This window comes from Pristiophorus japonicus, chromosome 15 (assembly GCF_044704955.1).
Source record: "Pristiophorus japonicus isolate sPriJap1 chromosome 15, sPriJap1.hap1, whole genome shotgun sequence".
NCBI classification, from domain to species: Eukaryota; Metazoa; Chordata; class Chondrichthyes; family Pristiophoridae; genus Pristiophorus; species Pristiophorus japonicus.
In genome coordinates this window covers 159364095-159436183 of record NC_091991.1, presented here as the reverse complement: position 1 = coordinate 159436183, position 72089 = coordinate 159364095, and positions in this window count along the sequence as shown.

The following is a 72089-nucleotide window of genomic DNA, read 5'->3' as shown; positions in this document are numbered from 1 at the left end:
AATCAAAAGCAGCTTACCGGTTACCTGCATTTAATGCACAGAGAAATTTCCAGCTGTTGGCATATGTTTGCTTGCCTGGGCTGCAACCCGACACTTAGTTCTGCAGTTCTGCAGTTAGTTTAAAACAGAGTGCGATGCAGCTCACTGATTGGCTCAGTTGATAAAGGCAATGTGTAAGTGAGCCATGGAAACCCGAGGATGGCCAGGTTTAAATTAGCCGCGCCGAATTAGTTGTCCTCAGATGATGTGAGAGTAGGGAAAAGATAGTGCAGCATTCCCTGCACTATCCCCTGGGAGGATAAACGCACCAACATCAGTGTTCTCGATCAGGTCAATATACCCAGCATCGAAACACTGGCCACACTCGACCAGCTCCGCTGGACAGGCCAAATTGTCCACATGCCCGACACGAGACTCCCAAAGCAAGCGCTCTACTCGGAAGTCCTTCACGGCAAGCGAGCCCCAGGTGGACAGAGGAAACGTTTCAAGGACACCCTCAAAGCCTCCTTGATAAAGTGCAACATCCCCACCGACACCTGGGAGTTCCTGGCCAAAGACCACCCTAAGTGGAGGAAGAGCTTCCGGAAGGGCACTAAGCACCTTGAGTCACATCACCGAGAGCATGCAGAAAACAAGCACAGGCAGCGGAAGGAGCGTGCGGCAAACCAGACTCCCCACCCACCCTTTCCTTCAACCACTGTCTGTCCCACCTGCGACAGGGACTGCAATTCCCGCATTGGACTGCACAGTCACCGGAAAGTCTTCCTCGATTTCGAGGGACTGCCTATGATGATGACTAGAGTGGGAAAAATCAGCCTGAGTTCCAACTTGTGATCACAGTGACCCCCTCCTGAAAAGTGCTGACATAATCCCCATAACATTTCTGAGTCGCCCAATGTAGCAGCAGAGTGGGATTTATTCCTGCTGAAATTGGAGGAAGCTGACCCCATCAGAAATCAAAGGATCAGCTCATTTAAATATTGCTGTTGGCCTTTGACCTTTTCACTCATAGAAGCAACACTCAATGTCCCAGAAGCAAAGTCACTTGGCGGCACTCAAGTCAAGAGTCTCACGTCCTGTAATTCCCGCTGGCACATTGAAGTCTCCCGTCCGAGGCACTCACTCCCTTACACCTACCGTTGCTGCCACCCTCACCGATTGAGGCAACTAAATATTAACACAATGCCTCCCTCCTGCAGGAGAACACAGCACACAGTGCCAGGAAATGCCAGGGTTACTGGTGGAGGCCATATCAACATTAGACAGCACTTGAAAATGAAGCAATGGCAATATTTGGCTTCAATTCTGGCCTGACAGTTGGAGATGGAGATGTGGGAATCTTTGTGAGAATGTATACCTTTTCTTAACATAACATAAGAAACAAGAGCAGGGGTCGGCCATACAGCCCCTCGAGCCTGCTCCACCTTTTAACATGATCATGGCTGATCTGATCATGGAATCAGGTCCACTTCCCTGCCCCCTCCCCACAACCCCTTATTCCCTTTAAGGTTTCTCTGTACTCTTACATAGACATAGAAACATAGAAAATAGGTGCAGGAGCAGGCCATTCAGCCCTTCTAGCCTGCACCGCCATTCAATGAGTTCATGGCTGAACATGAAACTTCAGTACCCCCTTCCTGCTTTCTCGCCATAACCCTTGATTCCCCCGAGTAGTAAGGACTTCATCTAACTCCCTTTTGAATATATTTAGTGAATATATTTAGTGAATTGGCCTCAACTACTTTCTGTGGTAGAGAATTCCACAGGTTCACCACTCTTCAGAAGCGATCCACAAAGTAGCTGATTAAGATACGATGTTGCTCAAGCCCAGAAAAGTTTAATGGCACTGAGAATGACGTGAGTAGCACGTGTAGCGAGTTGGTCGTACCGCAGGGAAAGGGTCCACAGCCAGATAGGGAATGGAAGACCAACAGGAAGAGCAGTGCAAGGAAGGTAGTGCAGGAGTCCCCTGTGGTCATCCCCCTGCAAAACAGATACACTGCTTTGGGTACTGTTGAGGGGGATGACTCATCAGGGTAGGGCAGCAGCAGCCAAGTTCATGGCACCATGGCTGGCTCTGTTGCATAAGAGAGCAGGAAAAAGAGTGGGAGAGCGATAGTGATAGGGGATTCAATTGTAAGGGGAATAGATAGGCGTTTCTGCAGCCGCAACCGAGACTCCAGGATGGTATGTTGCCTCCCTGGGGTCAAGGATGTCTCGGAGCGGGTGCAGGACATTCTAAAAAGGGAGGGAGATCAGCCAGTTGTCGTGGTGCACATTGGTACCAACGACATAGGTAAAAAAAGGGATGAGGTCCTACGAAACGAATTTAAGGAGCTAGGAGCTAAATTAAAAAGTAGGACATCAAAAGTAGTAATCTCAGGATTGCTACCAGTGCCACGTGCTAGTCAGAGTAGGAATCGCAGGATAGCACAGATGAATACGTGGCTTGAGCAGTGGTGCAACAGGGAGGGATTCAAATTCCTGGGGCATTGGAACCGGTTCTGGGGGAGGTGGGACCAGTACAAACCGGACGGTCTGCACCTGGGCAGGACCGGAACCAATGTCCTAGGAGGAGTGTTTGCTAGTGCTGTTGGGGAGGAGTTAAACTAATATGGCAGGGGGATGGGAACCAATGCAGGGAGACAGAGGGAAACAAAAAGGAGGCAAAAGCAAAAGACAGAAAGGAAATGAGGAAAAGTGGAGGGCAGAGAAACCCAAGGCAAAGAACAAAAAGGGCCACTGTACAGCAAAATTCTAAAAGGACAAAGGGTGTTAAAAAAACAAGCCTGAAGGCTTTGTGTCTTAATGCAAGGAGTATCCGCAATAAGGTGGATGAATTAACTGTGCAAATGGATGTTAACAAATATGATGTGATTGGGATTACGGAGACGTGGCTCCAGGATGATCAGGGCTGGGAACTCAACATCCATGGGTATTCAACATTCAGGAAGGATAGAATAAAAGGAAAAGGAGGTGGGGTAGCATTGCTGGTTAAGGAGGAGATTAATGCAATAGTTAGGAAGGACATTAGCTTGGATGATGTGGAATCTATATGGGTAGAGCTGCAGAACACCAAAGGGCAAAAAACGTTAGTGGGAGTTGTGTACAGACCTCCAAACAGTAGTAGTGATGTTGGGGAGGGCATCAAACAGGAAATTAGGGGTGCATGCAATAAAGGTGCAGCAGTTATAATGGGTGTCTTTAATATGCACATAGATTGGGCTAACTAAACTGGAAGCAATACGGTGGAGGAGGATTTCCTGGAGTGCATAAGGGATGGTTTTTTAGACCAATATGTCGAGGAACCAACTAGGGGGGAGGCCATCTTAGACTGGGTGTTGTGTAATGAGAGAGGATTAATTAGCAATCTCATTGTGCGAGGCCCCTTGGGGAAGAGTGACCATAATATGGTGGAATTCTGCATTAGGATGGAGAATGAAACAGTTAATTCAGAGACCATGGTCCAGAACTTAAAGAAGGCTAAATTTGAAGGTATGAGGTGTGAATTGGCTAGGATAGATTGGCGAATGATACTTAAGGGGTTGACTGTGGATGGGCAATGGCAGACATTTAGAGACCGCATGGATGAACTACAACAATTGTACATTCCTGTCTGGCGTAAAAATAAAAAAGGGAAGGTGGCTCAACCGTGGCTATCAAGGGAAATCAGGGATAGTATTAAAGCCAAGGAAGTGGCATACAAATTGGCCAGAAATAGCAGCGAACCCAGAGACTGGGAGAAATTTAGAACTCAGCAGAGGAGGACAAAGGGTTTGATTAGGGCAGGGAAAATGGAGTACGAGAAGAAGCTTGCAGGGAACATTAAGACGGATTGCAAAAGTTTCTATAGATATGTAAAGAGAAAAAGGTTAGTAAAGACAAACGTAGGTCCCCTGCAGTCAGAATCAGGGGAAGTCATAACGGGGAACAAAGAAATGTCGGACCAATTGAACAAGTACTTTGGTTCGGTATTCACTAAGGAGGATACAAACAACCTTCCGGATATAAAAGGGGTCGGAGGGTCCAGTAAGGAGGAGGAACTGAGGGAAATCCTTATTAGTCGGGAAATTGTGTTGGGAAATTGATGCGATTGAAGGCCGATAAATCCCCAGGGCCTGATGGACTGCATCCCAGAGTACTTAAGGAGGTGGCCTTGGAAATAGTGGATGCATTGACAGTCATTTTCCAACATTCCATTAACTCTGGATCAGTTCCTATGGAGTGGAGGGTAGCCAATGTAACCCCACTTTTTAAAAAAGGAGGGAGAGAGATAACAGGGAATTATAGACCGGTCAGCCTGACATCGGTAGTGGGTAAAATGATGGAATCAATTATTAAGGATGTCATAGCAGTGCATTTGGAAAGAGGTGACATGATAGGTCCAAGTCAGCATGGATTTGTGAAAGGGAAATCATGCTTGACAAATCTTCTGGAATTTTTTGAGAATGTTTCCAGTAGAGTGGACAAGGGAGAACCAGTTGATGTGGTATATTTGGACTTTCAGAAGGCTTTCGACAAGGTCCCACACAAGAGATTAATGTGCAAAGTTAAAGCACATGGGATTGGGGATAGTGTGCTGACATGGATTGAGAACTGGTTGTCAGACAGGAAGCAAAGAGTAGGAGTAAATGGGGACTTTTCAGAATGGCAGGCAGTGACTAGTGGGGTACCGCAAGGTTCTGTGCTGGTGCCCCAGTTGTTTACACTGTACATTAATGATTTAGACGAGGGGATTAAATGTAGTATCTCCAAATTTGCGGATGACACTAAGTTGGATGGCAGTGTGAGCTGCGAGGAGGATGCTATGAGGCTGCAGAGCGACTTGGATAGGTTAGGTGAGTGGGCCAATGCATGGCAGATGAAATAAAATGTGGATAAATGTGAGGTTATCCACTTTGGTGGGAAAAACAGAGAGACAGACTATTATCTGAATGGTGACAAATTAGGAAAAGGGGAGGTGCAAAGAGACCTGGGTATCATGGTACATCAGTCATTGAAGGTTGGCATGCAGGTGCAGCAGGCAGTTAAGAAAGCAAATGGCATGTTGGCCTTCATAGCGAGAGGATTTGAGTACAGGGGCAGGGAGGTGTTGCTACAGTTGTACAGGGCCTTGGTGAGGCCACACCTGGAGTATTGTGTACAGTTTTGGTCTCCTATCCTGAGGAAGGACATTCTTGCTATTGAGGGAGTGCAGCGAAGGTTCACCAGACTGATTCCCGGGATGGCGGGACTGACCTATCAAGAAAGACTGGATCAACTGGGCTTGTATTCACTGGAGTTCAGAAGAATGAGAGGGGACCTCATAGAAACGTTTAAAATTCTGACGGGGTTAGACAGGTTAGATGCAGGAAGAATGTTCCCAATGTTGGGGAAGTCCAGAACCAGGGGACACAGTCTAAGGATAAGGGGTAAGCCATTTAGGACCGAGATGAAGAGGAACTTCTTCACCCAGAGAGTGGTGAACCTGTGGAATTCTCTACCACAGAAAGTTGTTGAGGCCAATTCACTAAATATATTCAAAAAGGAGTGAGATGTAGTCCTTACTACTCGGGGGATCAAGGGGTATGGCGAGAAAGCAGGAATGGGGTACTGAAGTTTCATGTTCAGCCATGAACTCATTGAATGGCGGTGCAGGCTCGAAGGGCCGAATGGCCTACTCCTGCATCTATTTTCTATGTTTCTATGTTTCTATGTTTCGATGTTTTTTTCCCCACAGAGACGGCAAGCCAGGTGACAGCAGAGAAGATTGTTGAAGGGTAAGTCGCTGCAATCCTCTCTACCATTAGCAGCACTGGCGATCACTCACCCACCCTGTCATTCGTCCATTTCCTCGCACTCAGCAGTCCAGAGACACCCAGCCAAGGGAGGGGGGGGGAACAGTACAGATGAGGAAGTGACATGTGATGAGACACAGAGCAGCAGGAAGCCAGTGGGTACAGATGTGGAAGTGGAGCTTGACGTAGCTGGGCAGAGGCTTAAGGCGCATCAGCTCTGGCACAGGGCAAATGAATGATAATCGCACTTGCTGCTGAACTCCAGGATATAGTCAATGTATTCACTGAGGCATATGAAAGCATGGCCTTACGCTTAACATCCGTACGACAAAGGTCCTCCACCAGCCTGTCACCGCCGCACAGCACTGCCGTCCAGTCATCAAGATCCATGGCACGGCCCTGGACAACGTGGATCATTTCCCACATCTCGGGAGCCTCTTATCAACAAAGGCAGACATTGATGCGGAGGTTCAACACCATCTCCAATGCACCAGCGCAGCCTTTGGCTGTCTGAGGAAAAGAGTGTTTGAAGACCAGGTCCTCAAATCTACCGCCAAACTCATGGTCTACAGGGATGTAGTAATACCCGCCCTCCTGTATGGATCTGAGGCATGGACGATGTAAAGAAGGCACTTCAAGTCACTGGAGATATATCACCAACGATGTCTCCGCAAGATCCTGCAAATCCCCTGGGAGAACAGGCGCACCAACATCAGCGTCCTCGACCAGGCTAACATCCCCAGTATTGAAGCACTGACCACACTCGATCAGCTTCGCTGGGCAGGCCACATAGTGCGCATGCCAGATATGAGACTCCCTAAGCAAATGCTTTATGTGGAGCTCCATCATGGTAAACGAGCCAAAGGAGGACAGCGGAAACGTTATAGGGACACCCTCAAAGCCTCCCTGGTAAAGTGCGACATCACCACTGACACCTGGGAGACCCTGGCCGCAGACCGCCCGAGGTGGAGAAAGTCCATCCGGGAGGGTGTTGAGCTCTTCGAGTATCAACGCAAAGAGCATGAAGAGGCCAGGCGCAGGCAGCAGAAGGAGCGCGCGGCAAACCAGCCCCACCAACCCCTTCCCTCGACGAATGTCTGTCCCACCTGTAACAGGGTCTGTGGCTCTCGTATTGGACTGTTCAGCCATCAAAGAATTCACTTTGGGAGTGGAAGCAAGTCCTCCTCGATTCCGAGGGACTGCCTATGATGACTGTTGGAGGTGCCGTCCTTTCGATGAGACGTTAAACTGCCCTTTCAGGTGGATGTAAAAGATCCCATGGCACTATTTCAAAGACGAGCAGAGGAGTTATCCCCGGTGTACTGACCAATAGTTATCCCTCGATCAATATAACAAAAAAACAGGTTATCTGGTCATTAGCACATTGCTGCTTGTGGGACCTTGCTGTGTACAAATTGGCTGCTGCATTTCCTACATTACAACAATGTCTATACTTCAAAATGTACACCATTGGCTGTAAAACACTTTGGCATGTCCAGTGGTTATGAAGTGGTCTTGGACAACGTGGACCATTTTCCATACCTCAGGAGCCTATCAGCAAGGGCAGACATCAATTACAAGGTCCAACACCACCTCCAGTGTGCCAGCGCAGTCTTCGGTCGCCTGGGGAAGAGAGTGTTTGAAGACCAGGACCTCAAATCTGGCACCAAGCTTATGGTCTACAGGGCAGTAGTGATACCTGCCCTCCTGTATGGCTCAGAGACGTGGACATAATACAGTAGACACCTCAAAGTGCTGGAGAAGTACCACCAATGCTGCCTCCGCAAGATCCTACAAATCCACTGGGAGGATAGATGCACCAACATCAGTGTTCTCGATCAGGCCAACATCCCACTGACCACACTCGACCAGCTCCATTGGGCGGGCCACATCGTCCGTGTGCCCGACATGAGACTCCCAAAGCAAGCGCTCTACTCGGAACTACTACACGTGGGCAGAGGGAACATTTCAAGAACATCCTCAAAGCCTCCTTGATAAAGTGCAACATCCCCACTGGCACCTGGGAATCCCTGGCCCATGACCACTCTAAGTGGAGGAAGAACATTCAGGAGGGCGCTGAGCACCTCGAGTCTCGTAGCCGAGAGCATGCAGAAACCAAGCGCAGACAGCGGAAGTAGCGTGCGGCAAACCAGACTCCCCACCCACCCTTTCCTTCAACGACTGTCTGTCCTACCTGTGGATGATAACCATTAGAGGGTGTCGTTGGCCATTGCAGCAGAGGTAGACAAGGTCGCCTAGCAGCCAGTACTTCGATCTTACCCTTCCTCAAACAAAGGGAGACTACTGGAGTGGCATGCAATGAAGGCATTGTACAAGCAGCCAGAAAAACCTGGCACTGATCGACGTTATCTGGTGTCAGTACAATAATTAATGAATACACTTTATTATTCATGTAAAGGGCACTGCTATCTGCTGGTGCTTGCAAGCCCACGTAAGGCCCATCAATCACATCCTGCATCCTGGAAAACTAGCCAGAAACCAGGAAGACTTGCTTGCTGCTCCCTGGCATCCACGGGGAACATGATAGTCCTGAATTTCTGTGGGACTGCCACCGATTTTGTGTTGTAACTCTGCCGAGAGACCATTGAAAACCCCAGAGGAACGGCGTTAACAACCGTTTAAGCTGTTTCCTTGGTAGTTCCACCAAACTCCTGCCAGAGTGATTACCTGTGGAATGTAATCATTTGCCCTGGAAAACAATGCTTGGTGATTTTAACTGACACGGACAGAGGATCAGAACCATAAGTTCAGATTGTAATACAGTTCCCCCTAGTGGACTACGGCTCCACCTAGTGGACTACTGTGGTAATGCAACTACTGATGTAAATAATAAAAGGATCATTTGGCAAAGTCACATGATGATAGGTTTTCTGTATTGGAGCCATCTTGTGTAGTGTGTTTCTTAGTGATGTCATAAGAATATATCACACAGATCTTCTTGCAGCAGATAATACAGGTCTCAAATGATCTCCCTGCAAAAACAGAGCCTCCAGAAGTAGTTCTCCTCCTCAAGGTCCAGGAATGTCCATCTGGGTCTATAAACTCACTCAGCTGGGTACTTCCAAGTTGGTGCCCTCCTCCTGTGATGCCCTGGCTTCCTGCTCATCCTTCTTCTCCACCAGGTAGCACATGTAAGGATTCCAAAAGGCGCCCCCCCCCCATCCCCCACGCCCCCACCACCCCCAAAGCTTCTACTGATCTGCTCGAGCTGCCAAAGCCAGCAGGACAGACAATCACTAGAATGAGTCTATTCCCCAGAGGCATTGCTTCACCTCGAATTTTGTGTTTGCCAGTGTGAGCGGGGAGTGGGTGTCGCTGTAGCAGTGGATCGAGCCCCAGGTGACCAGGATGGAGGCTGCAAATCCCTCCATGGCCTCGCCCCTCCCTATCTCTGTAACCTCCTTCAGCCCCACAACCCCCCCCGAAATGTCTGCGCTCCTCTAATTCTGGCCTCTTGAGCATCCCTGATTATAATCGCTCAACCATTGGTGGCCATGCCTTCTGTTGCATAGGCCCCAAGCTCTGGAATTCCCTGCCTAAACCCCTCCACCTCTCTACCTATCTTTCCTCCTTCAAAGCGCTCCTTAAAACATACCTCTCTGGTCACCTGCACTAATTTCTACTTATGCGGCTCGGTGTCAAATTTTAACTCATAATACTCATGTGAAGTACCTTGGGATGTTTCACTACGTTAAAGGTGCTATATAAATACAAGTTGTTATAGTTGTTGCTGCCTCACTTATGGAGGTCAGATTCTAAAGGAAAGGCTGTCAGGTGGAGTTGCGTTCCCTGTCATGGCCGAATAATCCCTCAGATTGCTGTGTTAATAACTAGTTGCTTTTTAAATTTCCATACCCGTTAGAATAATCCCGTCAAGGAAAAACAAAAGCAACACAAGAGAAGTGTAATTGCTACAACCTGCTTACTCCTATCAGGGGCCATCTAGTGTACAGTTGGGTATGTGCAAGCACTCTGCCTGTCATTCCACATCGTCGGGGTGGGAGCCAACACAAAGGGCTGTCAGGTGAGTGGTGGGCTCGTTTGGAGCCAGACCTGGGCGGCAGTGGGAGAGGGGGGAGAGAGGCCACGACTGTGAGATTAGAGGGAGGGGCGGAAGTTAACCATGTGGATATTGGGAAGAATGAGTAAAAGAGTAGGAGCTGGTTTTGAAAAAATGATTATGGGCTTCCTCTCCCATCTATTTATTGATTTCCCTCTTAATTTTTTCTTTGACCTTACCCTCTTCTTATAAGGAAAGAGAGCCATGGACAAGAAACTAAGACGCATTGCACATTCGTGAAGGACCCATTGCCATGGTAACATGCTTTGCTTGGTTGGGCATGTATAGCTGTGTTTTATCTGTCAAAAGGTCACCAGCCGCCACTGCTATTCCCAACAAGGCGTATCTCAATTGTATAGTTGCTCTAAGTTGCAACATTTCTGATGACTCAGGCCTCACATAGCACAAACAGCTTTTTATAGGCACAGCTTGACCGCAACCCGTGACCAGCACTGGTCCAGCAAATTGGGTTTCAGATTGTGATGCTGTCGAGAATAATAAATTTGCATGGCAATCTTACCCTCGAGTTCAGCAGTGGTCTCCAGAGATCAGGTTGTGAACTTTGAGGGCAGCACTATTGGAACGCTATTGGAACAGTGTTACAGGTCTCTGCTCAGATCCAGATCACTGTGGCTCTGCGGCAGGTAGTCTCAGTGCTAGGGGCCGCGAACATTGGCTCTAATTGGCTGTCACTGTCAGAAGAGGAACGGAGAGATGTAGTGTATTCATCCTAACACCAGAGGAGCTCCTTCTGGAGTCACAGTGCGGATTTCGTCCACTACGGGGCACAATGGACATGATTTTTACAGCGCAAATACTGCAGGAAAAATGCAGGGAGCAGCGCCAGCCCTTATACATACCTTGTTCGAACTTACAAAGACCTTTGACACTGTCAACTGCGAGGGTCTATGGAGCATCCTCCTCCGTTTCGGATGCCTCCAAAAGTTCATCAACATCATCCGCCTGCTCCACAACGACATGCAGGCCATGGTCCTTACCAACGGATCCATTACAGACCCAATCCACATCCGGACCGGGGTCAAACAGGGCTGCATCATCGCCCCAACCCTCTTCTCAATCTTCCTCGCTGCCATGCTCCACCTTACAGTCAACAAGCTCCCCGCTGGAGTGGAACTAAACTACAGAACCAGTGGGAACCTGTGCAACCTGCGCCGTCTCCAGGTCAGGTCCAAGACCACCCCAACCTCTGTCGTCGAGCTACAGTACGCGGACGACGCCTGCATCTGCGCACATACAGAGGCTGAACTCCAAGTCACAGTCGACATATTTACTGAGGCGTACGAAAGCATGGGCCTTACGCTAAACATCCGTAAGACAAAGATCCTCCAACAGCCTGTCCACACCGCTCAGCACTGACCCCCAGTCATCAAGATCCACGGCGCAGCCCTGGACAACGTGAACCATTTCCCATACCTCAAGAGCCTCTTATCAACAAGAGCAGACATTGACGACGAGATTCAACACCGCCTCCAGTGCACCAGTGCAGCCTTCGGCCGCCTGAGGAAAGGAGTGTTTGAAGATCAGGCCCTCAAATCTGCCACCAAGCTCATGGTCTACAGGGCAGTAATACCTGCCCTCCTGTATGGCTCAGAGACATGGACCATGTACAGTAGACACTTCAAGTCGCTGGAGAAATACCACCAACGATGTCTCTGCAAGATCCTACAAATCCCCTGGGAGGACAGACACACCAACGTTAGCGTCCTCGACCAGGCCAACATCCCCAGCATTGAAGCACTGACCACACTCGACCAGCTCAGCTGTGCAGGCCACACTGTTCGTATGCCAGACACGAGATTCCCAAAGCAAGTGCTCTACTCGGAACTCCTTCACGACAAACGAGCCAAAGATGGGCCGACAACACGTTACAAGGACACCCTCAAAGCCTCCCTGATAAAGTGCAATATCCCCACTGACACCTGGGAGTCCCGAGCCAAAGACCGCCCTAAGTGGAGGAAGTGCAACCGGGAGGGCGCTGAGCACCTCGAGTCTCATCGCCGAGAGCATGCAGAAACAAGCGCAGGCAGCGGAAAGAGTGTGCGGCAAACCAGTCCCACCCACCCTTTCCCTCAACGCCTAACTGTCCCACCTGTGACAGAGACTGTGGTTCTTTTATTGGACTGTTCAGTCACCTAAGGACTCATTTTTAAAGTGGAAGCAAAGGAGTGGGGGGTTGGGGGTAGAGGTCAGGGTGGGGGTGGGGGTAGGGGTGAAGGTGGGGGTTGGGGTGGGGGGCTGGGTGGAGGTGGGGATCGGAGTGGTGTGAGGTGGGGGTCGGGGTTCAGGTGGTGAAGGGATGGAGGGGTGGGGTGGGGCTTGGTGGTTGGGGCAGAGGTTGGGGTGGGGTGAGGTAGGGATGGGGGTTGATGGTGCATGTCGACTGCACCATGTCCGGATGAGACAGGCTTGATAGACTAGTTAATCTTTTTCTGTCCTTTCTGGTATGTTTATGTGTTCATATCTTTTCCCCTCCTCTCCTGATAATTCTGGGGCATGGCCCCGGGGCACTATGATACAGTTTTAGCCAAGTACCCATGTGTAAGCCCAGATAGTGAGAATCGGTATTGTGCCTGAACATGGTGATCATCTCAACCAGGCCCCATCCTATCCTCACCTAACGTCCCATTATGTATATTGTCTAACTGAAGTTACTTCTCTTGAGCCCAGGACACTGAGGTCAGCCTCTCTGACCCCACCCTAACCTTCAACATTACCCCATGGCTGAGGTCAGCTAATCAGCAAAGACCAGGATTGAACTTGGGACCTTCATTATTCGTACAGCCTTCATTATTCGTGCTGTACAAATAAATCTCGTGTATTTGCTCATTGAAACATTGCAGAACCTACAAATGGGCTCTAACTCACCTAATATTTCAGTTCTGATGAAGGGTCATCAACCTGAAACGTTAACTCTGTTTCTCTCCACAGATGCTGCCTGACCTGCTGAGTATTTCCAGCATTTTCTGTTTTTATTTCAGATTCCAGCATCCACAGTATTTTGCTTTTGTCTAACTCATCTAGATGTCATGAATATTTTAAATTGATAGTACCCCCACACTGAGAAAAAGCATTAAGAGAAAAACATAAGCCTTGAAATGACAGCATCTGATATAATTGTCTCAAATTCCTCCCCACTGTCTCAGTGGGATTGTTTGAATATCCCATGGTTTAGTGGAAGGTCTTAGAGAGAAACCCCCTGAAGATCATTTCTGCAATCATACCACAGAAGGAATGATGTGCAATATTACTTTGAAAGCCAATGAGATTTTTCAGCACACAAAGCTTTAAATGCTCATCAAAACAGAAATAATTGACATAAATTATCCAAAATTCCATATTTATATCCTCATTACATGGCAGTTTTCATAAATATATAGCAGACGTGATTATGTGCTATAATATTTATATTACAGGAAATGGTATTTGTTAAGGTTTCTTGCCGACATGATTGGGAGGTCATGCGCTTGAAGATTTGTTGAGAATCAGTCTTGTACATTCTGCGAGTTACTGCCAGGTTGCTTTGACTTAATGTGGAAAGTGTAAGAGTATCCCAGTAGCATAGAAATATTGCTTCATTAGCGGGGCTGCCTTTACACAGCGGAGCTTGGGTATTTCAGCTGGCTCTTGTTTAACATTTGAGGATTGTGGCAGTGTGTGTGCACAAGAATGAAGCAAGCGGTCGGGTGTTATGCTCCTCCTGTACCATGTGGGAACTCAGGGACACTTCCGGTGTCCCTGACGACTATGTGTGCGGGAAGTGTGTCCACCTCAAGCTCCTGACTGTCCGCGTTGCGGAGTTGGAGCTGAGGGTGGATTCGCTCTGGAGCATCCACGATGCTGAGAATGACGTGAGTATCACGTGTAGTGAGTTGGTCTTACCGCAGGGAAAGGGTCCACAGCCAGCTAGGGAATGGAAGACCAGCAGGAAGAGTAGTGCAAGGAAGGTAGTGCAGGGGTCCCCTGTGGTCATCCCCCTGCAAAACAGATACACTGTTTTGAGTACTGTTGAGGGGGATGACTCATCAGGGGAGGGCAGCAGCAGCCACGTTCATGGCACCGTGGCTGGCTCTGCTGCACAGGAGGGCAAGAAAAAGAGTGGGACAGCAATAGTGATAGGGGATTCAATGGTGAGGGGAATAGATAGGCGTTTCTGCGGCCGCGACCGAGACTCCAGGATGGTATGTTGCCTCCCTGGTGCAAGGGTCAAGGATGTCTCGGAGCGGCTGCAGGACATTCTGAAATGGGAGGGAGAACAGCCAGTTGTCGTGGTGCACATTGGTACCAACGACATAGGTAAAAAAAGGGATGAGGTCCTACGAAACGAATTTAAGGAGCTAGGAGCTAAATTAAAAAGTAGGACCTCAAAAGTAGTAATCTCGGGATTGCTACCAGTGCCACGTGATAGTCAGAGTAGGAATCGCAGGATAGCGCAGATGAATACGTGGCTTGAGCAGTGGTGCAGCAGGGAGGGATTCAAATTCCTGGGGCATTGGGACCGGTTCTGGGGGAGGTGGGACCAGTACAAACCGAACGGTCTGCACCTGGGCAGGACCGGAACCAATGTCCTAGGGGGAGTGTTTGCTAGTGCTGTTGGGGAGGATTTAAACTAATATGGCAGGGGGATGGGAACCAATGCAGGGAGACAGAGGGAAACAAAAAGGAGGCAAAAGCAAAAGACAGAAAGAAGATGAGGAAAAGTGGAGGGCGGAGAAACCCAAAGGCAAAGAACAAAAAGGGCCACTGTACAGCAAAATTCTAAAAGGACAAAGGGTGTTAAAAAAACAAGCCTGAAGGCTTTGTGTCTTAATGCAAGGAGTATCCGCAATAATGTGGATGAATTAATTGTGCAAATAGATGTTAATAAATATGATGTGATTGGGATTACGGAGACGTGGCTCCAGGATGATCAGGGCTGGGAACTCAACATTCAGGGGTATTCAACATTCAGGAAGGATAGAATAAAAGGAAAAGGAGGTGGGGTAGCATTGTTGGTTAAAGAGGAGATTAATGCAATAGTTAGGAAAGACATTAGCTTGGATGATGTGGAATCTATATGGGTAGAGCTGCAGAACACCAAAGGGCAAAAAACGTTAGTAGGAGTTGTGTACAGACCTCCAAACAGTAATAGGGATGTTGGGGAGGGCATCAAACAGGAAATTAGGGGTACAATAAAGGTGTAGCAGTTATAATGGGTGACTTTAATATGCACATAGATTGGGCTAGCCAAACTGGAAGCAATACGGTGGAGGAGGATTTCCTGGAGTGCATAAGGGATGGTTTTCTAGACCAATATGTTGAGGAACCAACTAGGGGGGAGGCCATCTTAGACTGGGTGTTGTGTAATGAGAGAGGATTAATTAGCAATCTCATTGTGCGAGGCCCCTTGGGGAAGAGTGACCATAATATGGTGGATTTCTGCATTAGGATGAAGAATGAAACAGTAAATTCAGAGACCATGGTCCAGAACTTAAAGAAGGGTAACTTTGAAGGTATGAGGCGTGAATTGGCTAGGATAGATTGGCGAATGATACTTAGGGGGTTGACTGTGGATGGGCAATGGCAGACATTTAGAGACCGCATGGATGAATTACAACAATTGTACATTTCTGTCTGGCGTAAAAATAAAAAAGGGAAGCTGGCTCAACCGTGGCTATCAAGGGAAATCAGGGATAGTATTAAAGCCAAGGAAGTGGCATACAAATTGCCCAGAAATAGCAGCGAACCTGGGGACTGGGAGAAATTTAGAACTCAGCAGAGGAGGACAAAAGGTTTGATTAGGGCAGGGAAAATGGAGTACGAGAAGAAGTTTGCAGGGAACATTAAGGTGGATTGCAAAAGTTTCTATAGGTATGTAAAGAGAAAAAGGTTAGTAAAGACAAACGTAGGTCCCCTGCAGTCAGAATCAGGGGAAGTCATAACGGGGAACAAAGAAATGGCAGACCAATTGAACAAGTACTTTGGTTCGGTATTCACTAAGGAGGATACAAACAACCTTCCGGATATAAAAGGGGTCAGAGGGTCTAGTAAGGAGGGGGAACTGAGGGAAATCTTTATTAGTCGGGAAATTGTGTTGGGGAAATTGATGGGATTGAAGGCCGATAAATCCCCAGGCCTGATGGACTGCATCCCAGAGTACTTAAGGAGGTGGCCTTGGAAATAGCGGATGCATTGACAGTCATTTTCCAACATTCCATTGACTCTGGATCAGTTCCTATGGAGTGGAGGGTAGCCAATGTACCCCCACTTTTTAAAAAAGGAGGGAGAGAGAAAACAGGGAATTATAGACCGGTCAGTCTGACCTCAGTAGTGGGTAAAATGATGGAATCAATTATTAAGGATGTCATAGCAGTGCATCTGGAAAATGGTGACATGATAGGTCCAAGTCAGCATGAATTTGTGAAAGGGAAATCATGCTTGACAAATCTTCTGGAATTTTTTGAGGATGTTTCCAGTAAAGTGGAAGAAGGAGAACCAGTTGATGTGGTATATTTGGACTTTCAGAAGGCTTTCGACAAGGTCCCACACAAGAGATTAATGTGCAAAGTTAAAGTACATGGGATTGGGGGTAGTGTGCTGACGTGGATTGAGAACTGGTTGTCAGACAGGAAGCAAAGAGTAGGAGTAAACGGGTACTTTTCAGAATGGCAGGCAGTGACTAGTGGGGTGCCGCAAGGATCTGTGCTGGGGCCCCAGCTGTTTACATTGTACATTAATGATTTAGACGAGGGGATTAAATGCAGTATCTCCAAATTTGCGGATGACACTAAGTTGGGTGGCAGTGTGAGCTGCGAGGAGGATGCTATTAGGCTGCAGAGTGACTTGGATAGGTTAGGTGAGTGGGCAAATGCATGGCAGATGAAGTATAATGTGGATAAATGTGAGGTTATCCACTTTGGTGGTAAAAACTGAGAGACAGACTATTATCTGAATGGTGACAGATTAGGAAAAGGGAAGGTGCAACGAGACCTGGTGTCGTGGTACATCAGTCATTGAAGGTTAGCATACAGGTACAGCAGGCGGTTAAGAAAGCAAATGGCATGTTGGCCTTCATAGCGAGGGGATTTGAATACAGGGGCAGGGAGGTGTTGCTACAGTTGTACAGGGCCTTGGTGAGGCCACACCTGGAGTATTGTGTACAGTTTTGGTCTCCTAACTTGAGGAAGGACATTCTTGCTATTGAGGGAGTGCAGCGAAGATTCACCAGACTGATTCCCGGGATGGCGGGACTGACCTATCAAGAAAGACTGGATCAACTGGGCTTGTATTCACTGGAGTTCAGAAGAATGAGAGGGGACCTCATAGAAACGTTTAAAATTCTGATGGGTTTAGACAGGTTAGATGCAGGAAGAATGTTCCCAATGTTGGGGAAGTCCAGAACCAGGGGTCACAGTCTGAGGATAAGGGGTAAGCCATTTAGGACCGAGATGAGGAGAAACTTCTTCACCCAGAGAGTGGTGAACCTGTGGAATTCTCTACCACAGAAAGTAGTTGAGGCCAATTCACTAAATATATTCAAAAGGGAGTTAGATGAAGTCCTTACTACTCGGGGGATCAAGGGTTATGGCGAGAAAGCAGGAAGGGGGTACTGAAGTTTCATGTTCAGCCATGAACTCATTGAATGGCGGTGCAGGCTAGAAGGGCTGAATGGCCTTCTCCTGCACCTATTTTCTATGTTTCTATGTCTATGTTGTGTGGCTGTGTAACGTTCTCTGAGAATCAGGAAAAGCCTTCCCGAAATGGTTTGTTTTCCTGAAATTCAAATGACTGAAGTCCGAAGCATAATCATTGCTAAGGTTATTTCTTGCTGCATTTCATCATTGCATCTGATTCCTCCGAGTACAATGTGGAGCTTATACCACACGCGTCCATTATTTTTCTTACTTTTTTCCTTATGCCTCTGTGAAGCAATTTGAGGCATTTTTTTTTTACATTAAAAGCACTATATCAATGCATGTTGCTGTTCTTAATATAAATTATATCACAATTATATCGACACTAAGGGTTGGATTTTCCGGCAACTTTGCACTCCGGGTTTCGCCATGGAGCGGCGTGAAAGGCGGCGTTCAGGTCTCCTGCGCTCCTTCGCGATTCTCCGGTCTGTTTTTGCGGTAACGCTCAGCAGCACCGCTGGAAAGAGCTGCGCCCGGGTGTGCAACGCCTCTGCCTGCGACACCGGCAGGAGTTTGGCCACTTGTACGATTCGTCCGTCCGGATGTGCACCCGCAATGACCGACTGGGAAATCAGAGCGATCCAGCATAGCCGAGGAAGGTAAAGTACTCCGAAGGTCAGTGCGAGTGTTTGTTATTTTAATGTTTTCAGCGATTTGTGTTGTGGTGGCGTGAGCAATGTTTTGGGAATGTTTTTGTGGGTTTTTTTTAAGCTTCACTCCCCCACAACCCCCGGCCTTTCTCGGAGCGCACACGGCCCCCAGCTCTTTACATCCCGAGTTCCCCATTTTTGCACCTGACGGTGAAAATCCTTTACCAAAGCGCAGATTATTCCCGGCCGCTAACGTTCCCGCCCCGCCTCCGTTTTCGCCCCGAAAACAGAAAAGCCTAAAATCCAGCCCTCAGACTTATTTCACAGACACATCGAGAGTGCCGACACCCGTGAACTTCACTTGCCGGTCAACTTTAACGCCACGATCTCCTGCGTCCCGGAGAGCATGACATCATCCGGTGCGCAGCGCCCCGTTACCGTCCCGGATCCTAAGTTCGCTTCAGTCCCCTGCAGCATCGCCGGGCGTCAACAACGGCAGATGCAGGAGGCATTGTGAGGTCAGCAGGCCGCTTGGGGAGCGGTAGTTAAAGGGATTGGTGAGTCAGGTAGGCCAAAAAAAATGCTTCACCTCGCTCTGCTCGTTTTCAAATGTTTCTACCACCACGATTGATAAGCCCTGCACTCTGTTAGAGTGCTTGGGGCTGATCGTCGCGGATCGCGGCTGCACGGGACACTCTGCTATTGCCACTATCACCCCTCTCGCCTCGTTTACCGCTCCAAGGGAAGTGGTAGTGCTTGATTTAGCGCTCCACTTCCCTCCTAGAGCGCTTTTACGTCTGCTGGAGTTGGAAAGCGCCCGTCGATACTGTTACGCTCCCGCAAACGTTATCACCCCAAATCGGGCGCTGCGCGATCTCTAGCCCATTACCTCATCTCTGTTTGCTTTTCTAGTTGATATGTAGTCATGACCCTTAAAGTGTTGATGAATGAAATAGAAACATAGGGATGAATCTTAACTCCCAAAAACAGATGGGTTGGGGTTGTGTCAGAGGTTAAAATTTTAAAAATCGGAAACAGGAATCGAACCCGTTCCCTTTCGGTTTTAACAGAGGCAGGATGAGCAGCTAGCACCCAATCCTCTCATGGGAGGTGGGTTGCTCATTCAAATATTATAACAGGGCTGCTTGTATTCATTTTAAGTCACTCTATATTTAATTCATGTCGATCGTGTTTCCCAGGCCTCGCGAATCCCGGCAGGTGAAAGGAGGCAAGAAGGGCTGAATCCAAGAGGTAAATGCCTTTACAGCACTGCTTGTGGGCCAGGAGGAGCAGGAGTGCTTCTTCCAGGCCCAACAAATGATCCAGTAAACCCTTCCCCGCGATCTGTCTGCTCCCCCCACCACCCAGCGGATCCCCCTCAACCACCATCGGACCCCCTCCAGCGCCTCCCTCCCACAATCGGACCCATGACCATCATCGTACCCGCCCCCGACCACCTTCTGCTCCCTCCAACCACCATCAGACCCTCCCCCCTGACAATCGGGATTTCCCTACAATCGGAACCACCTCCCCCCATGATCACTAACAACAAACACCGCACCCCCCCCACACCCCACCTGCTCTCCTCGGCTCCGGCCTTATGCTGCAGGCTTCCCGCCCAACAGGCCTCTAGCCTGTCAATCAGGCTGCCTGTGGGTGGAAAATCACCAGAAAATAATTCTGTACGACGTTCAGGAAACCTGTTTTTCCAGATTTCCTGACCTCAAAACAGCAACCTCACCCACCCCCCCACTCCCGCTCGGACCGTGCCTTCTGGCTAAAACCCATAGGAACAGGAGTAGGCCATTCAGCCCCTGAGCCTGTTTCTTCGTTCAATTAGATCATGGCTGATCTGTAGCCCAGCTCCACTTACCGATCTTTGTTCCCTTGATACGCTTACCTGACAAACATTTTACAATCTCAGTGTTGAAAATTTCAATTGACCACAGCCTTTTGAGGGAAGCGAGTTCCAAATTTCCATTGGCAATTTCTTCTTATATCAAATCTAATAGGGTCCTCCCCATGACTTATTGTTCGGTTCCCTTGTACCACGGGTGTCTTCTCCTTTTACTGTGAAATCTGACTACAAGAAAAAAAAGGCTGCATATATGATTCCAAACTTATTTCTGTAAAGATTATCTGTATCAAACTCCCAATAAACGCATTCAACATTCATAGAGTAAACTCTTTTAGTGTGATAGCACTGGGAGACTTGGGTGAAATTCCCCAGCGCCCCGTTTGGGGGCGGGAACCGACACGCAGCGAGACTTCCTGCGCCTGGCATGGAAGTTCCGCCGCGGCCGCCAAATTGCGGTTACCGCCCCTCACAGGAAGTGGAGTGCCGTGTCGCGCGCGCCACTTCCTGTTGGGGTGGGTCCGGGGGCACTACTCAGGTGGGTCCATGTAGCGCTGACGGGTTTCAACGCCCCGCCCCTTCCGTTAAAGGGGCGGGGCCGCTGCGCACGTGGCCGGGCCTCTGATGACCTCTGCCGGGCCACCAGGGTGGCGCGGTGACCGGGCCGCAGCCCCGGTACCCAAACAGAGTGCTGGGCTGCACAATGGCAGCCTGGACCACGGCAAAGAAGCACAGGAGTGTCCGCCCGGTGAGTCAGCCGTACAATAAAATGGCAGCACGCACACTCCCGACCTCCCTTTTAACTTCCGCCCCGTGAGCAGACGTCGGCCTGGTTTGCGACCTGCGAGGCTGGCATGAAAACCTCATGCTGCGGCGCTGCGGGGCGCAAGGCCAATTTCCGCTGCATGGCGCTAAGGTGTCGCCTCACACGGGAATAACATCATTGCCAATTGCGCGGCGGCCTGAGACAAAAACAGTTTCGCGGCCCATTAGCCCCCGCCCCGCCCCCCTCCGGAGGCACTAATGGGAAGCACAAAACAGTGCAAATTCGTCCCCTTAGAGCCCAATTTTCAAAACATTTATGACTCAGTATGACTATTTCCCACAAGTAGCCTTATGGCATTATTGTGGTTGTGTAACATTTTCAGTACAACTGGCTGCAAGACATGGAATTCTCTCGGTACTTGTAACCCCACAACACCCACCCATCCTTTAGCCCGCCGACAATTTCCTTTGGACTATGTCTTGCTGTTATAATAAATACCACAGGCCTTACTAAAATGTAATTTTAACTGGTGTATTAACTTATGCTGAGTTGATTTTCAAAACTGAAATGAGCTCGACCAGCTAATTGCCAAGAGTCCAGCATTTCGAAGAGGATTTCAAGTATCAAACCTGAATTAATATGCAATACAGGTTCGTAGACTGCGCTTAGGTTACGCACTTCCTGAAAATCAGAGCCTTAAAGGAAAAAAATGAAGTACTTTCAAGATAAAATGCTCCCATTCTAAGTATATATTTTAAAAATGATACGAGTTATTTTAAGTTAAGTTTAAGATAATTTATCCCCTTTCTTGGAGATCTGCCATTTCGGGTCTGTAGACATGTCAGGAAGCTATTCGGCTACAAGCCCTGTTCGTGAAGAGATCCATAGCAAGCAGCACTGATCGGTCTGCTCCAAGATCCTGACTGGAAGACACTGAGCCAGGAAACTTCAGCAGTAGCCAAGTACACAGCAGCACATTCATTTCCCTGCAGTAGTGATGAACTCATTGAGAACTATGGTAACCTCCATTAAAGGTTAACACAACCCTTGTAATCCATGCGGAATTATATTAGATTTTGCTGTGCAGGACGGGTAAGTCACTGACTTCAAAATGTTCTTTCGTAATTCTGATGGCAAATCTGTTATAATGTAAAGTAAAAGTATAGCACCAATATTAATTATCTTGAGGGCGAAATTCAGTAGTGTCCTGTTTGGGGCTGTAACTTTTCACTTTTAGAAAATTTAGCGCCTGGCGAGATGCCTTGCCAAATTGTGTGAAATTCGGCGGTTTTGCCCCAGGACTGAAGGGGTGGGGGGCGGTAAATGAGGCCCTAATGGCCTCAGCTGAGTGCTGCAGGGACACTTACAGTTACCTTGTAAATGTTGGTGTTTCCCCCAGATCGGGGGGCACGGTTTAATGTTTTTTGTTTGCTCCTAAAAAGAGTTTCACAGACAGTTACCCAATTTCAGCTGAGTTCCATTCAGCAATCAGCCTTCAATCCTTGACTCCAGCTCCATCTGGTTCTTAAAGAGGAGGTCATTTGAACCTTGTGCTGCTCATTTTCAGCACTGCTCAACTTCATTCTGTGGACCTGAGGAACATTCTGAAATGGCTGCTTCTAATTTCCCTTCAAGGGAGAGGGCCACACGATTTAATAATGCGGCTCTAGAGACAATGTTGGGGTCACTGGAGACAAGGAGGGAGTCACTGATCCCTCTATCGGGAAGGAGGCCATCTCCGCAGGTTTTCCGGGCCATGTGGCAAGAGGTGGCCCAGGAGGTGTCGGCCAGCACAGTGATGCAGAGAAGCCTCACCCAGTGCAGGAAAAAATTCAACGACCTCTGTCGGGTGGTGAAGGTGAGTACCAGCTTCCTCACCTCCTCCATACCAGCCTCTTAACATCTGTCTGGGCACATTGTGCAAACCACCACCTCCACACCATTCAACCACCAAGCATCTGCAGATACTCACACTCACATCCTCATCTCACTCCTTGCTTACATTCACAGCTATTCAACCACGGCAGGCAGATCTTCCACATACATAGCTGGACTCATACTCACACAAGTTCTTTTCTTTTGCAGGCCAAGATCGCAAATAATCAAAGGGAGCAGCAAAGGACTGAAGGAGGGGAACCTGAACTGCGGCCGCTGTCTGACCTTGAGGAGCAGGTGCTGGGGCTCATTGGCCCTAATGTGGTGGGCGCCGTGGCTGGTGGAGACGTCGACTCCGCTGGGGGCAACGACGGTATCTTTATCCCCTCTCCTTTTCTCATTCCACTTCCTCCCCACACCAGAAGGCGTTTATCACTTTCCAATCCTCTCATACCAACCCGCCTCCCCCACACCAGAAGGCTTTATCACTTTCCAGCTCCTGATCCTGCCTACATTCCTTGCTCCATTCCTGACCCACTGCCCTCACCTTAATGTGAGTCTTGTGCCATTTATGTTTTCCGGTAACCAGGCAGCAGCTGTGGAACCTGCATCTGAGCTCCCCCCAAGAGATCCTGGAGGAAGAGGATGAAGAGCAGGAGAGGAAAAGCCGAGCGCTGCATCATTGCTTCTCTCACCCGCAAGCACTAGCTCAGATACTGGCACTATGCGTCCATTAGAGATTGGGTTAGTAGAGGGATCTGCACTGGGTGATGCACCGGGGCCTAGAGGGCTGCAGCAAGGCAAAGGGGAAAGGGAACCTCGGGAGCCATCTCCCCGGAGGTCGAGTTCGCACGCGAGTTCTGCTCCACAAGACTCCGATGAGGAACTTGATGGGGAGGCATTCACACAAAGGGTGATGGCCATGCACTCTGACATCATAGGTACAATGGCAAGGGCGTCCGAGAGCCTCTCGGCAGTGGTAATCGTGAAGGAGTCCGCCTCCAGCATTGCACAGAGCTCTGCACACACCATGGAGCCCATCATTGCCAGTCTGCAGACGATGGTGGACTCCCAGAGAGACCTCATTACGCGTGTCATGGGAGATGTGACTGCTTCCGTTGCAGCACAGGCGGAAGCAACTCAACGCCTTAGTGCTGTAATGCAGACAATGGTTGGTCTCTCATTTCAGTTTTGGGGCTTTGGTCTGGAAGGAAAAATTAATGTGGTGATGCGGACGTCCAGAGGAACCGGGAAATGGGATGGAATTCACTGGAACTGAATTCTAATGAAACAGTCATAGACTGCCCTTGCAGAAGCGCAATTGTTTGCCTGCCTCCTCCATTGCTGGTGTGGTTGTTCCTGTTCCTAGTCCTCCTCCTCCTCGTCCTCCTCCTCCTCGTCCTCCTCCTCCTCGTCCTCCTCCTCTTCATCCTCCTCCTCCTCATCTTCCTCCTCGTCCTCCTCCTCGTCTTCCTCCTCCTCCTCGTCCTCCTCCTCCTTGTCCTCCTCCTCTTCATCCTCCTCCTCATCATCTTCCTCCTCGTCCTCCTGCTCCTCTTCCTCCTCATCTTCCTCCGTCTTCCTCCTCCTCGTCTTCCTCCTCCTCGTCTTCCTCCTCCTTGTCCTCCTCCTCCTCATCTTCCTCCTCCTGCTCCTCCTCCTCATCCTCCTCCTCCTCGTCTTCCTCCTCCTCGTCTTCCTCCTCCTGCTCCTCCTCCTCATCCTCCTCCTTGTCTTCCTCCTCGTCCTCCTCCTCCTTGTCTTCCTCCTCGTCCTCCTCCTCCTTGTCTTCCTCCTCTTCCTCCTCTTCCTCCTCATCTTCCTCCTCCTCATCCTCCTCTTACTCCTCCTCATCCTCCTCATGCTCCTCCTCCTCTTCACCTTCCTTTTCATCCTCCTCCTCGTCCTTCTCCGCCTCCTCCGCCTCGTCCTCCTCATCCTCCTCTTCCTCCTCATCCTCCTGCTCCTCCTCCGGTGGTGCAGCTTTGCCGTGAGCTTGATGTGGTGGCTGGAACAGAGCTGGCACTGGCTGTGTCCTCATGGTGGTGAGATTACGCAGCATGTAGCAGACAGCGACTAATTGTGACACCCACTCAGGCGAATACTGGAGGACTCCTCCCGAGCGGTCAGGGCAGTGGAACCATTGCTTGAGCACTCCGATGGTCTGCTCAATAATGTTCCTGATGGCAGCATGGCCCTCATTTTATGAGTGCTGGGCAGGAGTGTTGGGGTTGCAGAGGGGAGTCATGAGCCAGGTGGAGAGCGGATAGCCCTTGTCTCCGAGAAGCCAGTCGCGAACTTGATGTAGTGGCTGGAACAGAGCTGGCACAGCGGTCTGGCGCAGGATGAAGGCATCGTGGCTGCTGCCAGGATAGCGGGCATTCATGGTGAGGATTCTGCATGTGTGGTCGCACGCCAGCTGCACATTCAGTGAGTGGAAGCCTTTGCGGTAACAGAAGATCTCAGGATTACGATGCAGTACCCGCAATGCGACGTGGGTGCAGTCAATGGGACCCTGCACCGTGGGGAAGCCTGCTATCCTGGCAAAGCCACATACACACTCATGCTGCTTCTCTTTGGTCATGAGGAAGGAAATGCAGTCCCTCCTCCTTCTGTAACCCACACCAGCAATGGAGGAGGCAGGCAAACAATCGCACTTCTGCAAGGGCAGTCTGTGACTGTCTCATCAGAATTCAGTTCCAGTGAATTCCATCCCACTTCCCAGTTCCTGTGACCTCGCGGATGGAGCAATGGATGGCAAACTGGGAGATATTGCAGGTGTCTTAAGGATCCATTGGTGTAGAAATTGAGCGCGATGGTGACCTCCTGGTTGTGCTAACGGCAGGCGCACAAGAGGTCAATTTCGGCCCCCCTAAGTTTTGAATTATGCGTGTGTTTTTGCTTGATATCTCTGATGTACAATAACTGTTGTCTGAAAAAGCTTGGAATCCATTTAGCAATTGTTTAGGAGTGATGAGACACGATTTGGAATTAGCGACAGATAAGAAGGAAATAAAAGCAACAGAAATGACAGTCATGGACAGATGAACATTTGGGTGTTACCTTTCCTCAGAACCGAATGGTAAATGACCTTTTCTCTTCACAGATGCTGACTGACCTGCTGTGTGTTTCCAGAATTTCTTCTTTCTGCTTTCAGATCTACAGCATTGGCAGATTTTCTTTTTCTTTAACAGATTAAAATGTTTGATCAGTTCTGATAGCAGTGCAGGTAGTACAAAGTGTACACTCTTAACTCACAGAGATGATTGGAATAGATCCATTTAGCATTGCTGCTTTTTCCACTGGCTCAGAAGTCCAGCTTTTTCCTCAAAATAAACGACATACTCTTTTTGCATTCCATACATCTTTGATTAATAACCACACACTATTTCTACAGTGGTTTCTATACACTATCATGTATGGTATTATTCACAGACATTCAGGTTTTTTCAGGCTTAGCTACAGAGACTCAAAAATCCAAAATACAGCACAATCATCACTACACCACCAAAGCGCACAAATATTTATCCTCCCCCCCCCCCCACTCCCCCCTTGCCTGCACTATATGGAATCAAACATGCATCTCCTACCTAGACCGAGGAGGACATGGGCATATATCCAAGTCAGGACTGCCAGATATTGAAACCTATCCATTACACATTCAGGGATTCAACATATTCCCCTAAACCACCAGAGAATATGGCACATACCCACCATGATACCACCAGTCTGGATCAGTTCAACTCCAAAAACACTGTGGCACTTGTCCCAGCTAACTGCTCATTATTGCTAATTACCTAGAATCTACATAACGGAAACAGACCATTCAGCCCAAGGGGTCTATGCTTGTGTCAGCTGTGGCTCAGTGGGTAGCACACTCGCCTCTGAGTCAGAAGATTGTGGGCACATAAATCTAGGTTGACACTCCAGTGCAGTACTGAGGGAGTGCTGCATAGTAGGAGGTGCTGTCTTTTGGATGAAACGTTAAACCAAGGATTGTCTGCCCTCTCTGGTGAACGTAAAAGATCCCATGGCACTATTTTGAAGAAGAGCAGGGGAAACCCTGTAACCCGACAATATTTATCCCTCAATCAACATAACAAAAAACAGAATATCTGGTCATTATCACTTTGCGGTTTTGGGAGCTTGCTGGGCACAAATTGGCTGCCACGTTTCCCACATTACAACAGTGACTACACTCCAAAAGAACTTCATTGTCTGTAAAGTGCTTTGAGATGTCCGGTGGTAGTGAAAGATGCTATATAAATGCACGTCTTTCTTTCTTTCCAATAGTAATTACTTCGTCCCACCCTGCCCGATATCCCTCTATTTCCTTCACCCTTATGTAAGCATCCCAGGTGTCAGTGGGCATGTTACACTTTATCAGGGAGGCTTTGAGGGTGTTCTTGTAACGTTTCCTCTGCCCACCTTTGGCTCGTTTGCCGTGAAGGAGTTCCGAGTAGAGCTCTTGCTTTGGGAGTCTCGCGCCTGGCGTGTGAACAATGTGGCCTGCCCAGTGGAGCTGATCACGTGTGGTCAGTGCTTCAATGCTGGGGATGTTGGCCTGGTCGAGAATATTAACGTTGGTGCGTCTGTCCTCCCAGGGGATTTGCAGGATCTTGCGGAGACATCGTTGGTGGTATTTCTCCAGCGACTTGAGGTGTCTACTGTACATAGTCCATGACTCTAAGCCATACATGAGGGCAGGTATTACTACAGCCCTGAAGACCATGAGCTTGGTGGCAGATTTGAGCGCCTGGTCTTCGAACACTCTTTTCCTCAGGTGGCCGAAGGCTGCACTGGCGCACTGGAGGCAGTGTTGAATCTCGTCGTCAATGTCTGCTCTTGTTGATAAGACACCTGGGAGTCCCTGGCCTAAGACTGCCCTAAGTGGAGGAAGTGCATCCGGGAGGGCGCTGAGCACCTCGAGTCTCATCGCCGAGAGCATACAGAAACCAAGCGCCGGCAGTGGAAAGAGCGTGCGGCAAACCAGTCCCTCCCCTCACTTCCCTCAATGACCAACTGTCCCACCTGTGACACGGACTGTGGTTCCCGTATTGGACTGTACAGTCACCTAAGGACTCATTTCTAGAGTGGGACTGCCTATTATAATGTAAGCATCAAGCCTTCCCTTAAATGTGTCAATGCTATCTGCTACATCCATTCCGTGTAGTAAGAAAGGAACGTCTTCTAAAAGGAAAAGGGGTAGATTCCTGTTTTTTATTTTGTTGGACTTTTTATTTAACAAGTACAATTTTATTTCTGAAATCTGTTCGTAAATACACATTCTGGAATTTTAAAATGGCTAACTTTCTTTTTGCAAAAGCGTAACATTAGCTGTTATAAGAACGGGCTGGAGTCCAAATGCTTTTATGTTCAGAAACAAAAGGCCTATAATGAGTCATGTTTTTTTAATTTTCCAGGACATGCAGTTTGCTGGTGGTTTGACCATCCCACGGTGAGAATTATTTCTGTGTCAAAGTCTAACAATTACGTACACAATTACTGGCAATAATTGCAATGTACTGGGACTCTGTGTGTGGGAGAGGGATTTATGTGAATATTTTAATGTTTCATTTTTGTGCCTGTTTATAGTACAAATAATAACAAATATGCCCCAGGGCAGCTGCACACAACAATACTGCTTTTAATTATGGCTAGAAACAATGGGAAACTATGTATTGTATATGATCAGGGAAGGTCCAGCAGCACTTTTCACCAAGTTACAGCAGGTTCAAGTAATTCCGAATCGTGCAAATCCTAACCTTCCTGTTTACAAGCAGCAAGTCAAGATCCTTCACCAGTGATGTAGTCATCTCTCCGTAAATTGCATGAGGGAAATTTAAATGCCAGCCAAGGGAAATAAGCTATAGTCGAGTTTGGCAAAGGATACAGAAGGTTAACCAGGTAATGCACAAGGCATGGTCCTGAAGCAACGAAGTATAGGTCATAATAAAGACAGAAAATGCTGGAAATACTCAGCAGGTCAGGCAGCATCTGTGGAGAGAGAAACAGTTAATGTTTCAAGTCGATGATCCTTCGTCAGAACTGGAAAAAGTTGGAGATGTCACAGGTTTTTAAGCAAGTGTAGAGGCAGGGAAAGCGGGGAGGGGAGGAACGATCAAAAGGGAAGGTCTGTGATAGGGTGGAAGGCAGAAGAGAATAAGGGGCCGAAATTCACCGTCCCTGAAGGCCGATCGGAAAAAATCGAAGTGCCGCTGCGGTCGGGCGTTTTTCCCTCCCCGAGCCATATTCAGCTTGGGGAGGGGATTTGAGCGGTGCGCACTTCCGCCGGAATTGGCGGGGTGAAGCCACGCTAAAGGAGTTAGTGGCGCGGTGAGGTCATCAGCGGGCGGGTCACTGGAAAACGGCCACGCCCGCAATATTCAGCAACAAAAACCGAGGACTTCTTCAGGCGGTGCCACCGCGAGGTTTTCCAGTCAGTGCACGAACAAGACACCGCTGGAGTTTTGCCGCGATCGGTGCCGTTTGGTAGGTAAATAGTTTTATTAATTGTTTTGACTCCATTAAACCTACTGAATGCCGCTCAGAGGTTTTCACAGACTTTTGTACAACTTTCAGGTCTGACTCTTTAGTGGAGGCCTGTAGACCTCATTGTGGGCTGCAGAGACCTGCTTGGCAGAGTTCACCCTGAGGATGGGAGGAGTGTTGGGAGGACGACAACTGGTACACCTGGTGAAAAGCAGGGCAGCACGCAGGAGAAGGCGTCGCTGCCGGAACCGTGCAGAGGGGTAGCGGGCAAGGGAGGCAGCAGCCATGGCTGCACAACCGAGAGAAGGGCATGCAGATGTGCGCAGACCTGCAGCGAGAGAGGGTGGCCAGGAGGGAGATGGCATCAGGACGAAGGTGAGGGATGCTGACCCCCCCTCTCTAAATACTGGGAAAGGAGCCTGAGAATGAGGAGGACCAGGGAGATGGCCAGCAGGCAGCTGCCAGGGGATGTGGCCAACGCAGATGTGGGGGAAGGAGGCCATACCCTCAAAGGGTCTACAGACCTCAGTTCTCCTTCCTCCAGTTCACTGATGAGCAATGCCTGCGAAGGCTATGATTTCGGACGGAAGTACTGAGGGAGCTCTGCACTGTCCTAAGAGAAGATCTGCAGCTTCAAACATGCTTCAGGGCTGCCCTCACCATGGAGACCAAGGTCACCAACACCTTGAATTTTTACACGACAGGGTCTTTCCAGTCTGTCACTACAGACATTGGCAACATCTCCCAATTCTTGGCACATCGGTGCATCCGGCAGGTCACAGATGCACTGTAAAGGAGAAGGGTCCAGTACATCTCCTTCCCGATGACAAGGGAGAAACAGGTGGAGCAGCAGGCCAGATTTGTCCGAATGGCAGGCTACCCGATGGTGCAGGGTGACACTGACTGCACACACGTTGGGCTGAGGCGCCACATCATCACCCCGAGATCTTTGTGAACCGCAAAGGGTTCCACTCGCTGAACGTGCAGCTTGTGTGTGACCACCAGCGTCGGACCCTGGCAGTTGATAGCTAGTCAGAGTAGGAATCGCAGGATAGCACAGATGAATACGTGGCTTGAGCAGTGGTGCAGCAGGGAGGGATTCAAATTCCTGGGGCATTGGAACCGGTTCTGGGGGAGGTGGGACCAGTACAAACCGGACAGTCTGCACCTGGGCAGGACCGGAACCAATGTCCTAGGAGGAGTGTTTGCTAGTGCTGTTGGGGAGGAGTTAAACTAATATGGCAGGGGGATGGGAACCAATGCAGGGAGACAGAGGGAAACAAAAAGGAGACAAAAGCAAAAGACAGAAAGGAGATGAGGAAAAGTTGAGGGCAGAGAAACCCAAGGCAAAGAACAAAAAGGGCCACTGTACAGCAAAATTCTAAAAGGACAAAGGGTGTTAAAAAAAACAAGCCTGAATGCTTTGTGTCTTAATACAAGGAATATCCGTAATAAGGTGGATGAATTAACTGTGCAAATAGATGTTAACAAATATGATGTGATTGGGATTACAGAGACGTGGCTCCAGGATGATCAGGGCTGGGAACTCAACATCCAGGGGTATTCAACATTCAGGAAGTATAGAATAAAAGGAAAAGGAGGTGGGGTAACATTGCTGGTTAAGGAGGAGATTAATGCAATAGTTAGGAAGGACATTAGCTTGGATGATGTGGAATCTATATGGGTAGAGCTGCAGAACACCAAAGGGCAAAAAACGTTAGTGGGAGATGTGTACAGACCTCCAAACAGTAGTAGTGATGTTGGGGAGGGCATCAAACAGGAAATTAGGGGTGCATGCAATAAAGGTGCAGCAGTTATAATGGGTGACTTTAATATGCACATAGATTGGGCTAACCAAACTGGAAGCAATACGGTGGAGGAGGATTTCCTGGAGTGCATAAGTGATGGTTTTCTAGACCAATATGTCGAGGAACCAACTAGGGGGAGGCCATCTTAGACTGGGTGTTGTGTAATGAGAGAGGATTAATTAGCAATCTAGTTGTGCGAGGCCCCTTGGGGAAGAGTGACCATAATATGGTGGAATTCTGCATTAGGATGGAGAATGAAACAGTTAATTCAGAGACCATGGTCCAGAACTTAAAGAAGGCTAACTTTGAAGGTATGAGGTGTGAATTGGCTAGGATAGATTGGCGAATGATACTTAAGGGGTTGACTGTGGATGGTCAATGGCAGACATTCAGAGACCGCATGAATGAACTACAACAATTGTACATTCCTGTCTGGCGTAAAAATAAAAAAGGGAAGGTGGCTCAACCGTGGCTATCAAGGGAAATCAGGGATAGTATTAAAGCCAAGGAAGTGGCATACAAATTGGCCAGAAATAGCAGCGAACCCGGGGACTGGGAGAAATTTAGAACTCAGCAGAGGAGGACAAAGGGTTTGATTAAGGCAGGGAAAATGGAGTACGAGAAGAAGCTTGCAGGGAACATTAAGACGGATTGCAAAAGTTTCGATAGATATGTGAAGAGAAAAAGGTTAGTAAAGACAAATGTAGGTCCCCTGCAGTCAGAATCAGGGGAAGTCATAACGGGGAACAAGGAAATGGCAGACCAATTGAACAAGTACTTTGGTTCGGCATTCACTAAGGAGGACACAAACAAACTTCCGGATATAAAAGGGGTCAGAGGGTCTAGTAAGGAGGAGGAACTGAGGGAAATCCTTATTAGTCGAGAAATTGTGTTGGGGAAATTGATGGGATTGAAGGTCGATAAATCCCCAGGGCCTGATGGACTGCATCCCAGAGTACTTAAGGAGGTGGCCTTGGAAATAGCGGATGCATTGAAAGTCATTTTCCAACATTCCATTGACTCTGGATCAGTTCCTATCGAGTGGAGGGTAGCCAATGTAACCCCACTTTTTAAAAAAGGAGGGAGAGAGAAAACAGGGAATTATAGACCGGTCAGCCTGACCTCAGTAGTGGGTAAAATGATGGAATCAATTATTAAGGATGTCATAGCAGTGCATTTGGAAAGAGGTGACATGATAGGTCCAAGTCACCATGGATTTGTGAAAGGGAAATGATGCTTGACAAATCTTCTGGAATTTTTTGAGGATATTTCCAGTCGAGTGGACAAGGGAGAACCAGTTGATGTGGTATATTTGGACTTTCAGAGGGCTTTCGACAAGGTCCCACACAAGAGATTAATGTGCAAAGTTAAAGCACATGGGATTGGGGGTAGTGTGCTGACATGGATTGAGAACTGATTGTCAGACAGGAAGCAAAGAGTAGGAGTAAATGGGTACTTTTCAGAATGGCAGGCGGTGACTAGTGGGGTACCGCAAGGTTTTCTGTGCTGGGGCCCCAGCTGTTTACATTGTACATTAATGATTTAGACGAGGGGATTGAATGTAGTATCTCCAAATTTGCGGATGACACTAAGTTGGGTGGCAGTGTGAGCTGCGAGGAGGATGCTATGAGGCTGCAGAGTGACTTGGATAGGTTAGGTGAGTGGGCAAATGCATGGCAGATGAAGTACAATATGGATAAATGTGAGGTTATCCACTTTGGTGATAAAAACAGAGAGACAGACTATTATCTGAATGGTGACAGATTAGGAAAAGGGGAGGTGCAAAGAGACCTGGGTGTCATGGTACATCAGTCATTGAAGGTTGGCATGCAGGTACAGCAGGCGGTTAAGAAAGCAAATGGCATGTTGGCCTTCATAGCGAGGGGATTTGAGTACAGGGGCAGGGAGGTGTTGCTACAGTTGTACAGGGCCTTGGTGAGGCCACACCTGGAGTATTGTGTACAGTTTTGGTCTCCTAACCTGAGGAAGGACATTCTTGCTATTGAGGGAGTGCAGCGAAGGTTCACCAGACTGATTCCCGGGATGGCGGGACTGACCTATCAAGAAAGACTGGATCAACTGGGCTTGTATTCACTGGAGTTCAGAAGAATGAGAGGGGACCTCATAGAAACGTTTAAAATCCTGATGGGTTCAGACAGGTTAGATGCAGGAAGAATGTTCCCAATGTTGGGGAAGTCCAGAACCAGGGGTCACAGTCTAAGGATAAGGGGTAAGCCATTTAGGACCGAGATGAGGAGAAACTTCTTCAGCCAGAGAGTGGTGAACCTGTGGAATTCTCTACCACAGAACGTTGTTGAGGCCAATTCACTAAATATATTCAAAAAGGAGTTGGATGAAGTCCTTACTACTAGGGGATCAAGGGGTATGGCGAGAAAGCAGGAATGGGGTACTGAAGTTGCACGTTCAGCCATGAACTCGTTGAATGGCGGTGCAGGCTAGAAGGGCCGAATGGCCTACTCCTGCACCTATTTTCTATGTTTCTATGTTTCTATGATACGAGGTACCCAGGCAGCAGCCATGATTCATTCATTCTGTGCCAGACCAGTGTGCCCACTCTCTTCACCGGCCCAAATCAGGATTGCGGTTCGCTGCTTGGGGACAAGGGATATCCCCTGTCCACTTGGCTGCTCATTCCTCTGCGGAAGCCCAGGACAGTGCCAGAGCAAGCATACAATGACGCTCATTGTGCCACCAGGTGCATCATCGAGCAGTGCAGAGGCATCCTTAAGCAGCGATTCCGGTGCTTGGACCGCACTGATGGTACCTTGCAGTACTCTCTTCAACGGGTCTCCATAATCGTCATGGTCTACTGCATGCTGCACAACCTGGCCATCATGAGGGGACAGCTGCTGGAGGTCGAGTCAGCAGTTCCACCTGAGGAGGAGAAGGAGGCACAGGAGGAGGAGATGCAGGATGAGGAGGAGGATACCCGTCATCCTCGAGCTAGGAGGCGTTGTCCCCATCGCAACGTCTCATAGCTGCTTGCTTCATGTAATCCCATCCATACTTGACCCTTCAGGTCCCATTTTCAATCGCCATCGCAATGAGTGCCTTAACGCAGAATTGCCCACTCCCAAATGAAACACCTGGACAGATATATGTGCCAAAAATAAAGATTTATCTAATTATCCAAATCATTGCAAAAACAGAACATAAAGAACTATATAATAATACTGTAATCATCTTGTACCCCTGTGCATCTACTGTAACACCTGTGACGCGTGACTACTCTAACACTACGCCAACTGTCACCCCTGTGGCTGCATCATGGGTTCGGGAAGGCTGCTGTGGTTGTTGTCTGGGACCTACAGCTGTCCTTCTAGGATGCCCTGGAACACCTCTGGGCCTGGAAGGGCTGGGTGCAGACTGGCCAGCACCCTTCTGGGAGGGTGCGTCCTCACATATATGGAGGTGCTTGACACCTCCCCTGCAATCTCCCTCCATGCATTATATACTGGCGGTCTGCCAGGTCTCCCTACGTCAGGAAACAGTATTCTGTCCTCCACACCGTCCATCAGTGTCTCCAGCTCCATATCAGTGAACCTGTTGGCTCTCCTTGCACCTCTTGCACCAGCCATCCTTCCAAACTCCTTCCCCCCTCAGGGCCTTGCTGTAAACCCTGGCCTTTAAGAAGGCCAGGGAGCAGCTGGCTCTTTAGAAACCCTTATCTGCATGCTGAATTTCTCAGTGGTGATTGTTATGTATGCATGTTAATGATGTACTGTAACACTTGACCTGAATGTACCTTCACCCTGTATATACCATACCTGTACACCAGAGGGTGCTGCTGTTGGAGACCTAAGGGTCATCTGTACACTGCAGGTAACCCAGTATAAAAGGAAGCTCACCTCTTGGTGTCCTCACTCTAGGAGCTGCAATAAAGAACTAATGTCTGTACAGTTCAAGTGCCATACCCCTGCCTCGTGGAGTCATTGAGAAAGTGCCTACATACACAATAACAGGCGACGAGGTTACGAATTTCCATGTACAACATGTCTAATCTAAGCAACTTTCAACAATTCGCCGATGGGGAAGATTGGGATGCCTTTGTGGAAAGGTTAGAACACTTTTTCATTGCGAACGACCTGGCTGGGGATTCACTGATCTCGCTGGCGAACAAGTGCAGGGCCATCCTGCTCAGCAGTTGTGGGCCCACTATCCATGGCCTCATCAGGGACCTGCTAGCCCCAGCGAAGATGACAACCAAGACCTATGTGGAGCTTGTAACTTTAATGCAAGAACAACTTAAACCCCAAGAGAGCATCCTCACAGCCAGGCACCGGTTCTATACTCACCGGTGGCCCGAAGACCAAGAAATTTGTAAATACGCTGCAGATGTGAGAAGGCTGGCTGCACCATGTGATTTTGGTGGCCACCTCACCGAAGCACTAAGGGACATCTTCGTTATTGGAATCGGCCACGAGGGCCTCCTGCCTAAACTGCTCCCTGCGGACACTACGGTCTCCCTGCAGAAGGTAATCAAAGTGAGCCAGGCCTTCATGATTTCGGTCTGCGACTCCAAACGGATGATGACCCACACCCAGGACTCTAACCCGACGAGTGCAGTGAACAGAATGGCGACGTTCAGAGGCAAGAATGCTGCCCCGAGTCCCGCAACCCGGAGTCCGCCACATGGGGCCATCTGGCTAGCCCCATGCTGGCGCTGTGGAGGAAACCACAGGGCCCACCAGTGCTGATACAAAGACTATACCTGCAAAGGCTGCAACATTAAAGGTCACCTTCAGCGAATGTGTAGAAAAAGCTTTACTCACCGAGTCGCTGAAGAGTTGGCCGATCACCTGGGCTCCGACACTGATGAAGATGAAGCTGCTCAGCCCCTGGAAGAAGAGTACGGAATATATACCTGCTCAACCAAGAGATCCCCGTGAAAAATGGAAGTGGAAATCAACAGGGTTCCAGTTTCGATGGAGATCAACACAGGGGCGAGCCAGTCGTTAATGAATCAGACGGCCTTTGAGAAACTCTCGGACAATCCCGCCGAATGACCAAAAATGTCCCCAATCCAGACAAAGCTGCTCACCTGCACAAAAGACACCATCCCAGTCGTTGGCAGCGTGGATGTCCAGGTCTCCCAGGGCGGTGCGACGTGGATCGTTGCCGGCGATGGTCCAACGCTGCTGGGAAGAAGTTGGATGAAGCAAGTCCAAATCGGTTGGAGCGATGCCGGCCTACGGGCCCCGGTGATCGACATCCCACGCGGACCCAAACTTGGATCCATCGCAGCACCTAGAAATCCGACCGTCCAGCTCGACTGCGTGGCAACGACACAGACTGCACAACACCGCGGCGAGACGATTCAGCCCGAACGACCAGACCTCACTTTCCGGGTCGTGGCAGGACGCCGAGGGAAGAAGGTCGGCGCAGAAGGTAGATTCCCGCCGTCTGTGGCAGAACCTGAGGACAAAAGGATCACCGCAGCCTACCTCACGGAGAGAGAGAAGATGGCACCCGCATTATGAGGCAAAGAACCTGGAATCAAGATGGCCCTGAAGGAGCAACACGTGGTACCGAGCAGCGAACCGGATTGGGGTAAAGTTTGCAAGGCCCTGTTAAAGGAGACCGGCAACCCAAGACAATTAAAGGGACGGTTCCACTCTAGGCACAGCGATGCCAGTGATATTAAAGATAAAAGTGCTGTAAATGAATGCAGGTATACAAATGTAATGTTAAATGGTGATGCCGGCAAAACTAAAAGTGATGTAAGTAACGAGTTTGTACCATTGAACAAGGATGCCAGAAATGCTAACGTGATAAATGTAACCCTGTATAGAGATACCGATACACAAGAAAGCGTTGTAAGTGCAAGTGTAAGTGAAAGTGTAAAGAGTTATAACAATGTTGAGTTGACTAGTTGCGATCGGAGCCAATGTGTCATGTATGCTAAAAGTAGAATGATAAATGATACTGGGTTCTACAGGTATAATGTCAATGCCAGAGGAAACCCTCCCTGGGAGACACCCAGGTCCAGCGGGCTACCTAACCATGTAGCCTGCGTGTTCGGAACCAATGTGAGTCCCCAGGAAGGGCTCACACACACCCAGTGGGAGCAGACCCACTGCAGGGACAGGAGTCAATGGGCAGCACAGTCACCACCACTGGCAGCCTGCCCCAGATCGGCCCTACACCCCCTGGTCACCAGGGCCAGCATCGGGAGCGAGAGGCCAGTACCCTCCAGCTTTCCCGGCGGACCCTGGGATGACCAGACTTCCACTACCAATGGAGGACAAGGAGATCACACAGCCCTGTAGCCCTACCCACCACCAAACACCACCACCTACCCATTCTACAATGTATGTACCTTACCCATTGCACTGGCTCCACCACTACGGAATCCTCCAACAGTGACACCCACGTGGTCTTTGTGATGTGTAATGAGAAAGAATGAATTAACAATCTTGTTCTGCGAGGCCCCTTCGGGAAGAGTGACTTTAATATGGTAGAATTCTTTATTAAGATGGAGAGTGACACAGTAATTCAGAGACTAAGGTCCTGAACTTGGGGAAAGGTAACTTCGATGGTATGAGAAGTGAATTGGCTAGAATAGACTGGCGAGTGATACTTAAAGGGTTGACGGTGGATAGGCAATGGCAAACATTTAAAGATCACATGGATGAACTTCAACAATTGTACATCCCTGTCTGGAGTAAAAATAAAACGGGGAAGGTGGCTCAATCGTGGCGAACAAGGGAAATTAAGGATAGTGTTAAATCTAAGGAAGAGGCATATAAATTGCCCAGAAAAAGCAGCAAACCAGAGGACTGGGAGAATGTTGGAATACAGCAGAGGAGGACAAAGGGTTTAATTAAGAGAGGGAAAATAGAGCATGAGAGGAAGCTTGCTGGGAACATAAAAACTGACTGCAAAAGCTTCTAAAGATATGTGAAGAGAAAAAGATTAGTGAAAACAAACATAGGTCCCTTGCAGTCAGATTCAGGTGAATTTATAATGAGGAACAAAGAAATGGCGGACCAGTTAAACAAATACTTTGGTTCTGTTTTCACGAAGGAAGACACAAATAACCTTCTGGAAATACTAGGGGACCGAGGGTCTAGTGAGAAGGATGAACTGAAGGATATCCTTATAAAGCAGGAAATTGTGTTAGGGAAATTGATGGGATTGAAGGCCGATAAATCCCCAGGGCCTGATAGTCTGCATCCCGAAGTACTTATGGAAGTGGCCCTAGAAATAGTGGTTGCATTGGTGATCATTTTCCAACAGTCGATAGACTCTGGATCAGTTCCTATGAACTGGAGGGTAGCAAATGTAACACCACTGTTTAAATAAGGAGCGAGAGAGAAAACGGGTAATTATAGACCGGTTAGCCTGACATCAGTAGTGGGGAAAATGTTGGAATCAATTATTAAAGATGAAATAGCAGCACATTTGGAAAGCAGTGACAGGATCGGTCCAAGTCAGCATGGGCTTATGAAAGGGAAATCATGCTTGACACATCTTCTGGAATTTTTTGAGGATGTAACTAGTAGAGTGGACAAGGGAGAAGCAGTAGATATGGTGTATTTTGACTTTCAAAAGGCTTTTGACAAGGTCCCACACAAGAGATTAGTGTGCAAAATCAAAGCACATGGTATTGGGGCTAATGTACTGACGTGGATAGAGAACTGGTTGGCAGACAGGAAGCATAGAGTCGGGATAAACGGGTCCTTTTCAGAATGGCAGGCAGTGACTAGTGGAGTGCCGCAGGGCTCAGTGCTGGGACACCAGCTCTTTACAATATATATTAATGATTTAGATGATGGAATTGAGTGTAATATCTCCAAGTTTGCAGATGACACTAAATTGGGTGGTGGTGTGAGCTGTGAGGAGGACATAAAAGGCTGCAGGGTGACTTGGACAGGGTTAGATGAATGGGCAATTGCATGGCAGATGCGGTATAATGTAGATAAATGTGAGGTTATCCACTTTGGGGGCAAAAACACGAAGGCAGAATATTATCTGAATGGCGGCAGATTAGGAAAGGGGATGGTGCAACGAGACCTGGGTGTCATGGTTCATCAGTCATTGAAAGTTGGCATGCAGGTACAGCAGGCGGTGAAGAAGGCAAATGGTATGTTGGCCTTCATAGCTAGGGGATGTGAGTATAGGAGCAGGGAGTTCTTACTGCAGTTGTACAGGGCGGTAGTGAGGCCTCTCCTGGAATATTGTGTTCAGTTTTGTCTCCTAATCTGAGGAAGGACGTTCTTGCTATTGAAGGAGTGCAGCAAAGGTTCACCAGACTGAATCCCGGGATGGCGGGACTGACATATGAGGAGAGACTGGATCAACTGGGCCTTTATACACTGGAGTTTAGAAGGATGAGAGGTGGTCTCATAGAAACTTACAAGATTCTGGACAGGTTAGATGCGAGAAGAATGTTTCTGATGCTGGGGAAGTCCAGAACCAGGGGACAGTCTTAGGATAAGGGATAGGCTATTTAGGACTGAGATGAGGAGAAACTTCTTCACTCAGAGAGTTGTTAACCTGTGGAATTCCCTACCGCAGAGAGTTGTTGATGCCAGTTTATTGGATATATTCAAGAGGGAGTTAGATATGGCCCTTACGGCTAAAGGGATCAAGGGGTATGGAGAGAAAGCAGGAAAGAGGTACTGAGGGAATATCAGCCATGAGCTTATTGAATGGTGGTGCAGGCTCGAAGGGCCAAATGGCCTACTCCTGCATCTATTTACTATGTTTCTATGTAAAGTGGTCACCTAGTCTGCGTTTGGTCTCCCCAATGTAGAGGAGACCACATCATAAGCAGCGAATACAGTATACTAAATTGAAAGAAGTACAAGTAAATCGCTGTTTCACCTGGAAGTATAGGTCATGATTTACAGAACAGAAACAGTCCATAACCACATTTATCTGCCTACCTTAGATCTTCACACCAACAGGACTGGAAACAGCTTTTAAAAAAAAAAAAATTGTCCATGATGATGGTAGCAAGCCAGTGTTTATTGCCCATCCTTACTTGCCTTGAGAGCATTAAAAGTCAATCACAAGGGAAGGAATTTTAAATCTCCCAAACACCCGGCAAAAACCGGACGGAAGACCGTTAAAATGGAGTGGGGGACTTACCCTCGAGCTTCCTGCACCGATCTGGCCAGCTGCCATTTTAAATGTGCAGATCGGGATCCGATGACATAAACGGGGTCCAACACAATATTAACCTGTGGCCTGAGCAGGAAGAGCAATGTTGGCTTCCCTGCCAGGCCACACCTTTCAGGAAGAGAAGCAGGGGGCCAGAAAGGCCAAGTAAGGTACGTTGTAAAAAGGAAATGCAAGTTTCCTTCTGTGCGAAGAGGAACAGGAGTGCCCCTCTGGTCCCCACAAGAAATCTTAGACTTCCCTGCCCTGTGCTTCCCTCCCCTGCCCTGACCGTGTTCCTTGTTGGACCCCCTTCCGTAAGACTTACCTTAGTGCCGGGGACCTTTCCTTCTGATCCCGAGCGGCAGCATTCGGACGCCCATTTTTAACGGCTGAACTGTCGCTTCCCGCCAACTTCCAAGCCATTGTGGTCAGGAAGTTAGCGATACAGTATTGAGGCTTGGCCGTTAAAAATGACTGGGCCTCCCCCACTGCTGCTCCCAGACGGGCTGACACTTGCCAGGCCGCGTTCCTGCCCGGGGCTCAAAAACAAACCCAGAGTGTGGAACTGGAGTCACATATCATCCAAACCAAGAAGCAGTAAGGGATTCTCTTCCCCGAAGAACGTCAATGAACCAGTTGGATTTCTTATGGTTGCCTTTTCGAAAAATCGGTGCAAGCCGCAAACTACCTGATTTATTCGATTAATTTTCATAACTTGCCATGGTGGGATTTAAACTCACAACTTTAGAGTTATTAGACCAGTACCATAACCATTAGGCACCTGTACTCCAGTATAGGTGCCAGCTCTACTCTTACAATTTCAGGTCCAATTAAATTGTAACATTCAAAATGTAAACAGACATGGACTGCACTCATAAAAACAATTGTTGGACTGGAGAAGAAGAAAGTATTTCTGATTGATGAAATAATAATACAAGCAGAATAATAATAGAATCTCCTCTCGGAAAGGTGTAGACTCCTTGTTGGAGTGTAGTTTCGTTGGTGGTGCTTAAAAGATAGAGGGATTAAAAATTCAGGGGCCTGTGACACTCGCGACGTCCGAGACTTTGCGTCAGGTGCAGAAATCTCGCCTCTCGCGAGAAATTGGGGTTACAGCCCCTGAAAGGAAGTGGATCAAGTGCCCCACTCCCTTTCTCGGGCGGTAGTGGGGCGGACGCCTCGGGAGCGGGGCGCATGGCTCAGCAGCGCACTGGGCCGCGCAGCGCTGCCGTGTAGGAGGGGCTCTTCCCTGAATTGTAGGGAAGGCCCAAAGCTGTGTACTCTGCATTAATGAAAGGACCTGCACCACCGGGGAGAGGGGTGCCGTGATATCAGCCCGGCACTCAAGCAGAGTCATCACCATAGGCGGACCCTCGTATCGAGGATGACTTGCTTCCATGCCACAAAGGGATGCGTTCAAGGTGTTTCAATGAAGGACCTAATCATCATCATCATAGGCAGTCCCTCGGAATCGAGGAAGACTTGCTTCCACTCCTGAAGTGAGTTCTTTGGTGGCTGAACAGTTCAATACGAGAGCCACAGACTCTGTCACAGGTGGGACTCGTTGAGGGAAGGGGTGGGTGGGACTGGTTTGCCGCATGCTCTTTCCGCTGCCTGCGCTGGATTTATGCATGCTCTTGGCGTTGAGACTCGAGGTGCTCAGTGCCCTCCCGGATGCACTTTCTCCACTTAGGGAGGTCTTTGGCCAGGGACTCCCAGGTGTCAGTGGGGATGTCGCACTTCATCAGGGAGGCTTTAAGGGTGTCCTTGTAACGTTTCCTCTGCCCACCTTTGGCTCATTTGCTGTGAAGGAGCTCTGCTTAGAGCACTTGTTTTGGGAGTCTCGTGTCTGGCATGCGAACTATGTGCCCTGCCCAGCGGAGCTGATCAAGTGTGGTCAGTGCTTCAATGCTGGGGATGTTAGCCTGCGTCTGCGCACATTCCGAGGACCTAATATTTCAGGTGCCGAACTACATGTTAAAGGGTGGAAGATGCGTGTGTGGATTTTTTTAACATGTGGTGGCCGTTGCACATGAATGTCGGGCTGACCGATCACGGCATGGACCCTGCATCCAAAGCGTACAACAAAACTGGCTAGCGGCTGGCCACGTCCCTTGATACCCAATTTAGAGTCCGGAGCGCTGCGTGCGGTGCTGACATCAGCATCACCGGCGCAGATAGCGAGGCACTACATTGTTACCGCTGCTGTTAAATTCCTGCCAAATTTAGCGGGAGTCGTTAGCGGCGCCGTGCCCGGACACGGAGTTATTAGGCCGCGTTAGCGCCCCCGGGGACACTAATGGGAGGCGCAACTGAGCCAAATTTATAAACCCAGAGGCTGTGAACTAAGATTCAAACATTGAGACAAATACATATAGTTTCATTAAAAGCACATTACAATAGTGGATAATCATGGCAGTGATACCTCTCAGTTTGCAGAAACTCTCCATGATGTACTGGAGTATGCAGGTCATGGAGAATTTGGTTGGGAAAAGGAGGAATACCTCAGCAGTCAGATCCTGGTTTCCTTTTTTAGATCGCTTCAGTATGTTCCAAGTGTATGGGCCAATTTGTTACAGTTAGATGATCTTCTGTCTCGTGTTGTAAGGCCCCCATGTAAGGAAACAATTTCTGGCAACAAGCGGTGTATTGCCACACCTTGTGCTAGACGCCGGTCTGATAAACCCCGGGCTCTTTTATTGCTGCATCACGTGCTCAGTTGCTTGAGTGATGCAAATGTGATCAGATGTTTTGACCAAGGGCCAAGTTGTTATACATTGCTTTGTATCGTTCCCGAAAGTTTCACAACTTCCTCAGATTGAGGGAATATGTGAACAGCACACATCCTCTAACTGCCACCTTCTCTTCCTCAGTAATTGGGTTTCTTCTGAGTGACATTCATTTCACGTGTCAGTTTATTCAGATGACCAAAGCAACACTAGGCGTGTTGCAATACACATCAAAGGCAGTTAGTTATCTTTGCTGACTGATACTGTATTTGCCATGAAGTGATACTCAAACATACAATACAACTCAAACAAACAAGCAAGATAGACACACCCTGCCATGCTGAAATACTTGCTGCTTTTACTGTGTCTCAAGCCCACCTATTCCAGCTGCAAGAGAAATGCAGGGAACAGCACTAACCCTTGTACATGGCCTTCTTTGACCTCACAAAGGCCTTTGACACTGCTAACCGCGAGGGACTATGGAGCATCCTCCTTCATTTTGGCTGCCCCCAAAAGTTTGTCGCCATCCTCTGCCTGCTCCACGATGACATGCAAGGACCGGGGTCAAGCAGGGCTCTGTAATCGCGCCAACCCTCTTCTCAACCTTCCTCGCTGCAATGCTCCACCTCACACTCAACAAGCTCTCCACTGGAGTGGAACTAAACTATAGAACCATGGGAACCTGTTCAACCTTCGTCGCCTCCAGGCCAGATCCAAGACCATCCCATCCTCTGTCATCGAACTACAGTACGCGGATAACGCTTGCGTCTGCGCACATTCAGAGGCCGAACTCCAAGTCATAGTCAACATCTTCACCGAGGCATACGAAAGCATGGGCCTCACACTAAACATCTGTAAGACAAAGGTCCTCCACCAACCTGACCCCGCCACACAGCACTGCCCCCCCAGTCATCAAGATCCATGGCGCGGCCTTGGGCAACGTGGACCACTTTCCATACCCCGGGAACCTATTATCAGCAAGGGCAGACATTGACGATGAGGTTCAACACCGCCTCCAGTGTGCCAGTGCAGCCTTCAGCCACCCGAGGAAGAGAGTGTTCGAAGATCAGGCCCTCAAATCTGCCACCAAGCTTATGGTCTACAGGTCTGTAGTGATATCCGCCCTCCTGTATGGCTCAGGGACGTGGACCTTATACAGTAGACACCTCAAATCGCTGGAGAAATACCACCAATGATATCTCCGCAAGACCCTGCAAATCCCCTGGGAGGACAGACGCACCAACGTTAGTGTCCTCAATCAGGCCAACATCCCCAGCATCGAAGTACTGACCACATTCGACCAGCTCTGTTGGGCAGGCCACATTGTTCGCATGCCTGACACAAGACTCCCAAAGCAAGTGCTCTACTCGGAACTCCTGCATGGCAAGCGAGCTTCAGGTGGGCAGAGGAAAGATTTCACGGACACCCTCAAAGCCTCCTTGATAAAATGCAACATCCTCACCGACACCTGGGAGTCCCTGGCCCAAGACCGCCCTAAGTGGAGGATGATCATCCGGGAGGGCACTGAGCACCTCAAGTCTCATCGCCAAGAGCATGCAGAAAACAAGCACAGGCAGCAGAAGGAGTGTGCGGCAAACCAGTTCCACCCACCCTTTCCTTCAACCACTGTCTGACCCACCTGTGACAGAGACTGTAATTCCCGTATTGGATTGTTCAGTCACATAAGAACTCACTTTTAGAGTGGAAGCAAGTCTTCCTCGATTTCGAGGGACTGCCTATGATGATGATTCCAGCTGTAAAACAGTTATAAGAATACAGCCAATACAGAATTTTACCTCTTCCACTGAGCTCCGGTGGCCCAGTTCTGAAGATTTGTGGGAACTGTGATAGACACAGAAGGGCCTATTTTTAATCGTGCGGATATCTTGCATGCAGGGTTTGGGGTGCATGAGGCATGGGCCATTTTAATTTCCGGGCCACATTTGAAGGATGGGCTGCCCACGCAATCGTCTGCAGAACTGGACAGCCTGTCAACATGACCTGTACAAGTTCCGCTGCCTTTCCTGACTCACCTTAAAGTGGGGTTGCACCTCTTAAAGCAAGCTTGTATCCCCTCCTTCCATTATACATCAGCCACTGGATAAAGGCCTAGCTCTGTCGAGCACGTGTGGTGGCTGATGTGCAACGGTCACCACACGTTAAAAAAATTCACGCACAGGCATCTTCCACCCCTTCAATTGGAGTTCAGGACTGGAACATTGGGTCCTTCATTGAAATGCCTGTGAACTGGTGGAAGCTATGATGATGATACATTGAACAACGCTAGAAGATTTGCTGGCTGCAAATAGTCAGAGGGCTGCCTCCCACTTTCCTAATGTATCCCTGGAGGTCTGAGTAGAGGAAGTGAGGACCAGGATATCTTCCTCAGCATGAAAAGGGGCATTCCCAATGCAACAATAAAGCATGCCATGTGATGGCTGAGAAGGTCAGTGCCAGCAGCATCATACCCAGGACCTGCGTTCAATGTAGAAAAAGGTTGAATTAGCTCACAAGAGCAGCAAGGGTGAGTACACCTCTGCTGATCTCTACTTATAAGAACATAAGAACGTAAGAATTAGGAGCAGGAGTAGGCCATTCAGCCCCTCGAGCCTGCTCAGCCATTCCATCATCACAGGCAGTCCCTCGAAATCGAGGAAGACTTGTTTCCACTCTAAAAATGAGTTCTTAGGTGACTGAACAATCCAATGCAGGAATTACAGTCTCTGTCACAGGTGGGACACACAGTCATTGAGGGCAAGGGTGGGTGGGGAGTCTGGTTTGCCACACACTCCTTCCGTTGCCTGCGCTTGTTTTCTGCATGCTCTCGACGATGAGATTCGAGGTGCTCAACGCCCATCCGGATGCACTTCCTCCACTTGGGGCGGTCTTGGGCCAGGGACTCCCAGGTGTCGGTGGGGATGTTGCATTTTGTCAAGGAGGCTTTGAGGGTGTCCTTGAAACATTTCCTCTGCCCACCTGGGGCTCGCTTGCTGTGTGGGAATTCCGAGTAGAGCGCTTGCTTTGGGAGTCTTATGTCAGGCATGCGAACAATGTGGCCCGCCTAACAGAGCTGGTCGAGTGTGGTCAGTGCCTTGATGCTGGGGATGTTGGCCTGATCGAGGACGCTAACGTTGGTATGTCTGTCCTCCCAGGGGATTTGCAGGGTCTTGCGGAGACATCATTGGTGTTATTTCTCCAGCAATTTGAGGTGTCTACTATATATGGTCCACGTCTCTGAACCATACAGGAGGGTGGGAATCACTATAGTGCTGTAGAGCACAAGCTTGGTGCCAGATTTGAGGGCCTGATCTTCAAACACTCTCTTCCTCAGGTGGCCGAAGGCTACAATGGCGCACTGGAGGCGGTGTTGAACCTCGTCGTCGATGTCTGCCCTTGCTGATAATAGGTTCCCAAGGTATGGAAAATGGTCCACGTTTTCCAGGTACTATTGGCACGAATGCATGACCTCATCTCTCTCATCTGGAAGGAGGAGAGCATGCCGAGAGATCTCAGAGATGCAGTAATCATGACCATCTTTAAAAAAGGGGACAAGTCCGACTGCGGCAACCATCGAGGAATCTCCCTGTTACCAGCCACAGGAAAAGCCGTCGCTAGAATTCTCCTCAACCATCTTCTCCCTGTGGCTGAGAAGCTCCTCCCGAAGTCACAGTGCGGATTTCATCCACTATGGGGTACAACGGACATGATCTTTACGGCGCGATAACTGCAAGAAAAGTGCAGGGAACAGCATCAACCCTTGTACATGGCCTTCTTTGAGCTTACAAAGGCCTTTGACACTGTCAACCGCGAGGGACTATGGAGCATCCTCCTCCGTTTCGGCTGCCCCCAAAGATTTGTCGCCATCCTCCGCCTGCTCCACGACAACATGCAAGCCGTGATCCTGACCAATGGATCCATCGCAGACCCAATCCACGTCCACACTGGGGTCAAGCAGGGCTGCGCCATCGCGCCAACCCTCTTCTCGATCTTCCTCACTGCCATGCTCCACCTCACACTCAACAAGCTTCCCGCTGGATTGAACTAAACTACAGAACCAGTGGGAACCTGTTCAACCTGCGTCATCTCCAGGCCAGATTCAAGACTGTCCCAACCTCTGTCGTCGAACGCAGACATTCAGAGACTAAACTCCAAGTCATAGTCAACATCTTCACTGAGGTGTACGAAAGCATAGGCCTTACACTAAACATCCATAAGACAAAGATCCTCCACCAACCTGACCCCACCACACAGCAATGCCCCTCCCAGTCATCAAGATCCGCCATTCAATGAGATCATGGCTGATCTTCTACCTCAACACCACTATCCCCATATCCCTTCATTCCCTTAATATTCAAAAATCTATCGATCTCGGTCTTGAATATACTCAATGACTGAGCATCCACAGTGCTCTGGGGTAGAGAATTCCAAAGATTCACCGCCCTCTGAGTGAAGATATTTCTCCTCATCTCAGTCCTAAATGGCCAACCCCTTATTCTTAGACTGTGACCCCTGGTTCTAGACGCCATAACCAGAGGAACCATTCTCCCTGACTTCTCTCAACACCATCGCACAATACACCTCTCAGCCCCTCTCCCAACACATACTTCGACATACAATCACAAGGCTACACTAAGACTCATTTGAAATACCCTCACGTCTTTCATACCACACACTATCACCATTCTCTTCTTGTATTCTGCCACTTGCACTACCACCAACTACTCCCGCCACTCCTTCCTCACTTCACATTATACATCTTTACATTCAACACCTCCTTATCCTCATTCCATTTTGTTTCTTCTCCACCTCTCAATATATTCATTATATGCATCAGCCCACCCATCTCTGCTCACCTTCTCAACACACACTCACTAACTCTCAACCTTTATATCCGAATATCAACAGTGAGGCTTATGTTTATCTGAACAACTAATTGGAACTCAAATTAGAAACCTCCCTTTGCTTTATTTAAGTCATTTCATGGGACTCTAGAATTCAATTCAATCTGAACGTCTGAGCCAATATGCATCCCTCAACCATCATCACTAAAAACAGTTTAATTGGTCATTTATCTCATTGCAGTTTCTGGGATCTTGCTGTGTTTCCTTTCATTGCAACGGTGACTACACTTCAAAAGTACTTCTGTGAAGAACTTTGGAACATCCTGAGGATGTGAAAGACGTTATATAAATTCAAGCTCCTTTCTGAATACAGATTCTTTTTGCTGGCTTAAATTGTAGTGTTTAATAATGAATTTTTTTTTTATTGCCAAAATTTCTGCTCACCTGTGATTTTGGTTACGAGCCAATCGCTTATATCCAATTGCTGCATTCTCCTTTTAATTGATTAGTTACGATTCAAGCAATTCGGTTTTGTTTGAACTTCCCTTCTCTATAAATGACAATATTTTTCCATTTCCCAGCATCTTTTGAGCTTCACTCTGTCTGAGGAATTAGATTGTCTAATTTATGATCCAGTAGCTGGGATTACATTGTCAGTACATCCTTGATAAAGATGGAATCTGCACAACAATTTACATAAATTGTAGACAGAATCAAAATTGGCATGTAATTTTACTTCAGCAAAGTCTCTTAAAGCGGGTTTCAATCGTAGCCTCAGACTTCAATGTGATCACATCGATGAATTCTCACGGCAGATGAAAAATAGAAATGTAATTTATATTGAGACATTAGCTCAAGTAAAATCACTTTTATTTAAAAGGATTGAAGCCTTTGGATGTTTGATATTTAATTGCTTTTATCATGGCAAAATGTCAGGGGTTTCGATCTGATTGGCTATTTTTTCAAATTTTTAAAATTCATTCACAGGATGTGGGCGACGCTGGCAAGCCAGCATTTATTGCCCATCCCTAATTGCTCTTAAGAAGAGGATGGTGAGCCACCTTCTTTAATACAACTGAGGGCAGTTACATCAGAACATAAGAGTCAATCACATTGCTGTGGATCTGGAGTCACATGCAGAACATACTGGGTAAAGACAGCAGATTTCCTTCCCAAACGGACATTAGTAAACCAGATGGGATTTTACAACAATCTCATCATCATAGGCGGTCCCTCGAACGAGGATGACTTGCTTCCACATGAGTTCACAGATATTTCAATGAAGGACCCGATATTCCAGTCCTGAACGCAAGGGATGAAGATGCCTGTGCGTGGATTTTTTTAACGTGTGGTGACCGTTGCACACCAGCCACCACACGGGCTTGACAGAGCTAGGCCTTAATCCAGTGGCAAGGGTTAACCAGGACGACTGGGGACCTGCTCTGCTGCACGGACCTAGTGCGCACACATATCGCAGTGTGGGCAGGCCCGTGCTGCCCCTGGGCCCTCGGCTCTTCTGGACCCCGTACCCTCATTCACCACACGTCCGCCACGATCCCTCACCACTCCTCCGCCACAAAAACACTCGCCTCACCTCCGCCACGATCTCCCGCCGCACCTCCACCACAAAAACACTCGCCGCACCTCCGCCACTCCTCCGCCACAAAATCACTCATCGCAAGTCCGCCATGAAATTCCCGCTCCTCTGCTGTACCAGGGCCCGGCCGATGTCGCTGCCTATGCTCCAAACGGCGACCTGGGTCCTGATGACGTCACCCAGTCGTCCACCTCGAAGCCGTCGCACATTTGTGTTGGCTCACACTGGAAGTTGCAGTGGATTGCTCCAGCTCTTTCTATAGCCCGGCCTGAACAATCTAGTAGTTTCATGGTCACCATTACTGATACGAGCTTTTTATTCCAGATTTATTTAATTGAATTTAAATTCCCCAGCTGCCATGGTGGGGTTTCGAACTCATGTCTCCAGATCATTAGTCTAGGCCTCTGGATTACTAGTCCAGTAACATTAGCACTATGCTGCTGTACCCTGTATCCTCAACAGCAGCCCCATTCACACTGAAAATTGTATCTTATCTGAGGAAGCCAAAACCTATTTTTAACTTGAAGCTAGTTGTACATCGGAACAGGAGCAGGCCATGAAGCCACTTGAGCCTGTTCGGCCACTCAGTCATATCATGACTGATCCATACTTCACCTGTATTTACCTGTCTTTGATCCATAGCCCTTGATACCCTTACCCGACAAAAATCCATCAATCTCAGACTTGAATATTTCAATTGAGCCAGCATCAATGGCTTTTGAGGAGCAAGTTCTAGGTTTCTATTACCCTTTGCATGAAAAGTTCTTCCTGATGTTACTCCTAAATGGCCTAGCTCTAATTTTAAGAATGTGGTCCCTTCTTCTGGATTCTCCATCACAGGAAATAGATTCCCCAGCGTGGATCTTGACTTTGTGTGACAGTGTAAAATGGGTGAAAGCAAGTCAGCAATCCATTTTACATTTCTCTTGATTTTTATTTCTGTTGGGGAGACAGAAATCGGGGGAGATGTAAAACGGGCTGCTGATTCGGCACTACCTGTTTTACACTATCGCACAAAACCAAAAACCAGCCCTCTGTATTCACATGATCAATCCCCTTTGTCATTTTAAAGACCTCGATTAGATCACCCCTCAACCTTCTGACCTGAAGGGAATACAAGTTAAGTTTATGAAAGTTAGGGAAGCGGTAGTATAGTGATGTTACTGGTCTAGTAATCCAGTAACAATGGACTAGTGAGCAGGAGGCATGAGTTCAAATCCCACCACGACAGCTGGGGAATATAAATTCAGTTAATGAAATAAATCTGGAATAAAAAGCTGGTATCAGTAATGGTGACCATGGGCTAGAACCTCCATTTTTTTTGCCTGCTTAACGTCCACTTAGCGCCCATTTTACCGCTAAAATGAAGTATAACGCCCATATATCGCTCATTTTGGCACAAAATGGAAACTGGTGGGCATTTTACAGAAACTTATCGCTGAGCATTATTTTCCCCATGTGCTTAACGCTGAGAAAAAATATTACTGCCCACCCACTTTTTTGGGGCGGAATCAGCAGAATGGGCAAATTCAACGCCCAAAATATCGCCCAGGGTTACTTTGAGCACGGACTTAATGCCGAGATTCAATATTAATGCCCGCCCATTGTTTTTTGTCATAAAAGAGCATATTTACCCAAACTACTGGCCATGGAGTTCACCCATCGTAAATTTCACCACCTCGCACACATATCGCCCACAATATCGCTCGCTCAAAAAACCGCCCACAAAAAGTGGAACTAACCGGAACGAATCACAGCGTTATGGATGCCATGGTCGAAATCACATGTCGCGTCCTTTAAAAGGTTGCTGTGCTTCAACTTTGGCGGAGTTCGGATGTACTCTGCAGGTCGTTGGAGTTGATGTGAACATCTGTAAAAACATCTTGACCATACTGTGACCGATTGAAATTGAAGAGGTGTGTTCATTGGGACATTCCTTGTTTGTGACCAATCGGTGGAAAGCAGAGAGCTACTGCAATGGGGTCTGTCCTTTCTCACCCTCACTTGGTGACCAAATACATGCAGCAGACTCGACATCGCTGAAGGACCGCTCCACTGCATTATATGCCCAATGTAAGACATGACAGACTGATGAGGAGGACCAGACGTTACACCCGCTGCAAGTACAGGGAGAAGCAGTCTTACCTCGACCTGCCCGACACCACCTGCCTTCGGAGACAGCACTTCCACAAAGAGGTTATCACTGAGGTATGCCAGCTCATAAGAGAAGATCTGCATCCTGCCAGCACCATCAGTACTGCACTGTCCGCTGAGGTCAAAGTCACCACAGCACTGTTGTTCTGCGCCTCGGGTTCTTTTTAGGCCACAGCTGGCGACATTTTCTGACTTTCTCAGCATGCCACACATCGCTGCATTAGACAGGTCACTGAAGCCCTATATGCATGCAGGAGGGACTTGATCAGCTTCCCTATGGCCAGGGAGGCACAGAGTGAGAGGGCTCTAAGATTCTCCAGAATTGCAAACTTCCCCAAGGTGCAGGGAGCAATAGACTGTCCGCACATCGCGATGCGGGCACCTTTTCAGGATACTGAGGTTTTCATGAACCACAAGGGATCCCACTCCCTGATTGTCTCGGGTTGTTGACCACCAGCAAATTATACTGGCAGTGAATGCTCAATTTCCGGGCAGCATCCATGATGCTCACATCCTGCATGAGAGCATTGTATCTGACTTGTTTAACAATGAGCCACAAGGTCAATGCTGGATGCTTGGTGACAAAGGATATGGCCTCGCCACCTAGCTGATGACTCCCCCCGCGTGACACCCACACCGAGACTGAGAGATGATACAACGAGAGCCACAGAGCAACTTGCAATATCGTGGAGTGCTGAAGCAGCGCTTTAGATGCCTGGACCACTCAGGAGGCGAGCTCCAATACCACCCTGAGCAGGTAGCTCAATTCATGGTGGTGTGCTTCATGCTACACAACTTGGCTATCAGGAGGGGATAAGAATTGCCTGATGAGTCTGACAGTTCACCTTACCAGAGAGAGGAAGAGGAGGATGAGGAGGTGGACGCTGACATCGGCCCAAACAATCAGGCTGACACTGAAGCCATGCCCCCGCCCCCCTGTAGACCGCATGAAAGGGCCCCTGGTGGCATGATAGCTATAAGAGCCTTACGTCAGGAGCTCATCAATAATCCCTTTGCCTGAAAGAACGTTGGTGTTATTTACAAGGCTGACACACTGCTGGGTGTGTAGGTCATACATCAATGGTGGGCATCACCTTGGTGACAGTTAAAGTTTAAGTTGATTGAAGTTAAATGTAATTATACACTTTGATGTTAAGGAATCACCAGCGTGTAATGGTGCAGCCAACTGAACCAATGTGCTACAAGGTTTTGTTAAATAAAAAACATTTAAACCGAACATTTGTCTGAAATCATCAGTATTTCTGTACAAACCAACCCTTCCCCCCCACCGTGTCTCCTTCCCACCTCTACTCCTTCCCCTTCCCCTCCTGACTCCAAGCCGCCTGGCAAAGGAGGTCCTCAGGTGATGCTTCATTGGGCGAGGGGTGGGGGGTGATGGCCGAAGTGCTGCTTGGACGGATACGGGAGAGGACAGTCCTGAGGTGGGAACGTGCTGTGGTTGGCAATGGGGATGCGGCACCTTGGAGTGCAGTGCGGCTCTCCGGGACCACTGGGAGCCCTCTGCCACCAGTGCTCCTGGCTACCAGCTCCAGGGCCTCATCCATCCCTTCCATTTTATATGTTATTTGATGGACAAAAATTTGGTGCCAACTATGTTCTTGGTGCTTAGTAGGCTTTTTGCTACTGGTGAATCTCCGTCGTGCCTCCCATTACAGCCAGACAAGCACACACCACAGCCACACATGCTTTCAGTGCCTCTGAGCTCCCTCTCTCTCTGTCTCCTCTTCTGTGCATGTCATGATGACCTTTGACCTCCTGAATCGCGGGAATCGAGTGTTGCCATGCCGTTGCTAAGGACAGCCACACTTTACGGCAGAAGGTCCAAAAAAATTTACGATACTGCCCATTTGATATCGCTCGCAGTAACGCCCATTTTCAAAAATGGAAACTAGGTTTTTTGAGAATGGGCAAGAAGCCGGCGAACAGAAAACCATTTTTTAACGTCCACGCCGGAAATAACGCCCATTTTGGGGCGCCAAGCTCAAAAGTGGAGGTTCTAGCCCCATGTAACTGCCAGATTGTTGTAAAAACCCATCTAGTTTACTAATGTCATCTAGGACAGGAAAGTGGAATTGAGTTTGAAGATCAACCAAGATCAACCCAGCCGACGCGGACACGGACACGATGGGCCGAAATGGCCTCCTTCCGTGCTGTAAATTTCCATGATCTTATTGAATGGCGGACCAGGCTCAAAGGGCCTTATGGCCTACTCCTGCTCCTAATTTCTTATGTTCTTATCTTAACCTGTCCTCATACTTTAACTCTTCAAGATCATTCTGGTGAATCTGCACTATTCCCCCTCCAAGGCCAATATATACTTCCTTAGATGCAGTGCCCAAAACTGAATGCAGTACTCCAGATAGGGTCTGATCGAGCCTGTTTTAGGCTTCCGTGGGGTCTGACCAATGCATCTGTATAACTCAAACCAACATTCCATGAGCGTTTTAGATTCCTTTTGTACCTGTGCACTAGCTTTTGTGTAAATCTCTACCCCACTCTCAATCTCTATATCTAAATATCAACAGCAAGGCTTATGTTTATCTGAGCAATTAAGTGGAGCTCAAATTAGAAATGCTCTCTTTGCTCCTCTACAGCTCCTAGTCTCTCATCATTAAGAGACTACAGGTGGAGCATCCGAAATCCGGAAACCTCGGGACTGAGGCCGTTCTGGATTTTGGGTAATTCCGGATTTCAGAACTCCAGATTTTGGACGCTCAAACTGTATTCAAATTTCACATTTATTCACATTGAAACCATTGACCACAGTTTTACCCAATCACTTAATCTGTCCCTTCCTGCTCCCAACTACATAACTGACTATGCCTTTTAACTTAGTGTCGTCTGCAAAATTGAATATACAACTCTCTATTCCTTTATCCAAGTCATTAATATATATGGTGAAAAGCTAAGGCCCCAGATCAGATCCCTATTTCCCTTTATCCCTACTCTCTGTGTCCTACCTCCCAACCAACCCATGTCACAAAGTTACCTTAGATCGATAGATGGATAGATAGATAGAGATAGATAGATAGATAGATAGATAGATAGATAGATAGATAGATAGATAGATAGATAGAGAGAGAGAGAGATAGATAGATAGATAGAGAGAGAGTGATAGATAGATAGAGATAGAGAGAGATCGATAGATGGATAGATAGATAGATAGAGATAGAGATAGAGAGAGATAGATAGATAGATAGAGAGAGAGAGAGAGAGAGAGATAGATAGATAGATAATTGAATGAATGAGTGCCTGGTCCATTGGAACATCCTGAGGCTGTGAAAGGCGCTATATAAATGCAGGTGCTTTCTTTCATTTTAACAGTTTTGAAGGCAACCCCTACCACCAACACTGTTATGCATCAGCTGATTTCATCTGATATCCAGCACAGTCACCTTTCATCTTGAAAGAAAATAGAGCCCAAATTATTTATCAAATTGGTTCAAATTTGTTTGTGAGTAAACGCTGATGCCAAAAACTGCATAATTAGAAACATCATACGATAGAAATACTATTGTCGATTGTCTGAGGTACAAAGTAACTGTAGCCATCAAAGTGGAGCGATCATTTGCTACTAATGCTTCAAGCAATTCTAAACTTTTACATTTAAAGTTTAGAAAGGAGTATGTCTACATTTGGGTACATCGATACATATATATAAACTATACTTCTAAACTAAAAAGAGCACTTGAGCATTTGAAAACTGCAAGGCAGCTATGGAATAATGATATCACTTCAGTGGAGCTTAAGGGTACAACAGCTTTTAGCTGTTCGGTATCTGGTTGTATCTGTTTGTCATTCCTGTCACGCTCCCTTTTTTTGTGAATTATGCCAGTGACTGAAATTCCCTGCAGTTTTCCCATGTGAATGTGGTAAGAAAGCTTTCCATCCAACATCAGGTTCGGGGGGAGAATACTAATGCACCGGTCTGTAAATGATCCCAGAAACTAATGAGTAGAATGCAGACACTGAACAGAGCTCAGGTCTAACGAGCAGTTCACTTTTTATCAACAGATGGCACTATTATTACTTTTAGTGTATCAATATTGAATGATGCAGTTATATTTTTGCACTGGTTTTATATTGATACGATTTTGAGAGCATGTGAGCGAGCAACATTGAGTAGCACTGTCTCTTCTGCAGCACTGTCAAAATAGGGGCAGTGAACAGAGCTCTACACATATGCAGTTAAAGGCCTTGCAAAAATTTCTTTCACCAGCAAGAAGCATTAGAAACGTAAAGGGATAACTTTGGCTGGCAATGCAAGATCATCTCCCAGGGATGGTCTCATATCCAGTATCATTTTTATAAAATCACAGATACAACGTCCGAAATCCGGAATCCTCGGGACCGAGTCCGTTCTGGTTTTTGGGTTTTTCCGGATTTCAGACAAGAAAATCAATAGTCTGAAATCCGGAATCCTCGACCTAATCCGTGCCGGGTTTTGAGCGGCGAGGTCCGATATCCGGTAAAACCCGAAATCTGGCACGGATTCGGTCGAGGATTCCAGATTTCAGACTTGATTTTCATGTCTGAAATCCGGAATCCTCGACCTATTTCGGGTTTTGTCTCAAAAATGTCTGGTTTTTGGACAATAATTCCGGACGACTCCATCAGCTATGTGTAAAATATCCAGTTTTTGGACAATTCTGGTTTTCGGAGTTCAGGATTCGGGACGTTGCACCTGTATAAAAAGAACTCAGAGGGGAGGGACAATAATGCTACATGTACCTGCTACAGAATACCAAAGTGACCAGGGGCATATTAACGCACGGGCCTATGGGACCCGTGCGTAGTGGCCTCAGCCTAAAATGGAGCCCCCCCAATAGAGGCCTGATACAGATGTACACGCATGATGTATTGCGATATGGTTTGATTTTATTATTAACACAATGTGTAAAACATTCTACAGGCCTATTTCTTCATGCATTTTACTACACGTTTGTATTCGAGTGAATCGGGAGTGGGGGGAGGGGGTATTGTGCACGGGGTTCGGAGGATGCTGAATATTCTTGGTGCACAGAGCCCCAGGAATTCTTAATTTGGCTGTGAGAGTGACAACTGTTGGGCTGCAGTTATATTGCTTGTTTTGTGTCATGTGACACTGAATCTGCTTCAGAGCAACTCAACATGTAAGACATGACTGCACAATAAAAGTTTGATATTTTTTAACTGTACAGGTTCGACCTCCCGAATCCGGCAACCTCGGGACCGAGGCCGAGCCGGTTTTCGTGTGTTTTTCCGGACTTCAGAACGTCTTTCTGACATCACAAATCTGGAAACACCCGAGCCCAGCTTCGGGTATTTCCGGATTTCAGAATGTCAGAAAGGTGGGGGTTGGGGTTGCTCGCCAAGGATCTGTTCGGGTCACCGGCTCTGTCGATGAGGTTGTCGGGCAGGCCAAGCCACCGAGGAAGTGTTCGGGCGGGCTCCACCGCCGAGGACCTGAGGAAATGTTTGAAACATAGTGAAACATAGAAAATAGGTGCAGGAGTAGGCCATTCGGCCCTTCGAGCCTGCACCACCATTCAATAAGATCATGGCTGAGCATTCCCTCAGTACCCCTTTCCTGCTTTCTCTCCATACCCCTTGATCCCTTTAGCCGTAAGGGCCATATCTAACTCCCTCTTGAATATATACAATGAACTGGCATCAAACCCTTTCTATGGAACCCGGACCAGCACTCCCCCTCACTCCCGACAAATGTCTAAAACAGGTATTAGGTCCCTTGAATATGCCAATGAAGGGCCTAAAACCTGTTGAAGGACTCCTCCACAAATTTCGGGTGGCTCTTGCCTGCCCGCTCTCAGGATTTTTCAGTGGCCCCTGTGATCGCCAACTACAGGCAAGTTTTGTTTTAAACCCTTTCTATGGAATCTGGACCAGCACTCTCCTTGACTGCACAGCCCTGGGCCTCTCTGTTTGGATGCACACTGCTGACACAGCATCGAACCTGGGCCTGATAACCAGCACTGGCCAATTTCTACCTCTTTGTTGCCAGTCTAATTTTTGTGCATTATCAATGAAGTGCACATATTGACATTTTACATCAAATATTAGGTGTTACTTATCTTCAAAATGCATATTAACGGAACTCATAAAATCGATGTTTAATGTAAAGAGGTTTTAAAGAAACCGATTTAGAAAACTCAAATCATTAGCATTGTGATAATTAGCCCAAGCCCTTAACTACACTGTTTTTGTCTGGAGGTAATTGAACTTCACCGAGTCTTTTTGAATCTGTTGTCAGTGTTTCTTTTCCAAACATTTGAGCCGTATTTCCCACCAGTTGGATGGCATTTTACAATATGACTGACAGAGGCCCATGCACTGGGAATTAGTACTGAAACAGCCCCTGTGAACACAGCACACACAGCACACACACACACCTCTCATCCTCATCCATTTTGATACAATTGGCAGTGAAAGGTCATTGTTGTGAATGCGGATCAGCTTGTTATTCAGAGATATGTCTACACAGATAAGTGAGTCTCAAAATATGAATTCTTAGGCTGGGAAGGAACAGATCATTGTGGCAGGAAATCATCACTGAAAATCTCTTTTCACTCTTGTCACCCAGACCCATTCACACGCACTGTTAGTGGTGAAGGTTACCATGGAGGTCTGTGTTGGCTCAGTTTGAATCAGTGGGACTTGTTCTCACTGGAACCTTGTCTACCCTTTCATAGCAAAGAGGAGTTGCGTGCTGCCAGCGGAGACGTCAAGGAGACAGTTGCCCCATGTTATCTGACAGCTGAACAAAGCGAGCAGATACATGATGTGATGTTGTTTGACCAATGTAAAGAATTCACACCATCGGTCACTCCAGGCCATGATTTACTGGAGTAAATTTGAAGTCTCCCAGACATTACACTTTTCAGAATAGAGGTTTGTGAAGAAATAAAATGTCATTCTTTTGTTGCGCTATGCCAATATTTCCCACTCCCCCCCAAAAAAAACGCAGAGATAAAAATCAACATTAGGGCTCCATGAACTGGGTTAAAACAGGACCATTTGGGGTTTATTTGCAAATCCCTAGAGTTGGATCCCTTCAAGTTTAGATAGACCTGATCCATTTTATTTTAATGGTTTCAGGTATGCGCTGAAAAGTGTCCATGCACATTTGAATAACAACATCCTTTATATCATGCCATAAGTTTATTTTGTTTATGATGATTAGTGCCCAGCTGTCTGGAATGTGTGGCTCAATCTACAATTACCATAATAGTGGCTTTTGGTTTAATTCTTTGAATACGTAGAATTGTAGGCTAGAAGTGAGTTTGTGCCTGTGCTCTTTGGTGGTCTTGTCAGTCTTGGAGATCTGAGATAGGCAGGTCTGCAACATTCAACAACAAACAATTCAACTTGCATTTATATAGCGTCTATAACCTAGAAAAATGTTCCAAGGTGCTTCACGGGAGCGTTATCAGACAAAATTTGACACCGAGTCCAAAGAAGGTGATACTAGGACAGCTGAATAAGAGCTTGGTCGAAGACATAGGTTTTAAGAAGGGTCAAAGGAGGAGAGAGAAATGGAGAGGCAGAGAGGTTTAGGGAGGGAATTCCAGACCTTAGTTTTGGATTGTTGAAGGCATGACTGCTAATGGAGGGGTGAAGAGTGAGGATGCATAAGAGGCCAGAGTTGGAGGAACAATGTGTGTTCGGAGAAGTGTGAGGTAATGCACTTTGGGTGGGCTAATAAGGAAAGGGTATAAACATTAAGCGGTAGGCCACTTAAAAGTGTAGATGAGCAAAGGGACCTTGGAATGCTTGTCCACAGATCCCTGAAAGTAGCAGGCCAGGTAGATAAGGTGGTTAAGAAGGCATAAGGAATGCTTGCCTTTATTGGCCGAGGCATAGAATATAAGAGCAGGGAGGTTATGCTTAAATTGTATAATACTCTGGTTAGGCCACAGCTGGAGTACTGCGTGCACCGTATTATAGGAAGGACGTGATTGCACTAGAGAGGGTGCAGAGGAGATTTACGAGGATGCTGCCTGGAATGAGGAATCTTAGCTATGAGGACAGATTGAATAGGCTGGGCTTGTTCTCATTGGAACAGAGGAAGTTGAGAGGAGACCTCATTGATGTGTACAAAATTTTGAGGGGCCTGGACATAGTGGATAGCAAGGGCCTATTTCCCTTGGTGGAGAGGTAAATTACAAGGTGACATAGTTTTAAGGTTGTTGGTGGAAGGTTCAGAGGGGATTTGAGGGGAGGCTTCTTCATGCAGAGGGTTGTGGGGGTCTGGAATTCACTGCCTGGAAGGGTGGTGGATGCAGAAACCCTCACCACATTTAAAAGGTGCTCGGATGGGCACTTAAAGTGCCGTAACCTGCAGGGTATGGACCTAGAGCTAGTAAGTGGGATTAGACTGGATAACCTCTTGTTGGCTGACGCAGATACAGTCGTAAGTACTGCAGGGAATCGAATACGACCAGGGTGATCTCCTGGACTAGTTTTGACTGCCTGAATGGGTCGGAGAGGAATTTTCCCAGATTTTTGTCCCCCCCCAATTGGCCTGGGTTTTTATCTGGTCTTTGCCTCTTCCAGGAGATCACATGGCTCTGGTTGGGGTGGAGTGTAGAATGTTTCGGTATAAGGGGTGTCGCACTTGTGAGTGGGCTGGGTGCTCTTTACCTTTCCGCCATTGTTCATTGTTCATAGATTTATATGTAACCTTCAAGGCTGACGACCAAGGGCCATGTGGCTCTTTGTCAGCCGGCGGGGACACAATGGGCCGAAATGGCCTCCTTCTGCGCTGTGGAGTTCTTAGAGGGTTGTAGGGCTGGAGGAGGTTACAGATATAGGGAGAGGCGAGTCCATGGAGGGATTTGAATATGAGAATTTTACAATCGAGGCATTGGTGGACTGAGAGCCAATATAGGTTAGTGAGTTCAGAGGTGATGGGAGAGCGGTACTTGGTACTGGTTAGGTTACAGGCAGCAGAGCTTTGGATGAGCTCAAGTTTATGTAGGGTGGAAGCTGGGAGGCTAGGAAGGAGAGCATTGGAATAATCGAGGCTAGAGGTAAGAAAAGCAAGAATGAGAGTTTCAGCTGCAGATAAACTGAGGCAGGGCAAAGACGGGTGAGGTCACGAGGTGAAAGTAGCCGGTCTTTGTGATTGAGAGGATATGTGGTTGGAAGCTCAGCTCAGCACCAAATAGGACACCAATGTTGCAAATCATCTGGTTCAGCCTGGGAGGGAGGGGGATGAAATCAGTGGCGAGGGAACGGGTTTTGTGGAGGGGGTCAAAGACAAGGGCATGGATTTTGCATTGAGAATAACGGTGAAACTAGCAGTGCTCACCATTATTATGGAGTAAATCAGACAGCAAAGTAGCAGAAAACTGAGGAAGCAGCAGTAGGCCAGATACTAGAAGCGAGACACCCTAGCAGAGCATAGAGTCTCCGTAGAAAACAGCGGCGATGTTGAAGGTCACTATAAGATACAGCGAGCAATAAGGTAGGCTAATGGGATGTTGTCCTTTATTGCAAGGGTTTGGAGTATAAGAGTAAGGAAGTGTTGCTACAATTGTACAGAGCTTTGGTGAGATCACACCTGGAGTACTATGCAGTTTTGGTCTCCTTATCTAACAAAGGATATACTTACCTTGGAGGTGGTACAACAGAGGTTCACTAGATTGATTCCTGGGATGAGAGGGCTGTCTTATGATGAGAGATTGTGTAGAATGGGCCTATACTCTCTGAGGTTTAGAAGAATGAGAGGTAATGTAATTGAAACAAACAAGATTCTGAAGGGGATTAACAGGGTAGATGCTGAGAGGTTGTTTCCCCTGGCTGGAGTGTCTAGAACTAGGGGGCATAGTCTCAGGATAAGGGGTGCCCATTTAAGACAGAGATTAGGAGGAATTTCTTCACTTAGAGGGTTGTGAATCTTTGGAATTCTCTGCCCCAGAGGGCTATGGATGCTGAGTCTCTGAATATATTCAAGGCTGAGATAGAAGATTTTTGGAGTCTAGGGGAATCAAGGGACATGGAGATCGGGTGGGAAAGTGAAGTTGAGATCGATGATCAGCCATGATCTTATTGAATGGCAGAGCAGGCTCGAAGGGCCGTATGGCCTGCTCCTGCTCCTATTTCTTATGTTCTTATGTAAGGCCCAGAAGCAACAGAGAAATGGGACTTGGGCCCAGGAGAAAATGTTTTTTTCTGTCCAGGATCCACACAGCAGCAAAATAAAACTGCGATACCAGAAGTGCGCAGTCAGAAGCACAGCAGGTAACCACACCAGATGGAGGATGGGCTAGAAACAGTTACCTTAAAACTTAAAGCGACTGAGTAACAGAGCAGAGTCACAGTAGCTATGTCTTACAGTGTAGTCCAGTAGAGCAGTGTAGTCCTGGTGGTAGAGGAATCCAGGAATTGGGAAGTCAAATTTGAGCAGAGTTCTGGAGTTGAAAAGAGAACAGTGAAAACAAAGAAGTTGGAGGGTCGGAGGTTGAGCAGTTGACTCCGCACAGGTAACTTTAAACTTATAACTTATAGTTTGGGCAAAAATGCACCCATTATTAGAGCCACTCAGCTCCAGATAACTTTGTAACAAAGCCCTATTAACTAGGGTGGTCCTGGTTATGCAAGTAGTCGGATTCTTACCAGTGCTCTACGCTTCATGGTTTTAGCTAGTTAAAAAACCCTGCACGCACTTGGGGGACCCTAACCCTTGGCAACCTGCCCCGAAGTGAGAACACTCAAGACAACTTAATGATACTATTAGAGATCATGAAACATTTGAAAGTTTGACATATTAAGTATGATGGGCATATTTATATACACACATATATATAATATATATATATTTGTTTAGCAATCTCCAAATTGAAATAAGCATGTTAATTTTAAAACAAAATTGTTGTGTTTCTGGGGAAGTCTGTCGGAAAAATTGACTGCTTACATCAATAAAATTCAAATGGTCCCATTGCTATGAGACATTTCAATAGATGCTATGATACCTTATAGACACCCAGTAGAATTTTCCTTTCGTCTAAGTTTGCCAATATATTCATAAATAAATCCACACTTTACACTACAATTCTATGTTGACATTTATTTTAAAGCCATGAGTATTGTTTCCAGAATTCAATAACCATTATTTCATGCCAGTGAAAATAAAATATAGCAATCGAAGTATCGCTCACAGTCCCTGTGGAGTGCTGCAGGCTCCATGCATTGTACATGTTGAGCACCAACAGGAAAAGAGACCTTGGGAGTAATTGTGACTTTGGGCGATAGTGTAAAACGGCCGATATCAATTTAGCTGGCAGTTGTGCATCTCTCCCGATGTTCAACCCCATTGCCTTCAACTACACGATTGCACAAAGTCCAAATGACCCCCTTGAAATTATCATTGGTCTATTACTTCTAGTGGCAATAGGTGTGCATTCAATACAATTTCACATTTTGAACTTGGTTCTAATTTCACGTGGCAATAAACTAGCTCACATGAGGACTGCTTTTTTTCACTCACGAGAAGGACTTCATAATTCACTTGTACCTGTGATACCCAGGAATTAATGGGATTTCATCCAGGGATATATTGGCACAATACATCAGTATAAATAATCCCTATGAGCATACAAACTATTATATATGCAGACTATTCTTTGTGTAGTCACTGTATAATTGCATAAGATGGAGACTTGTTTATCGGATGTACTATCAATAAGGTTTACACTGTGTATATACTATGTATATACCACTAGAGGGTGCAACTGGTGGAGATTGGGGTTTCCTGTGCTGGTGGCAAGGGCTGTATAAAAGGGTAGCCACCATGCGGCTGCCTCACTCTGGAGTTACGAATAAAGGACCAAGGTCACTACAGTTTGAGTACAACACATTGCCTCGTGGAGTCATTCATAGGTGCATAGACATAACACAAACTGATTGACACAATGTAAAATTAGTCATGTTCACCTTGATCACTCATCTGTTTAAGGCAGTGAATAGCTCAGCTGTACAGGGCAGAAGAGTGCCCAATCTGTACTGAGGTAGCTAATCTCAAACTGGAGCTGTGGTGGGGGTGTTAGATTTGTCTTCGACGCTCTTGGGTTAGGAAGGGGAAATCGTCCCGATTTTTTTTTATTCGTTGATGGGATGTGGACGTCACTGCCAAGGCCAGCATTTATTGCCCATCCCTAATTATCCTCGAGAAGGTGGTGGTAAGACAACTGAGTAGCTGGTCAGGCCATTTCAGAGGGCAGTTAAGAGTCAACCACATTGCTGGGGTCTGGAGTCACACATAGGCCAGACCGGGTAAGGACAGCAGATTTCCTTCCCTAAAGGACATTTGTGCAACCACTGCTGGAAGTGCATGTGGACATTAGGGTAGGACAAAATTGAGTCTCCAACTCCACCCCACCTCCCCCGCCGTTCCCGCACCACACCATCGACTCTTCATCACCACTTAGAGCCATTTGCTTATGAATAGCAAAGATGAGAACATTAACTTGGCATGATATTATACCAGGGAGGGAAGGAAATAATTCATTGTTGGCAACCTTGAAGAGAAGCCAGCACTGTAACAGATTGGCAAGCCTTGCACTCACTGGGCGCTCACTGGGCTGACATCACAGGATTTTATAAGGTCAGCCTCATTACATACATACAACAAACTTGCCACACAACTTTCCCACATGATGCAGGTTTATTTATTCACAGACAAGCTGTGATGCAGGACTTGTTTCCCACTCACCTGTGTGGTCTTCAAATTTTAACATCTGAATCCTACGTCTCTGCTTCCAGGGCAAAGTAACAGATAGCAGAAGGGAACAGTTCTGAAAAGAGGAGATCTTTCTCAATTGAGATCTCTCAGTCATGCCAGGAGCAGCACCAGGTGTACCTAAAAATGAGGTGCAAACTTGGTGAAGCTACAACACAGGGCTACATGCATGCTAAACAGCGGAAGCAGCATGCTAGAGACAGAGCTAAGCGATTCCACAACCAATGGATCAGATCAAAGCTCTGTAGCCCTGCCACATCCAGGCATGAATGGTGGTGGACAATTAAACTTACTAACTCAATGATGGTGGAGCCCAACATGTGAGTGCAAAAGACAAGGTTAAAACATTCGCAACCACCTTTAGCCAGCAGTACCAAGTGGATGATGCATCTCGGCATCCTCCCAAGGTCCCCAACATCACGGATGCCAGTCTTGAGCCAATTCAACTCAATTCACATGACATCAAGAAACCACGGCACGCACTGGATACGGCAAAAGCTATCCAGTTGTAGTGCTGAAAACTTGTGCTCCAGAACTAGCTGCACCTCCAGCCAAGCTGTACCAATACAGCTGCAACACTGGCATCTATCCAACTATATGAAAAACTGCCCAGGTATGTCCTGTCCACATAAAGCAGGACAAATCCAATCCAGCCAATTGCCACCCCATGAATCTACTCTCAATCATCAGTGATGGAAGGTATTATTGACAGTGTTATTGAATCCAGACCTCATTACAACCTTATGCTGAATGTGGACAAAAGAGCTGAATTCCAGAGGTGATGTGAGAGTGACTGCCCTTGACATCAAGGCAGCGTTTGACCGAGTGTGGGCAAATGCATGGCAGATGTAGTATAATGTGGATAAATGTGAGGTTATCCACTTTGGGGGCAAAAACACGAAGGCAGAATATTATCTGAATGGCGGCATATTAGGAAAAGGGGAGGTACAACGAGTCCTGGGTGTCATGGTATATCAGTCATTGAAAGTTGGCATGTAGGTATAGCAGGCGGTGAAGAAGGTAAATGGCATGTTGGCCTTCATAGCTAGGGGTTTTAAGTATAGGAGCAGGGAGGTCTTACTGCAGTTGTACAGGGCCTTGGTGAGGCCTCACCTGGAATATTGTGTTCAGTTTTGGTTTCCTAATCTGAGAAAGGACATTCTTGCTATTGAAGGAGTGCAGCGAAGATTCACCAGACTGATTCCCGGGATGGCTGGACTGACATATGAGGAGAGACTGGATTCATTGGAGTTTAGAAGGATGAGAGGGGGTCTCATTGAAACATATAAGATTCTGACGGGACTGGACAGGTTAGATGCGGGAAGAATGTTCCCGATGTTGGGGAAGTCCAGAACCGGGGGACACAGTCTAAGGATAAGGGGTAAGCCATTTAGGACTGAGATGAGGAGAAACTTCTTCACTCAGAGAGTTGTTAACCTGTGGAATTCCCTACCGCAGAAAGTTGTTGATGCCAGTTCATTGGATATATTCAAAAGGGAGTTAAATATGGCCCTTACGGCTAAAGGGATCAAGGGGTATGGAGAGAAAGCAGGAAAGGGGTACTGAGGTGAATGATCAGCCATGATCTTATTCAATGGTGGTGCAGGCTCGAAGGGCCAAATGGCCTACTCCTGCACCTATTTTCTATGTTTCTGTGTTTCTATCAAGGAGCCCTAGTAAAATTGAAGTCAATGGAGATCAGGAGGAAAACTCTCTACTGACACGAGTGGTGGAGGGAGTGAATGGTTAAGGTAGTGGATGGGTGCCATAGGTGTTGAGTTTCTTGAGTATTGTTGGAGCTTCACTCAGCCAGGCAAGAGTCATACCCAACTCAATGGAAGATGGTTGTGGTTGTTGGAGGCCAACCATATCTGCCGCAGGACATCGCTGCTGCAGGAGTTCCTCAGGGCAGTGTCCTAGGCCCAACCATCTTCAGTTGTTTCAGCAATCACCTTCCCTCCTTCATAAGGTCAGAAGTGAGATGTTTGCTGATGATTGCAGTGTTCAGTTCCATTTGCAATTACTCAGATAATGAAGTAGTCCGTGCCCACAATCAGCAAGACCTGGACAACATCCAAGCATGGGTTTGTAAGTGGCAATTAACATTTGTACCACACAAGTGCCAGGCAATGTCCATCTCCAAAACGAGAGAACCTAACCACCGCCCCTTGAATTTGTATGGTATTACCATCGTCAAATCCCCCCCATCAACATCCTGGGGGTCGCCATTGATCAGAAACTTAACTGGACCAGCCACACAAATACTGTGGCTACAAGACAAGTCAGAGGCTGGGCATTCTGCGGTAAGTGACTCACCTCCTGACTCCCCAAAATCTTTCCACCATCCACAAGGCACAAGTCAGGAGTGTGATGGAATACTCTCCACTTGCCTGGATGAGTGCAGCTCCAACAACACTCAAGAAGTTCGACACCATTAGCACCCCATCCACCACCTTAAACATTTACTCCCTCCACCGCTGACGCAACATAGCTGTGTACTATCTACAAGATGCACTGCAGCAACTCGCCAAGGCTTCTTCAACAGCACCTCCCAAGCCCATGACTTCGACCACCTCATCATCATCATAGGCAGTCCCTTAGAGTTGAGGAAGACTTGCTTCCACTCTAAAGTGAGTTCTGAGGTGACTGAGGAGTCCAATGCGGGACCTACAGTCTCTGTCACAGATGGGACAGACAGTGGTTGAAGGAAAGGGTGGGTGGGTAGTCTGGGTTGACGAACGCTCCTTCTACTGTCCTCGCTTGGTTTCTGCTTGTTCTCGGCGATGGGACTCATGGTGCTCAGCACCCGCCCGGATGCTCTTCCTCCACTTTGGGCGGTCGTAAGCCAAGGATTCTCAGGAGATGGTGGGGATGTTGCACTTTATCAAGGAGGCTACAAATCCATTGGCAGGATAGACATACCAATGTCAGTGTTCTCGCTCAGGCCAACATCCCTAGCATCGAAGCATTGATCACACTTGATCAGCTCCGTTGGGTGGGCCACATCGTCCCGCCTACCCGACACGAGACTCCCAAAGCAAGCGCTCTACGTGGGCAGAGGAAACGCTTCTACCACCTAGAAGGACAAGGACAGCAGGCACATGGGAACAGCTCCACCTCCAAGTTCTCCTCCAAGTCACACACCATCCTGACTTGAAAATATATCGCCGTTCCTTCACCGTCGCTGGATCAGGATCCTGGAACTCCCTACCTAACAGAACTGTGGGATTACCTTCAGCACACGGACTGCAGTGGTTCAAGAAGGCAGCACCACATTGGAGTCAACTACATTGCTGTGGGTCTGGAGTCACATATAGGCCAGACCAGATTTCCTTCCCTAAATGACATTAGTGAATCAGATGGGTTTTTCGACAATCCGGTAGTTTCATGGTCACCATTATTGATACTAGCTTTTTATTCCAGATTCTTTAAAATGTAATTAACTGAATTTAGATTCTCCAGCTGCCATGGTGGGATTTGAACTCACGTCTCTGGATCGTTAGTCCAGGCCTCTGGATTACTAGTCCAGTAACATAACCACTATTGTTACCGTATCCAAGAAATTGACGTCCATTTTCAAAATTATAATTGTAGAGCCTAAAATTATGGGAACCAAAACTCTTGGGGCTGGATTTTCGGTCTTCTGCCTGTTAGCGTCCCGGAAGGGCGGCACTGGCGGCGCTAATTACTTCCGGGCGGGTGGCCAGCTTCCAGCGCCCCACCGAGACATTCAGTGCCAGTTTCGAGGGGGCGCGGAGCATTACCACCCGGAACAGGCGAGCCGGCATGCAACGCCCCTGGTTGTGACACCGGCTCGATATTTGGTTGGCATCTGACCCATAGTGCCCCGCATTGCGCCCTAGTGGGAATGCCTGTGGAAGCTAGTCAGAAGGTTGTGGACACTGCGGTATAGCACTGAGGAAGTGCTACATTGTCAGAGGTGCTGTCTTTCAGATGAGACATTAAAGGTGGATGTAAAAGATCACATGGCATTATTTCAAAGAAGAGCAGGGGAGTACCCCCTGGTGTCCTGACCAATATTGATCCCTCAACCAATACTTTAAAAAAATAGTTTATCTGGTCATTATCACCTTGCTGTTTGTGGGACATTGCAAATTGGCTGCTGTGTTTCCTACATCATCATTATCATAGGCAGTCCCTCGAAATCGAGGAAAGCTTGTTTCCACTCTAAAAGTGAGTTCTTAGGAGACTGTGCAGTCCAATACGGGAATTGCAGGCTCTGTCACAGGTGGGGAAGACAGTTGTTGAAAGAACGGGTGGATGGGGAGTCTGGTTTGTCGCACGCTCCTTCCGCTGTCTGCGCCTGATTTCTGCATGCTCTCGGCGACAATACTCGAGGTGCTCAACACCCTCCCAATTGTTCTTCCTCCACTTATGGCAGTCTTTGGCCAGGAACTCCCAAGTATCGGTGGGGATAATGCATTTTATCAAGGAGGCTTTGAGGGTAGCCTTGAAACATTTCCTCTGCTCACCTGGGGCTCGCTTGCCGTGTAGGAGTTCTGAGTAGAGCGCTTGCCTTGGGAGTCTTGTGTCAGGCATGTGAATATTGTGGCCTGCCCAATGGAGCTGGTCGAGTGTGGTCAGTGCTTCGATGCTGGGGATGTTGGCCTGATCGAGGATGCTAATGTTGGTGCGTCTGTCCTCCCAGGGGATTTGCAGGATCTTGCGGACACATCGTTGGTGGTATTTCTCCAGAGATTTGAGGTGTCTACGTCTCTGAGCCATACAGGAGGGCGTATATCACTACAGCCCTGTAGACCATAAGCTTGGTGCCAGATTGAGAATTCTAGTGCGCCAGCGCAGCCTTCAACTGCCTGAGGAAGTGAGTGTTCGAAGATCAGGCCCTCAAATCTGTGTTTCCTACATTACAACAGTGACTATATTTCAAAAAATACTTAATTGACTGTAAAGTGCTTTGGGTCATCCTGCAGTTATTATAATGCCTTATCATGTTGTTAACATGTTTCAAAGTGCTTTCCACAATGAATTGCTTTTCTGGAATGCAGTGACTGTTGTTATGTAAGTAAACATGGCAACTCCTGTAGTTATTTTAAATTGTAATCAATAATCTGCGCAAAAATAAATGATAAAACTCTCTGGATTGCATATAGTTATACCCCAAACTGTTAAAATAACTGCAGAAGAACAACTTCTCAGGAGGTTTACAGGCCTTTTTGCAATGTATTGAAAAAAACACAAACTTAGCTTGCCCACACCTCACAGCTCAACACTAACAAAAGTCATTCATTCAAATCCGCATTAGTGCAGTGCTGCACATCGGTGCATTCATGTCTATGGGAATCTGGCAGCGCCAATTAAAATCCTTGTAAAAAGGATACAGGAACAATGTTGTGACAGCCTCAATCTTTTTTATTCATGTGATTTCTAATTAGAAGAACCTTTTCTCTTTGTAATTGGCTTATCTGATTTGGAGAGCCAGGTTGGTTCACTAAACACAGCTGAATTTTCGTCTGTTCAGAATCGCAAATGCCAGGACCAAGGTTGCAAACAAATGTATGGCACAGCAAACTTTACCTTGCAGAGCCAGTGCTGGAGCAAAAAGCAGCAGAGTTAGAATCAATGCACTATTAATTTATGTGCGGTAGAATCGACGTATGAAATGGGCATCATGCCAAATGTGCATTTTGAATAGAAGTTCACATTCGGTTCAGACTTGCAGTGAGCTTTTGACAGAGCACTTATATGAATTGAACACTACAATCATTTTCCAGCCATGGGACATGGTACAAAAAAAAACATTTTCAATAAGACCAGATACCAAGGCACCTATAAACGACTGCCTCTATAAGGGATATTAGTTGGCTATTCCACACTAAGGATTAAAAACAAAAATATGAACCTTGTAATGACATGAAAACATAACCAAAATCATTAAATTCCACTTATTTGAATGCACCTACACTTGCATACACATGGATTATATATAAAAAAATATTTTGGAAGTACAGTTTCTTAAAGGAAATGTGTTCCTGCTATATTGCTAAATCATAACAAAATGCAAACATGCCTTAAGCGCATCAAGACCTTTTTAGGAGTGCTTGGGATTGCTATTTCACAATTACAATCATTTGCAATGGGTCACTGGTTATGGTGACTGAATAAGTGAAATGGTGTTATTACAGGTATTACATAGGATTATTGGATTTTGCAGTATTTTAACTAGTGCCTTGGGAACATTGTTAAGGCCATCGTTCTGTCCCATTTTTCTGATAAAACTACAAATCAGGGCCTCAATGATATTTCGATTCCTCCTTGATCACTGCAGCATGGGGAGCATGTACTGATTTCCTTATGATCCTCAACTGGGGGAGATTTGTTCAGTTTGTGTTAGCACATTGCTAATGCAGTAGTGAAATTTCCTCAGATCCCATATAAAGAATTTGTTTATACATTTCTAATGATTTTGCTAATAAATCGGAGAAGAGAAATCTTCCCACTGTATCCATGATGTCACTAACACAAAGTGACAATATTTCATATATCTGTTCTTTAAACCCTTCATTTCAATAGGATCACAATACTATTTCTTTGAACTTATCCTGCCGATTCTCAAACAATGTTATTCTGTGGGCTTTCTAATTTAACAATTTTGTTTTGCTTAGCCAGGATTTCCCGCTACAGTTGAATCCTGGGATGCGCACTTTACACCCGTCCCAAGAATGCACTCCTGACATCGGCTGATTTTCTAGAGTCAAGCTAATTTGAATACTTTGGTGGGCTCCGACTCGGAGTCCTGTCTCCTTTGAGAGAGGGAGGAGTAAGGAAATGGCCACGGCAAGTCTCAACCACCTTAGCGTGGTCAGTGACCTTAGGGGCTAGCCAGAAAGTATGCTTTTAATTAATTGTTTTTAATTCCCACCCTGCCCAATGGAATCAATCATCCTATAATCAAATGCACTCGGCAAGGTAGTCCTTTACACGTCAAATCCTTCACCACTCCCATTGGAATCCTAGCTGTCAGGATTGCACTGGCATTCTAGCACTCAGCGCTGTTATAGTGCAAAAGGCAGAAAACTATCGCATGAAGTATTCTTTGCATTTGTGTATCTATCGAATATGCCTGCCTATAAAAGGGCCGTTGTATTCCATGTCTCCCCAGTGGAAAGTCTCAGAAACAGTTGGGCCCATGTGCAGCCAGCAGAATGGCACTTTGTCCGACTTGCTCCCATTTCTGGAGTTAAGTTGGGGAGCTGGCATAGTTCAGGTGGAAAATCCCACTTGTCACTAAAACTGCTGCCATTTGCCAACTAATCTTATTAACGTGATAAATTAATCAGTAATAACGTAGCCTAGTTGTTATGGTACTGGACTAGAAACCCAGAGGTCATGAGTTCAAATTACAACATGACAAGTTGTGAAACTGAATTCAATAATTCCAGTAATTTGTGCGCTAGCTTCAAAGAATAGTCATGAAAGTATCCGATTGTCTTTAAAAACTCAACTGGTTTAGCCACTGCCAATGATCTGACCTATACATATGACTCATGTCCCAAACTATGTGGTTGACTCTTAATACCCTCTGACATAGCAAGACAAGCTAACCAGTTGTAAACAATCGCTACAAAGATCAGTAAGTAGAAGAAAATCAGATGGGCCTAACAGCAATGATGCAAGCATTGTATCAGGATAAAACTAAAGCAATCTCTGCCCAGTCAACCTTGCAAAGTTCTCCTCATTAGTATCTAAGGGCCGATGTCCAAGTTGGGAGAGCGATCCCATAGTCTGGTCAAACAACAGCCTGATATAGTCATACTCAATTGATCACATCTATCAGCCAATATCCCAGACTCCTCCATCACTATCCCTGGATGTGTCCTGCCCCACCAACAGTGGCCATGGGAATCCTCAATATTGACTCTGGATCTCATGAGGTCTCATAGCATCAGGTCAATTCAGGCCAAA